The following is a 72,089-nucleotide window of genomic DNA, read 5'->3' on the forward strand; positions in this document are numbered from 1 at the left end:
AAGCTGGACAACTTCACACTGTGACGCTCACTCAAGAAGAGCTCGACGTGCTAATACAAGTGCGAGCGGTAAGGATTGTTGAGCAACAGCAGCAAAAGGCACTGGCCGACCGGCTAGCGCAATAAGCAACATTGGCCTCTGGAGGCTGAGCGACTTGCGACGGCTGACCGGAGCGGTATTCTATTTGGGGACAAAATAAGTTGTCGATCGACACGCATGGAGAAGCTCCGCCCGTGCCTATTCCATTTCATCGGACTCTGTTCCAAACACCCTCAGAGATTACGTAAGCAAATTAGGAGAAGTGATCTTCTACAGACGAAGCGCCCGTTCGGGACGCAAGGAAGGGCAAGGCGCCCCGAGCCGACGCATCTCCCGAGCGGATCAACCGCCAGTTCTTCGAAGCAATACTGCAAGACCCATTACCGAGGCACTACGCTCCATTGGCAATCAGAGAATACAACAGATCGACCGATCTGGATGATCATTTGGGAAAGTTCGATAGTGCTGCTACACTTCACCAATACATAGATGGGGTGAAGTATTGAATCTTTCTCACAACGCTGTCTGGCTCGGCCTAGCGATGGTTCAGGAGGCTACCGGACAGATCAATACAAAGCTTCAAAAATTTCCGAACGACCTTCCTCCACCATTTTATGAGCAGCAGGCGCTACCAAAAGACAAGCATCAGTCTGTTCGCTCTGAAGCAAGGGTCGAGAGAAACCCTCCGAGCATACATCCAACGCTTCAACCAGGTAGCTATGGATATCCCCTCGGTCTCATCTGAGACCATGATGACTGCCTTCACCCAAGGACTTATAGAGGGAGACTTCTTCCGATCACTCATCAGGAAGTCACCCCGCGACTACGACCATATGCTCAAGAAGACTAATGAATATATAAACGTGGAGGAGACCCAGGTAGCTAGAAGGAAGGAGGCGCCATCCGAGCCCATGGTGCCAACCGAATGGCGACCCCCGAGCAGCCACCAATCGCCAAGGGGGCCAAGAGCTGAAGGCCAACCACACCAAGAAACAAGGGCACAGGTCCAACAACATGTGGCTTCCGATCGGCCAAAAATAGTGAAGGGCAAGGTATGGACGCCTATGTTTTGTTCCTTCCACTAGTCAGGGTCACACAACACCCGTGACTATTGAGAGTTTACACCGATCGGTCGACCGGCGCCAAGGGGTTATCGTCGCCGATCGCCTTCACCCGACCGGCGACACGAGCATCAAATTGCCGGGCGACGAGAAGAAGTCAGGCGGTCACCCAAGCGGCGACACCACCATCAACAAAGGAGCAGTGACCATCCCCGAGCCTCACACGAGTGACACAAGCCTAACGCTTGGGAAGAGAAAAACAGAAGCAATGTCGTTCGGGGAGAGATAAACATCATCGTCGGTGGACCTACCACCGGAGAGAAAATCATACGCTCGGCGATTGGAAATTCATGCTGTGGGTTGTAGTTAGGAGAAGGCGAGCGAGCCCGAAATTAGCTTCGGACCCCGGGATCTCGAGGGAGTGCAAGTCCCTCACAATAACACCCTCATCATCCGAGCGGTAATAGCCAATTATACAATTCACTGGATTTTTGTTGACATAGGGAGCTCGGTGAATATAATTTTCAAGAAGGCTTTCGATCAGCTCCAGATTGACCGAGGCGAGCTACTGCCGATGATGACCCCACTATATGGATTCACCGACAATGAAGTGTTGCCGATCGACCAAGCCAAGTTGGCCATATCGCTCGGAGAGGAGCCGCTCAGAAGGACTAGGACCACAAACTTCATTGTGGTGGATGCCCCCGCAACCTACAACGTCATTCTGGGTCGACCAACCCTCAATGAATTCCGAGCGGTAGTCTCAACATACTGCCAGAAGATCAAGTTCCTGGTAGAAGACTGGGTAGGAGAGGTAAAAGGCGACCAGTTGGTCGCTCGGCGTTGTTATGTCAAGATGGTCAAAATCGAAGCCAAGTCCGCTCGGAAGACACCCCGACTAGAGGTAAGCACCATCACTGAAATGCCCCCTACTCTAGTCTATGAAGAAAAGGAAGAAGTACAGATCCACCCTTGCCGAGTGGAGGTAACGACTTTCATTGTGTCCGACCTGGGAGTTAAGCAGAAGGTGGAGTTGGTCGCCTGCCTCCAACAAAACCACGATGTATTCACATGGTCAACACATGAGCTCTTCGGGATCTCCCCGAGTGTCGTGTAGCACGAGCTCCATGTTAGGCCAGATGCTCGACTAATAAAGCAGAGAAAGAGAGACTTCAGTGTCGAACAAAATCTGATCATCCGAGCGGAAATAGAGAAGCTCTTGGAAGTCGGCCACATATGCGAGGTTCAATTCCCGAGTTGGCTCATGAATGTGATGCTGGTCTCAAAGCCGGGCAACAAGTGGCGAGTCTGCATCGACTTCAGGGACCTCAACAAGGCATGCACGAAGGACTTCTACCCGCTGCACTGGATCGATCAAATGTTAGTCTCCATTGCCGGGTGCGAGCTGATATGTATGCGGGATGCGTATCAAGGGTACCATCAAGTGTCGCTCGCCCGAGAAGATTAAGAGAAAGTCAATTTCATCACGGTCTATGGAACCTACTGCTACAATATCATGTCGTTCGGGCTAAAGAACGTTGGCGCTACTTATCAGAGGCGGATGAATAAGTGTTTCGGCGACAAATCAGTCGCAACATGGAGGTATATGTCGACTATATACTAATTAAATCCCTCCGAGCAGTTGATCTATGTGCAAATATCAAAGAGACCTGCCAAACACTCAGGACGTATGAAATCAAGTTAAATTCAAGCAAGTGTCTGTTTGGCGCAAAGAGCGGGCGATTCCTAGGTTACATCGTCACCGATCGGGGCATCGAGGTGAATCCCAGCAAAGTGAAAGCACTACAAGATATACCCCCACCAAGGAATCTCAAGGAAGCTCAATGTCTCACCGGTCCGATAACTGCACTATCTTGGTTCATCTCCAAGTCAGCCAACCGGAGCTTACCATTCTTCAAGATATTACGCCAAGCCACCAAATTTCAATGGAACGAAGAATGCGACCGGGCGTTTGAAGAATTGAAGGAGCACCTCAATTCATTGCCTGTATTGGCCAAGCCAACTATCGGCGAGCCACTCAGAATTTATTTATCCTCAACCGAGCATGCGATTGGCTCGGCACTAGCTAGGTCGAACAGCGAGAAACAACCGGTGTACTTCTTGAGTCATATATTGAAAGATGTCGAATCTCACTACACCGGTCTCGAGAAACTGGCTTTTGCATTGGTGCTCGCCGCTCAGAGGCTTTGCCCCTACTTCCTTGCGCATTCCATTATCGTGATGACCAACAATCCTTTTGGGGCGGGTCCTTCTCAATCCAGAAGCGTCCGGACGGCTAATCAAATGGATGGCGGAGCTCAGCGAGTTCGATATCCAATACCAGCCCTGAACGGCCATCAAAACGCAATCCTTGGCGGATTTTGTCACTGAGGTACAGAATCCGGAACCAGAAATCGTTTGGAGAATATATGTAGATGGTTCGGCCACTCGGCAAGGGAGTGGGATCGGAATACTGCTCATCTCCCCACAAGAGGAGCGGATGCGGTTGTCCGTTCGGCTAAACTACCGGGCAACTAACAATGAAGCCGAATATGAAGCACTTATAGCTGGCCTACAGGCTGCCCGGCACGTCGGAGCATCAAGGTCCTCATCCATTCAGACTCACAGTTGGTTGTTCAGCAGCTAGCTGGGATGTTCGAGATAAGCAACGCGCGGCTCAGGCTCTACGCGGAGGCTTTTGAAAAGCTTAAGGACAACTTTCGGGAGGTCATAATACAGAAGGTCCCCCGAGCGGAGAACTAAGCTGCAGACGAATTGGCTAAATTGGCCAGCTTGCTATCACCAATCATCATATCACAGCCGATCGAGTAGGTGGCTTTAGTGGCCCACATTGACCGGATGGAGGGACTTACCTTCCCAAACGACTAAAGGACGACGCTGACGGAGTTTCTGCAATCGGGAACTACACCGTCCGATCGGGAAGAGGCCGTTTATTAAGAAAGAGGACTGGTTGATTTACCCTGATCGGAGATCAGGTCTACAAGAAGGCTTTCTCGAGGTCCCTACTTAAGTGCGTAGGGTTGGAGGGCGTCGAGTACATATTAAAGGAGGTGCACCAAGGGTCTTGTGGAGGACACCCGAGTGGCCGCTCATTGGCAAGGAAAATTTTACTTGCCGGATATTTCTGGTCGACCCTCCAGGAGGGCGCCGCTCAGACGGTTGCCACTTGCTTATCTTGTCAGAAGTATCACAACCTCTCGCACTGGTCGACCGAGGAGATGAAGGTGTCCATAGTGGCTTGTCCGTTCAATTAGTGGGGCATGGACATCATGGGACCCTTCCCCATGGCGACGGGTCAGAGGAGGTTCCTACTCATTGTGGTGGACTATTTCTCCAAATGGGTTGAAGTCGAGCCGCTGGCGAGGATAATTGAGCAGATGGTCATGAAGTTCATTTGGTAGCACATCATTTGTCGGTTCGGGATCCTGCGTCAGCTCGTCTCCGATAATAGGAGACAATTCGTGGGTCAGAGGTTTAAGGAGTGGTGCGACGGGTATGACATTCAGCAAGCCTTCACTTTGGTAGCCTACCCTCAAAGCAATGGGCAAGCGGAGGTTGGCAACTGTGAAATACTTCTGATCCTGCGCGTTCAGCTCGACCACGTCAGAGGGAGCTGGGTAGATGAGCTCCCCAGCGTGCTATGGGCGATCCGCACGACTCTCAAGGAAGGAACCGGGGCAACACCCTTCCACTTGGTATATGGCGGTGAAGCGGTCATTCCCGTCGAAGTCGGGGTTGAATCCGACCAGATATAGCACTACAATGAAGACAACGCCGAGTGGAGGCTTCTGAAGCTGGACTTGGTGGATGAAGCGCGCGCTAAAGCATCCATCTGGTTGACGACGTGCCGACAGAGAATGAGGCAAAGCTACAACCAAAGGGTGATCCCAAGATCGTTTCAGGTTGGCTACTTAGTGTGGAAGAAAGTAAAGTCGGTCGACGACGTCACCAAGATGGAGGCTCCGTGGGTTGAACCCTTCAAGGTTGTAGAAAAGCTTCGCTCAGGTGCCTACTATTTATAAGACGAGGACGGGTGGCGACTAGAATGACCGTGGAGTACGAACCATCTCCAGCTTTACCGAGCTGGATGAGAGGTGCACCGATGTGATCAATGTACCTTTATATCCCTGTGTTCCCTCGTTGCAAGATAAGAAATAAAAGATTAAGCTTCCAAGCTTTGTGCCGAACAGCATGGTGAACCGTCGAGCGACGACGTTAAACCCCAATTTTCATCGACAGTCGAGTGACGACCTTAAACCCCTATCTTCATCGAACCGTCGAGCGACGACGTTAAACCTCGGTCTTCATCGATGGTCGAACGGCGACTTTAAACCCCTGTCTTCATCGAATCGTCGAGTGGCGATGTTAAACCCCGGTCTTCATCGACGATCGAGCATCGACCTTAAACTCCTGTCTTCATCGAACCGTCGAGTGGCGATATTAAACCCCGGTGTTCATCGATGGTCGAGCGGCAACCTTAAATCCCTGTCTTCACCGAACCGTCGAGCAGCGACGTTAAACCCCGGTCTTCATCGACGGTTGAGCGGTGACCTTAAACCCTTGTCTTCACCGAACCGTCGAGCGGCGACGTTAAACCCCAGTCTTTATCGACGGTTGAGCAGCGACCTTAAACCCCTATTTTCATCGAACCGTCAAGCGAAGACGTTAAACCCCAGTCTTTATCGACGGTTGAGCAGCGACCTTAAACCCCTGTCTTCATCGAACCGTCGAGCGAAGACGTTAAACCCTGGTCTTCATCGACGATCAAGCGACAACCTTAAACCCCTATATTCACCGAACCGTCGAGCTGTGACGTTAAACCCCGGTCTTCATCGAAGGTCGAGTGGCGACCTTAAACCTTGGTCTTCATCGACGGTCGGGCTGCGACCTTAAACCCACATCTTCGTCAAATCGTCGAGTGGCGATGTTAAACCCCGGTCTCTAACGACAGTTGAGCGACGACCTTAAACCCAGGAGAAGGTGTGAACCTTGTTTGAATTCGTTAAATGGTTGATCGACGACCCGCAAGTCGCCGAAATAAATTGAAGACAGACCATGATTATAGCCGTGCGGAAAAAATAGTGCCAAGCATAGAAGCAAACAAATCACAAGGAAAAGCCCCGCTGAGCAGGCGAACTGTTCATTTCACAAAAGGATACTACTGAGCGGCAATATTACATTTAAGACTCAAAACTTTTACAGGACTCAAGCTCATTTTATATACTCAAATACATCAGCAGGCATGGAGTCATTCAACTGACTGCGGTTGATAACGCCGTCTGTCAGGGCTTCGGGGAGGTGACCATCCGCTTTAAGCTTCTAGAGGGTCCCATCAATGGCTAACTCGAACGCTCAGATGATCCGCTGGACAACTTTTCAGCAAACTGGTCCGAGCGGAGATACTCCTGTTTCATCACTGCAAATTGGCTCGGCTCTTCCTTTTGGTAGACCATCAAGGCAGAACGGGAGGCCTCCAAGGCATCTTCGGCCTCCTTGAGCTTCTTATTCAGAGACTCCTCTCCAGCCGCTTGATAGTCCCGCTCGGCGATCATATAGTCCTCGGCTTCTTTGAGCTTTTGGGGGAGCCGTTGAGCTTCCTGGTTCTTCAGTTCCAGGTCGGCGATGGCTCATTGCTTCCTTGTGGAGGCCAGCTCCAGCTTTCTGTCGTAGGTCTTCAACTGAGTCTCGATCTGTAGGACCGTTGGGCCGGCTAGAAGGGGGGATTGAATAGCCCTGAATAAAACACAACCCTTTCTTGAACAATTAAGCTAACACTTGAAAAATAGATTAAGCAGAAAATAAAGCATAAAAACGAGGCACCGGATTTGACTTGGTTACAACCGGGGAGGTTGTTAATCCAAGGAAGATGGTTGCACTAAGAACTCCTTCAGGCGGAGAAGCCTCGTTTACAGCAGTGTAGGCACAAAAAGAAAGAAGCTAATCAACGCAGTGGAAGCACACAAGTGTTGTTACAATTTCTGAACTGATGAAAAGCTTCTGGACCAAGGCTATATTTATAGCCTTGGTCGGGGCGCCTGGAAGGGTTCCAGGCGCCCTGGGGGGATAAAACTTTATCCCCCAACGTTCAGATCGCGTAAATCGCGATCTTGGTCAAAATCAGGGCCCGGGCGCCCGGAAGGGTTCTGGGCGCCCCGGACTGTTCCGGGCGCCCCGGAGCCCAAAGTCAACAGCCGTTGACTTTTTCGTCCGGGACCTCTTCTCTGGTTCAGTCCCACCTCGGTCCGGTTCTTCTCCTCCGGATTCGTTCACTTGGGTGATCTCTGCCATCCGGAAAAGGGCTCACCCGAACCCAACTTCCGGTCTTCTCGAGCGGGCTTCCCTCCGGCTTCTCATCCCTCGGAATTGCCGCGTGTTTCCTTCTCGTCCGCCAGCGTACTCATCCGCAGTCTTCGTCCCTCGGTCGTCGACCTTCTCGCTAGCTGCGTCTCTTGCTCCCCGAGCAATCTTCCGCTCCGGCTTTCATCCCTCGGAACCACCGTGCGCTTCCTTCTCGTCCACCGGTGTACTCTTCCGCAGCACCTCGTCCCTCGGACTGCCGTCCTTCTCGCTAGCTGCGTCTTCCGCTCGACTACCTGTGTTCCTAAGCTCCTGCACACTTAGACACAAGGTTAGAAACAAACAGGACCTAACTTAACTTGTTGATCACACCAAAACAACCTTGGGGTTCCAACACGATCTAGCCCAGGCTACTAGCCTAATCGACAGACCTCTGCTGCTTTACCGTGAGGAGTTGTTGGGCCTTCTCCAGATCGGCTTGTAGCTGGGCGACCGATGACCCCTGGGAGGAAGGGGCGTCGCCAGAAACTTTGAGCTTCTTTAGCTCCTCCTCTACAAAAGTAAGTCGTTGGCACATGGCCACGCTCTCCACCCAGTACTGCAGATAAAAGGACAAAGGTCAAGCATCGATCGAAGGTAAGGCGTAAATTGATAAACTGAAAAACGTACCCCCATAGACATTCACACATGGCTGTTGCCAAGCTGCCCGGGAGACATCGTGGCCGCTCGGGCCCTCGCCTCCTCCCAAACACTGACGAGCGGCCCGCGGATCAGGATCTTGTGTTCGAAGATGGTCGGACGGGCGCATTGCTCAAGATTGTCCTCCGTCGAAAGGTTGATAGTCACCGTCACCGATCGCCGCCGACTCGAGTTTGACGAGGAGGAAACCGTTGGACCCGGAGCGAAGGCTAATGCCGAATCAATCCTGGACACCAGTAGTCGGCATAAGGTTCGGGGTGACGACAAAAATGAGACCGAAGGAGCGGCGATGGCCTCCGACAATGGTCCGACCAGAGAGTGCGTCTGATTGGACGAGGTGGCTTCCACCGTTGGAACAGCCACAGGGGAAGAAGTGCCAACCCGCTCGGTTGTACCCACGGCCGAGGTGGTGGATCGGGAGGTGTCTTCAGTGTGGCGCCTCTTGCGCCTGATGATCAGCAACCCCTTATCCGAAGACTCGGTACCTTCGGCTCAGGCGGTGGGTTGTGCTTACAGAGTTGGAAGCGGCTCAGCAACTTCTTTGAGGCTGGCCATCTGAACGGCGGTGGGGGTCTCCCCGCTCTCGGCTTGCGTGCCTTCGTGGGAGTCGATCAGTGCTAGGTCAAGGCTCTCCATTTCCTTGGCAGTAGTCGCTTCGATCTCAGCATCTTCCAGCTTCGTCAGTTCGGTCGTGCCTGCTCGCATCATGACTTTGGTTGCAAAAGAAAAAAGCAAATCAGTTAGACTCAAGAGAAAGGAGCCAAGAAATTTCATACCTAAGCCGCTCGGGAGCCTCGTGTGAATTGGACTCAATCCGAAGATATACATAACGCCCTCTAGCAGTAGCTTGTGGATATCGTATTTCTGACCAGCCAGCATGCTCGCGGCGTGAAGGTAATCCGGTCGGCTCTTGTATTTTTTCAAGTCAGGCTGAGGTGGTAGTCCGACCTGCCACTGGGTCCGGAAGCTTGGCTGTTCGGGAAGTCGCATGAAGAAGAAATACTCCTTCCAGTGTTTGTTGGAAGTGGGTATCTTATCAAAGAATACTAGACCGATCCGAGACTGCAAGAGATAGGTCCTCAGCTCGGACTGCTTGGGGTAGTAGAAATACTGAAAGACTTGAGGGGTCAAAGGGATGTCGTGCAGCCGGAATAAGACAACAATGGCATATAACAGGCGAAAAAAATTTGGTACTAGTTGGGGGAGAGGAACGCGGAAGTAGTTACAAACTTCAAGGATGAAAGAATGGATCGAGAAGCGGAGACCGACCATAAATTGGTCTCGGAACAAGCAGATGGTACCGGTCGGCGGGTAATTTGGCCGATCGGACGAAGAGGCCAAAATGACCTCATGATCATAAGGAATTCCAAAGGTGTTTCTAAGACTCTCAGCGTCACCCGCATCAAACATGGTCTCCATGGTAGAATACCAGAGATCAGGCGATGGGTCTGACGGCTGTGAAGAACTGGCCATTGTCGGAAAATAAGAAAACGAAGAGTTCGATGGAGAGAAATACAGACAGAAAACACCGTGTGCACGGGAGAAATTCATAGAGCCACGAAGGTCGCAATAGATCGAAGATAAGAGATCGAGAGGAGTCGGAAGAGCTTATAAGAGAATGGTCGACGCTAGGGAGAGCAAACGGACGCTGGAGCACCGGTCACGCAGAGGAACGCCGACAACCTTCGCAAAAAGCGCATGAGAAAGAAGCCGACATCACGGCTTTATAAAACTTGAGCTCGACCGACCGGGGCCGTTCGATCCAGGCCACAGAAGCCAGAGCGCAGATTCAGTAGTTGAATTCAAGCTGCCAAACGTCACATCAATGTCTGTCACTTCGGGCGTGCGATGACGGCGACAGTGACACGTGGCACATGCCTACAGGGCAACATTTAATGAATGTCGTTAATAGGCGTGGGCGTGCGCTCGGTTTTAACGAAGATGATTTGCACGAATTCCGAAGGGATTCAGATGTATGTAAGCGTTGATCGCTCTCAACCAAAGACAGAAACTACAAATTTCTCCAAGTGAGAATGAGCGAAGTGTTGGATCCCGTGGGTGTTTTGATGTGATCAACCAAGTTAGGTTAGGTCCTGCTAGTTATCTCATCCCTGTGTCTAAGTGTGCAGGAACTTAGGAGCGCAGGAAGTCGAGTAGAAGATGCAGCTAGCGAGAAGGACGACACGGGAAGGGAGTTGACGGACTCGGTGCGTCCGAAGGACGAGAGAGCTGCGGAAGAGCACTCCGGTGGATGAGAAGAACGTGCGCGGCGTTCGAGGGATGAGAAGCCAGGACGGAAGCCTACTCGAGGAAAAGGTTGGGAATTGGGTTCGAGTGAGCCCTATTCCAGTTGGCTGCAATCACCCAAGCTATCGGAGCATTGGAAGCCAGAATGAAGTTAAAAGGAGTTGGAAAGCTAGCTGGAGACGCCTTTAACAAAGTGCTGAAGGCGCCTGTGCTGCCTACCAAGTCTGAGGCGCCTCCATCACCTTGAAGGTGCCTCAGACAGTCCGAGGCGCGTTGGACCCAACCAAAGTGGTCGTTTGCAATCGGATAGAGTTTTATCCAGTCAAACCATTGGAGGCGCCTTTAACCCTTTTGAAAGCGCCTTCAACACTCGAGATAGACTTTCCAGGAGCTATGTAAAGGCCCCTGAAGCTAGGAAATATTCATTCAACTAAGTAACAACTTCCTAGCAACTTCTGTGCTCTCTCATTGTGTAAAAGGCTTCTCCGCCTTCAGAGAAGGAGATTTTTCTAGTGCGCTTTTCCACCGCCTTGGATTAACAACCCCCTGGGTTGTAACCAAGTTAAATTCTAGTCTCCATTTTATTTCTTGTTATTTCTTTTATTATTGTTGCTATCTTTTTGAGTTGAAAGTCTTGAGGAGGGTATACCTTGTTTTGCTGGCAATTCACCCCCTCTTGTCGGCCCCGCTACACCAACAAGTGGTATCAGAGTCCGACAGTCTCAGAAGGACTAACCGCCGACTGAAGCACAAAGATCAAGACGATGGCCGGAGCGAACATTCATCCCCCGAAGTTCGACGGAGACTGCTATATAGAAGCGAAAAATGAAGGTATTTTTCAAGACCGAATTCAATATCCTTTTAATAATGAAATATGGATATACAACGCCAAAAGACAAAGAAGAATACGACTGGACGAAGAAGGAGCAGGCCGATTTCATGGCCAACGGAAAGACAGAATTTCACTCGCTCAGTGTTCTGCCACCCGAGGAGGTAAGTCGGATCGGAAGCTACGACTCCGCCAAAGACCTCTGGGATAAATTCCTAGAGCTCTACGAAGGCACCTCAGAAGCGAAGCTAGTGAGGCGTGACATCCTCCGGACTCAACTGACGAATCTCCGGATGAACACCGGCGAGAAGATAGTGCAACTCCAAGCGAGAATCAAGGAGCTGATAATGCAACTGACAAATCTCGGCGAAACGGTAAACAATCGAGACTCTATCCGGTATGCGCTCAAGGCCTTCCCTAGAACTCCAGAGTGAGCATCCTTAGTAGATGCTTACTACATCTCTAAGGATTTTGAGGTAAGTAGTTTAGAAAGTTTATTTTCTACTTTTGAACTTCACGAGTCTTGACTTGCAGAGCCTAAACAAGTAGAGAAGTCGAACCTCAACATTGCCTTACAAGTCGAAAAGGACGATCCCGACTCCGAAGCGTCGATCGACGAAATCGAAGCGGCGCTACTGGTAAGACGTTTCAATAAATTTCTTAAAACTAATAAATTTCGATCGCAGTCAAGAAAAATCAGCGCAAAAGGATGGTCCGATGCTACAACTGCAATGAGGAAGGACACATCAAGGATGACTGTCCCAAATTAAAGAAAAAGGACAAGGAAAAGTCTCAAAGACCGATGCCCTCTAAACGCAAGAGTTTGAAGGCTACATGGGATGAATTTTCATCCTCCAAATCAAAAGTCAAAGCCTTCTCGGGAGTAGCACTGATGGCTAACCATCTTTTCGAAGAAACTAACTCGGAGATGAGTATAGATGAAGGGGAAGGATCATCATAAGAAGAAGAAAGCTGCGACGAAGGGGAGCATCACCAAGTGAGGTAAGTAAGGTACATGCTGCCTGCCAAGTTTGAGCCCTATTCCAGTTGGCCGCAATGACCCAAGCTATCGGAGCATCGGAAGCCAAAATGAAGTCAAAAGGAGCTAGAAAGCTAGTTGGAGGCGCCTTTAACGAAGTGCTGAAGGCGCCTGTGCTACCTGCCAAGTCTGAGGCGCCTCCATCACCTTGAAGGCGCCTCAGACAGTCCGAGGCACCTCCAAGGCTGTTTGAGGCACCTCGGACCCAACCAAGTGGTCATTTGCAATCGGATAGAGTTTTATCCGGTCAAACCATTGGAGGCGCCTTGAACCCTTTTGGAGGCGCCTTCGACACTCGAGATAGACTTTCCAGGAGCTATAGAAAGGCACTTGGAGCTAGGAAATATTCATTCAACTAAGTAACAACTTCCTAGCAACTTCTGTGCTCTCTCATTGTGTAAAAGGCTTCTCCGCCTTCAGAGAAGGAGACTTTTCTAGTGCGCTTTCCCACCGCCTTGGATTAACAACCCCTTGGGTTGTAACCAAGTTAAATTATAGTCTCCCTTTTATTTCTTGTTATTTATTTTATTATTGTTGCTATCTTTTTGAGTTGAGAGTCTTGAGGAGGGTATACCATGTTTTGCAGGCAATCCACCCCCTCTTTGCGGCCCCGCTGCACCACCACGAAGTACCGATCGATCTCAAGGAGCAATCTCAGGGCTATCCGACACCCTCGGGCAAGCCAGTCAGGGTCCAACCAGTATCATGGTCGATCGGCCAACCGATCTTCAGACTAGCTCGTCTAGTTAGTCGGACTTGCAGCCTCCTTCGACTAGACTTGAGGGGGAGGCATGTGATCTGGTGATAAGGAGGGACCCCGGTCAGCAGGGTAGTCAATGACATGGTGGAGGTCAAAGTCAAGCTGGTCAACGTCCTGATATTATCGTCCAATCGGGTAATCCCCTTTTCCGACCGGGAGGAAGAACCACCAAGCCTACATGAAGCAAACGTTAGCATAGCTCGGCCAGGTATCGAGCTTCCGGCGCTCAGACAGACAAGGTATGCGCCAGCGGCCAACCCCCGCTCGGACTCACACCGGCAAAATAGTGGCGATCGAGCAGACTACATTCAGACACAGCTTCTCCGTTCTACATAGCAGCGGAGCCTGGACAGCAGATGCTGGCCGAGCGGCCATTCTGCTCGGCCTGAGGACAAGATCGTCCGGACGACCGATAACTGGCTGAGCTGCTTTTCCGCTCGGCTTGTAACAGACAAAAGGAGGATCAGAGGATATCCTTCTAGGAACCTATGCCGTCGATAGACGGTATGTTTGGCGGCATGGTCAGATAGAAGATCGTACGATGGAAGCTTCCGCTGTCTTGTCAGAGATATGCTCGGGTTGTTAAGGTATGGTGTTAGGGACACTTTTCTAACACGTCCTTTCAGGGTATGCTTTGAGGAGCATGCATGCATCGGGGAGTGTGCACGCGCTCCCAGGAAGTTCTATATAAAGACCCCCAACTTCGACGGAGGTATGCATAATCTCTACTATAGCTACAATTATTATACCATTTTGCTTCCTCGTTTCTTCTACATCGCCGGTGTTTGACTTGAGCGTCGGAGGGCCATCGCTGAGAACCCCTCCCTAGCTCGGCACTGACGTTGCTGTGGTTGTAGGCTTCATTGACGAGAAGTCCACCAATGTTAGCGGGAGCGCCACACCTCTATCATCCATTGTCTCGACTCTTGGACAGGATCATAATGCTTAACCAAGATTTATAATTTAAGAGGTTGAATATATCAAGATTATGTTAATACACTTGATTTTTAAATTAATTAATTGAGCTAATTTAATTGTATTTATCCTATTTTTCATCTAAAACAAAATAATGAAAGTTTCAAAAAAAAAAAAAAATCTAGATAAAGGGCAACTGAAAATAGTCAAACTATGATGGTCATTTCGAAAAAGTTATAAAATAGAAGGGCTAAAATGGAAATCTCTCAAAACCTTGGGCGGCTGAAAGAACCCTAAAACCTCTAAAACCCCTCGCCACTTGAAGCCTGAAACGCCCGCGACGTCGGTTCTCTGGCGCTGGTTGCAAAGATGCAATCTTTCCGTAGTCATTTCCTTCGCCGCAAGCTCCTCGTTCTCTCTGGAAGCAAGTCCTTTGCGGGTGCTCGATCTCTCATTTCTTCCTTTGTGGGTGCTCGACCCCTCATTTCTTCGCCGGTTCACTTCCGAAGTAGTAGTTTTCATTCCAGCGATCGGCGATGGGAGGAAGAATCTAGGGATTCACCTGCATCCAGCGTGGGCGTGGAGGTGCATAAGTTTTCGACATACGTTGATCCTCTGGAGGGAAAGATCGTGACAATGCAAGTTGCAGACGAGAGAGATGATAACGGAGGAGAGGCTGAGGCGAGCATCAATACAGTGGCTGCCGCAAAGGTAAGTAGTGGTAGTAGCAGCCAGGAGCTCAATAGTCAGGAGACTGACGAAAATAAGCAGAATTCCCTATCCTATGCTGGTGTAAAGAGGAAGTCGGGGAAGACGAAGTCTACTTGGGTTTGTGAAAATTGCGGAGATATACAAGCACAGTGGTGGGGAACGTGCCCAAACTGCCAAGTGGTAGGTAAGTTTAAGTGCTTCGTGGAGTCTGAGGTGAGCAAGTCAAGGGGGGCTGAGATTTCTGAAGCCCTAGTTAGTTCGTGGCTCCCCCAGGAGTCAAGAATAAGCACCCCTATCAGCTTGGCCGAAGTGACATCGGGCACAGACCAGTCAGAATGGAGAATTCCGCCGTGAGTCCCTTTTCTTGCATATACTCTCACTGGGAAACCTTCAACAGCAATAAGGTTTCGTTGGACTCTTTTTTTGAGTATTTATAATTTTTTATTTTCACCTCAAATTGAAATTCCAGCGATCGGCGATGGGAGGAAGAATCTAGGGATTCACCTGCATCCAGCGTGGGCGTGGAGGTGCATAAGTTTTCGACATACGTTGATCCTCTGGAGGGAAAGATCGTGACAATGCAAGTTGCAGACGAGAGAGATGATAACGGAGGAGAGGCGGAGGTGAACATCAATACAGTGGCTGCCGCAAAGGTAAGTAGTGGTAGTAGCAGCCAGGAGCTCAATAGTCAGGAGACTGACGAAAATAAGCAGAATTCCCTATCCTATGCTGGTGTAAAGAGGAAGTCGGGGAAGACGAAGACTACTTGGGTTTGTGAAGATTGCGGAGATATACAAGCACAGTGGTGGGGAACGTGCCCAAACTGCCAAGTGGTAGGTAAGTTTAAGTGCTTCGTGGAGTCTGAGGTGAGCAAGTCAAGGGGGGCTGAGATTTCTGAAGCCCTAGTTAGTTCGTGGCTCCCCCAGGAGTCAAGAATAAGCACCCCTATCAGCTTGGCCGAAGTGACATCAGGCACAGACCAGTCAGCATGGAGAATTCCGCTGTGAGTCCCTTTTCTTGCATATACTCTCACTGGGAAACCTTCAACAGCAATAAGGTTTCGTTGGACTCTTTTTTTCAGTATTTATAATTTTTTATTTTCACCTCAAATTGAAGTGCCCTTTTTCTTCTCCTGCATAAAGACCGTGTATGAAGAGGTGTTCAAGTAAGATCAATTATCCATTGGGGTTATTATATTGAGCATATGATTAGGATAATAGTAATAATGTTAGATGAAATGAATTTGTTTGCTGAATTAGATGGAATATTTTTATCTGCTACTATGTACTGTAATTAGAGGTGTCAACTAATCTAATTCAGTGTGGCCAAGCTACTTTGGCCTACATAGCAAGGGGTGAGAGTTCGTAACGGCGCAAGTCACCAAACCTGCAAGGTCATGTTGGGCGTGGGCCAAGTGGGCTGGCCATGGGCACATAAGGCATTTTAATATTTTTATTATAAATCTATATTATCCTTTACTATCTGTAAAGTAATTTATTTTTTCACTCGATATATCTTAATTTTTTGAATGGCAATTATTTTATGAGTTTACTTTTTTCCTTATTATTAATTTATTGTTATTATTTTGTTATTCTTCAAATATATTGGAAGTAATTATTATTTATTATTTTCTATTATTATTAAATTCAGCCTTGACAGGTCAACTTGGCATGACTCATGCTGGGTATAACACTACATAGTTGACTATGCTAAGCTGAAGGTGGTAATGACTCAGGCCATGTCTGGCATGGGCTGTTTGGAACTATAGCTTGACTTGCTTGACCCTAACCAAGTTTGCTTTGGCTCGGACCATGCCCTTGCCCAGGCATGACCCATTCTGTAAACTGACTTCTAAGGTGCATGCAAAATACAGAAAGTGAATGGTAAGATCTCATGGAACTAGTCTTGACTGTTTGTCTGTTAACTGTATATTTCTAAGCCATTATTATGTTTCTAGATAATCAATATTATGCTCATTAATAAGTCTGTTAGTTTCATTTTTTAATAACTACTTTGCTACATAAGTAAGCTGTTTCTATGATATATCACAAGCAGTTAAGGTTGTAATAGGCCCTGATCTTTAAAAAGTTTTCAGGGAACATGCTTTTCTACTAGTAGGAAGTAAATAGAAGTACAAACAATTTTGAATAAAAACATGAACTGGATATGCAATCATGTTTTTGCTTATATAGGATCCATATGCAAATCATCTATTTACTTAAATATCAGGTAGACTGCATATACTGTTGTGCAACATACCAAGGTTGCATAACCTATCACAAGAGATTCATTTATGCTTGTAAAACCTTTAATCACATTGAAGAAACTAGATACAATAAAAATTGTTAACTAATGAATCTTCATATTCTTTCTAGAGAGGGACACTTTGGATTGGAGTTCTGTAGGGTTCTTGGTGGTGGTCTCGTGCCAGGTATCTGAATTTTAACTGCTCTTCTTTCTTTTCAATATTAGATGATAATTCTCTGTTTTCAGATTGTCTTGTGACAGAGAGTTGATATGAATTATAGGTTATATCTTGGACATGTATATCCTTTCTTTATGCTTCGTTAGTAGTTTCATTTCTAGAAGTTACCTTCGTTCATATTATTTGTTTGTTCATTTTTTTGAACATCACAAAAAGAAGTATTATTTCGTACCATCACTACATCGGGCTTGATGAAAGCAGTCACTTACCTAGGATATTGCAAGTAAAGAGTTAATGTATGGATGATTAGTTTTCTCATTATGCAATCTTTAGTGACATCATTATTTCCTAAATATCACAAGGAGACTAATAATAATGGAAAAGTGAAAAGCTAACGTGGATGCATTACTGAACATATAGCACTACCCAATTTATTTAAACTGCAAATATTATTTTCCATCATCTTCAAGATTAGCAGTTAGGTCATGCTTTTACTTGTGCAGGCTCCTTAGTTTTAATTGGTGGCGACCCTGGAGTTGGCAAGAGTACACTACTATTGCAGGTTTGAACTGCTTTTCTTCAGTTATCTATCTTCTACCAAATATGTAGAAGAGAACTGCTACTATGCATATATTTTTGAAGTGGCTTTATATACTGTCCTGTTTAGGTCTGATACAAAAAATTTGTTGTGACTTAAGATTGCTGCTATTTTAGCTCGAGGATTCAGTCATGGAGAACCTGCTCCAGTTGTATATGCATCTGGTGAGGAGGTACGTAGTAGTTTCTTGTTTTGTGATCTAGGTTCATATTCTTTAGAAATATGGGTATTCACGATCCAATTTTCTATTTTCAGTTCGTAAATGTGTAATCGTGTGTTTGCAAAAGATCAACATTGTCTCAGTAATGTTCATGATGATTATTTCAAACATCTCATTGGCTTCAAGATATTGACACTTGAGCAATTACCCTAGAAGGGTCTCTACCTACCTAAAGAAGGCCTCTTGTTGAATAGACAGAAATAGCCTCATCCCCGAGCTTGAGATATTGAGACGTCATTGTCACCATCGTTATGATCTATGGCCACAACAGTTCTTTGTAGCTAACTATAGCAATAGAAGAAAATGTGGTTCTCGACAAGGCATTAAAAGACATTTCCAGGTGGTAGATAGTTGGTCAATTTCTTAGTGTCTAGGTGGTAGATGCTTAGGCGAGGGCCTAGGCAGTTAACATTGAAACATTATTAAAATATGTTTAATCACTCAAAGAAAGTAATGATAAAACATTTACATATAGATGCGGATATAGTACATAATCGAGGTCAACGACGTAGGAGGATCAACATAGCTGACCACACTTAGTGGTGAAGGAAAGCTTGGTTGTTATTGTTATTTAGTCACTCAAATTTAATATCACAAATTCTTAATTATATATCACATTACAAGTACACATACTAAAAATCACTAAACACATAATAACAACAAAAATACAATTTATCTTACATTGCAACTAATAACTAAAAATTATAATATAGCATATTTTTTTTAATAATAAATCAACATTGTAAGAAAGCATATAACAAATTCATAACAGAATATTAAATATGAAAAATAACTAGTAAATAGTGTCATACACTCAATTTTACAATAAAGTAAGTTTATAAGTGAATAATGCTAAGTAAAAAAAATTAGTCTAGCCCTCTCTAGGAGTAGAAACCCTATAAAAACAATGCAATTTCTCCTCGTCACCCTCACTTTCTTCCCTAGAATTAATCTCTTATTTAAAGTTTTCACTTGTAGAGAGATCAACTAGCCTAAAGTTTCTCGTTGCTTGAGAAAGCTCATTAGATGTCGGGTTTTTTCAACTATATTGCCTGTGAAGCTTGATCTTGGAACGCCTTCCTCTTGGACATCTTCATTCATCCATTCGCTAGCACTAGTGACATCTTTTGATTCCAAGGAATCTCTTTCCTTCTCATTTTTGTGATTCTTCAATCTTGCATTAAATTAAACATAAACTAGATCTTGAGATCCTCTGTGGGAATTATTGATTAGTAGGGGGTTGTTATGTGATAATTGCTCTTGATAGTTTGGCTTTGGCTCAATTGTTTATTCTCTTGATGAGGTGCTCATACTGAGTCTCAATAGAGATGGTTGCAATGCATCAAAATTTAATTTAGTCTTGATTGTGGCAGTCTCTAAGTATTCAATGAGGAAATTCTCAGTGAGAATCATGCCCTCTATTTTTAGGAAAAAAACACATTTCCTACTTAATCTCAACAGTGTGCCCTAAAGTGCCATGTGGCAATAGCACATGGATATCATGATCGAATTCTTATCTTAACTTAACTGTTCTTTTGGTGAATGGCATTTTTTTTATGAACTTGATTTGCTGTTTTATAATTAACGTACTTGCTTGGCAGAGCATTGAACAAATAGGAAACAGGGCACAGCGTATGAGCATCACAGACAAGGATCTTTACTTGTATTCAAATACAGACATTGAGGTCTTTGCTCTTAAATCTTCCTTTTCTAAGTGGCAAGAAGTTTATTTCTGTCAAGTTGTCTGATGATTGAGTTGTTTGTATTTGGATGTCATTCTAATCAATGCTAAATGTGTTAGGGATGAAACCTGCAATTCAAAGTTGAACTGAAAAAAGAATAAGTTGCATGTGTACCACAAATATCTTAATATGATACTTGCTACCATCAAGTTATTATTATTATTATTGCTTAAGAACAGTAATGTTATGTTCTTTAGGTAAAAGAAAATTTTTATTGATCATGGTATACTTCATAGGTTATGAAACAACACATCTATGATGGATGAATGAGATGGTTAGAAGTAAAAAGGAAATAATGTACTTTTATTTGAGCAATAAGGTGTATCTCTAATAAATGAAAGAAAATGGTTTAAGACAAGGTTTAAAATCTCGACTTGTGCCGAGGTTTCGGTCTCAGACCGGAACGATATGGTTTTGGTATTGTACCGTGCCGATATATATATATATATATATATATATATATAACTTGATAGCGTATGTTTGTCAAAACTTCACACACACACACACACACACACGAATGTTATGTAACTTGATAGCGTATGTTTGTCAAAACTTCTAAAATAATGATTAGACATTTATATCAACAAAAATGTGTGTCATATGCTTAGGAACTAAGAATCTAAAAATAGAGAAGCTAAGTATGTTAATATTTATGATTTCAAATCTAAAATTGATTCTAGGATAAAAAAAGTTATTCTCTATAATAATTATATAAATTAACACAAAAATCATAATATATATAGCTTCTATTGAATTTAAAATCAAATTCATTTAAAAAATTTATATATATTTTAATTTTTTTAACAATTAATTTTTTAGAATTATTTATAAAAATTTAAAATTATTATAAAATTTCAAAATTATTTTAAAAATTTTATAAAATTTTAATCTATTTTTAATTTATTTGTTTTTAAAATTATTTTAAATTATCTATTTTTTTACTTTATTTCTTTTATAATTTTAATAAAAATTAGAAAATTATATATTATAATTATATTAATTAATTAACAATTTCTTTAATTAATTATTAATTTATATAATATATAATTATAATTTATATAATATATAATTATAATTTATATAATAATTAATTATAAATTAGAAATTATATATATAATATAATGGTTTTATTTAAAAGTTTTAATAAACCCGAACTTTTTCTCAACCTCGCGATTCCGCTGCCCATCACGATTTTTTATCACGTCGCTGCCTTGTCAAGTTAATCTTTCACCAATCTTCATCCCCAAATTGATTCCTTCTTTCTTCCTTCTTCTTTTTGTTGTGGGCTCATGATGCATGCGATGAGCACGTGAAATTGTTGTGCGTGCTGTGCTGGTGTTGGTCCTGTGTCAGAATGGTAAAAACCGCCGTTTCGGACGGCACGTCTCGAGATTTCATTCACTTGTTTAAGATGATATCAATATGTTTTTAGGTAACACTAATAAATTATATAGTTATACAGTTAGAATAAATTAGAGTTGAATAATGAGAGATCGAGTGTGACAAAAAAAATGCTTTAAAACACTATATAAAGGGTAGCTTAGTGTAGGAAGCTCTCGCGGAAGGATGGGACCATATTGGATTTATTTTATGCAACCTTATCTAGTATAGTAGTATTGCAAGAGACCATTTTTTGGACTCGAACCCATGATCACAAGGTCACACGACAACAACTTTATTGTTGCGCGGTAACATAATTAAAATGATTTAAAAGATTAACAATAGAGTTGAGTGGTAGGATGAGATTGGTGTAGCTGATTTCAAAATTTTGGGAGTCATTACTTATGTTATTATTTTTGTTCTTTTCCAAAGTCCGACATAGTTTTATTTGGGTTCACTAATTTAAGCTACCATTAGTGCACTTTATCAAGGTTCAAAATCTTGAGCCATGTTGAAGTTTCAGACTTTGAATGGAATGGTATTGTATTGATACCATGCTAGTGTTTCAACATATGGTGCTTGTGAAGAATTGGAAGGGATGAAGGAAGGACTTAGAAGAACAAATGGAAGAAGAGAACACTCATATACCTTATTTTGGACTTTATGTTCCTTATGAAATGGTACAGTTTTAACATTATATTGCATGAAAAAAAGCTACAAAAAATAACATTTTTACAATTTTGTAGCACATCACATAATTAGAAGGGGAGCCTTGGCGCAACGGTAAAGTTGTTGCTATGTGATCAAAAGCTCACGGGTTTGAATCTTGGAAATAACCTCTTGCAAAAAGCAGGGTAAGGCTGCGTACAATGGATCCTTCCCCGGGACTCCGCATGGTGGGAGCTTCGTGCACCGGGTTACCTTTTTTTTTTTTTAACACATCACATAATTGGCACAATGACATAGTATAAATTATCCGTCCCTAGGAATGAGTGCCAAGTAGTATCAAAATTTGGTAATTTATTGGATTGACATAGTATGAGATTTCAAATTATGGCTAAGATTGGATTTTCTAAATGTATGCTGGGAACATGATCTGTCGCTATAACTTAGATTTTAACAGACTATTTATCTGCTAATAAGATTCATTCTATTGTATTTAAGATAAAAAAAAATCAGATCAACTTGTGTTGGTAATACAACATTTTTTGTTAGATGTTCTATCACACAAACTTCACTCTTTCCTTTAATTCAATCGCAGGATATATTGGAAAAAATAACAAAACTGTCCCCACGGGCTCTTATTGTTGATTCTATTCAGACTGTTTATTTGAAAGGAGTTACTGGTAGTGCTGGAAATGTGATGCAGGTCTGTCACTCGGAACTTCAAAAAATTTACCATCTCACATGTGTATCTCACATGGAACTCATAAAAAAATTTTAAGCATTGCTAATATTTCCTTTTATTCGCCTGTGCTCTTAATTTTGCATCTAATTAAAAATAACTTTAAGAGTTCCTGAACTTGGTATCTGTAACCTAAGATACAGTCGTTGTATCCTCTTCCTTGGATGAGGAAAATGCCAAGATCTTATTTTTCTTGCCACATGGCTGATTTTTCTTCCCTATTATTCTTTGTTGCGAAACAGATTAAGGAGTGCACATCGGCCTTACTCCGATTTGCTAAGCAGACAAATATCCCTGTTTTCTTGGTAAGGTAGCCCTTTACATCAGTACTATTTGAATTTGATCCTCATTCTGTATTGAGGAACAATACACTTTGAGTAGGTCTATTAAAGTATTTATGTGTTCTTTCCCCTGGCATCATGATATTGAGTAATTATGAGTTGTTGAACCTGCCACTAATCCCATCATTGGTGATGCAATTTTTCTTTTTGCATTTGATTGACAAGATTAATTATTCTTCAGATAGGGGTTTCTTCTGATAGCTACATTGCCGCATTGAAGCCTTTTCTAACAAATTTAGATTTTTTTAACCGATTTTAGCCTCCATCTGAAACTTATTGGTGAATAGTTGTGAAATTAGTTACATCACTGGGAGCCACTGTATGGCCATTTATGTGTGAACAAAGAAGGTATCACTTATTCAATGAAATTATTTATAGTTTCATGAGTGCATTGCTTGTCTCCATCTAACTTTAAATGATTGAGAAATCTTATTAATATTTGTTGACATTTTATTTGTAACAGAGCGGGCATGTGACAAAAACAGGAGATATTGCTGGGCCTCGCATCTTGGAGCATATAGTGGATGCTGTTTTCTATATGGAGGTTTTTATCCTATACTCAAGACACCCCACAATGCTTGATGTTGCTTTTTTACAATACTTTTTTTTTTTTGAATTTAAGATACTCTTTATGTGTATAATAAAGAAACAAGATACTAATTAACTTATACATAATTTGCAACTGTTGTGCTGGGAGAAGAGAAAAAGGGGATCTGCAATGTTAAATCTATCATCTTGCTTTGCTTCCGCGTGTCTGATTTTCCTCATAGGAGCTTATGTAGTTAGATCTGTGTTGTTAGCATCTAATTAAGTTCAAGGCTGCAAGGAAAACACCTCTGGTTAAACTGATCTTGGTATGAAATCTGCTAATACTTATGCCCAAACAACATGGTATTAGGCATCAAACCACATGTATGAATGCTATCAAACGCCCATGCTAAAGACAAAAATTTTCATAGCTGCATTCTTCATTTGAACATACTATATACATTTACTATATGCACAATAATGCAACTCAATTCATCATTCTCTTCACGTTAAGCTCAAGGGTAAGCTCTAAATTATGGTGTTAAGATGCACACCATCCCTGTGCCTAAGAGAAGGTATTTATCCACAATCTCTCACATTGTTTTTTTGATACAAAATATCCCTCTTTAATTTTCTACACCCCACAAGGTGTACAAGGTGGCCAAACATAGGCCAACACTTTATATAGTCATATTAGAAACCATAGTTATTTAAGGCGTGAGGCGCCTAAAAGCGCAAAAGTGTTGTGGGGCCTAAGGCACAATGCATTGAGGCACACACCTTACTAAAGTAAGGCACTTTGGATATAAATTTTTACAATTCAAACATATATAGGGAATTTCTACTAAAATATTTCACTAACAAAATTATAATGGATAAAATATTAAACAATAATTTAAATATAAAATTCACTAGTAAATAAATATGTTATACACATAATTCAAATTAAAAAAAAAAAATTCAAATATCTAAATCATCAAAATCTTCATCATCTTTCTCAATCATATTATTATCATCGTCATCGGATGTTTCATATTTGTATAGCTGAATCTTCATCAGTTTTGTAAGATCAAAAACCTTAAGTGCGCGCAATGCCTCTCACAAGGCGCACGCTTAAGTTGACGAGGCGCAAGAGGCTTGACTGTGGCTTGTGCCTTGTGCCTTACGCCTAGGCGCAATGAGACGAGCGCTTTTAATAACTATGTTAGGAACACTTCCCTAGGTGACTCAAAATGTATGTATAATACATATCTCTATTATACCATACATTTGTTCACGAGCGGTACCATGTCACATTTTTATATGTGCCTCCTACCTAAGGCTATGGTCCTTCCAAACAATCTCGATGATAGAAGTTGGTAGCGTGACGCAACCAAATACAAGATTGCCCTCTAAATTGATCCTCATCGATCAAGGCTTTCTGTTGGGGCGACTAACTCATCGGAACATCTTTAATCAAAGGGGAGGATCTACATAGGTAGCTTTAAAAAGAAGAGAAATATAAAAATTGCTAAACAAAACATGTCAATCAAAATCAATTCTTGAAAAATTATAATTGTTATATTTTTCATAAATAATTCTAGAAATTAATTAGATCTTTTGATCTTACAATCTCATCCTACGTTTAGATCTTATTGATCCCTCACCATTCCAAGCTAGGATGTCAGCCTTGATTTCGCCTTCCTCAAAAAGGAGACTAATGAAGACAATTACTTGATTCAAAACCTTTGTCTTTCACCTTCTAAGATGTTGCCCTAAACAAAACATATATGTCTTAAAGTAAAACTACAATGGAAAAGGTGGAGAAAACATGAACTGTCATATCCTTGCCAATTTACCAAGTTGATGCTGTGACTCAATTTGAAATGTTCTCTTAATGTCAAACACCAAGCCACACAGAGCCTTGATGGTTCCTACCATGCACGAGTGAAGGGGCTGCTCAAACCAAGGAAGGAAGATATAGAGAGGAGAGATATCAATCAACTTCATTATTTGTTGGAAATCCCATTTCAAAACAAGACAACGGTTGCTAACCCTTTCTTAAATTGACGATCTTCCAAGTTTGGGATGAGAAAATTGATTTTCAAATGGATAGGAGATTTCTAAATTGGACAAAATTTCCAAATCTAAGAGATGGTGATGATATCATGATAAGGCTTTCAAATTGGGAGTGGAAGAATAGTTAATTTCTCTTCAGTTAGAGAGAAGGAAATAATAATCAATTTCTTCCCAAATTGAGAGAATGGGAGAGAGAGAAATTAATTTCTTGCTAAATTGAGGGGGGATTAAATTATAAATTTGTTTTATTGTAGAAAAACGTAGTATAATATAAAATGATTCTATGAGAACTAGGAATATTCAAACAGTGAAGCATTCGATGATATGATTAGCTTGGATTTACTAGTGATAGGAAGTCATCTTCATGATTTTGGATTTATGTTAGAGGTAACTTTAGTAATGCGAAAGAACAAAAATTAAAGTGTTGCAACTTGATTGAGTAATGAAACATAATATATAACTATAACACAATCTATGAGAGGTTGCCGATTATTATTATTATTCACTTGAAGATCTTGAAATTCTATAAATTGACTACAACACCGAGTGCACCTTGGTGTTGTGTAACAACGTTGGGGTGTGCACATGGTGGCACAAGAGGCTGGTGTGGAAGTGTCAGGCATATGCAGTGTAGGGCACAGGGAATAAGAAAGGGAGAAAATGAGAGAAAAGAGGGCTGGTGGCTTAGTCTTGCTCTAGCACCAACGATGATGGTGCACAGGAGATGAGCTTGCTGGCGAGGCACAAAAAAAGTGAGGGAAAGTGAAAAAAAGGGAAGAAAATCGAGAGAAAGGGGAGAGAGTGGTGTCAGCGACAATGACATTTGTTTGCCTTAGCTTTGGCTGGTGTCGTGACAATAGAACAAGGAGAGGGAGGAGAGACCGAGAGAGACAGCGGGAATGTTGTTGGAAGATGGGAGGTCGACAATGTGGGTGGGATATGGTTGCACACGAAGAGGTGCATGAGGCAATGGCGCCATGGGAAGGGGAGAGGAATTAAGAAAAGGGGGAATACAGGAGAACGAAAGAGGAAGAAAGTTTTTATAACTCTCAACTCTCAAAAATTGGATTAACCCAATCCAATGCAAATAAACTAGTGTCTCAAATAGAAATTTAGTTTATTGAGTCCAAATTGTTCTTGGTTAGAATCCATGTGACTCTAATCTCAGCATTTCTACTTGATGGCCTCAATCAAATCCTAAACCAACTTCAATTTGACACCTAAAACTTAAATGCTTGATTTGGTTTCAGCTTAAGTACATTGCCTAAAATTATTTTTTTAAAAAATAATTTAAAATGTGAAAATTTTAAATTTGATATCTAATACATAGACATACAGAATACACCTTGCAAATATGTATACTCTGAACACACATGGGTACCCACACCTTAGCATTCTAACTCAATCTCATTTCATACCTGTGACGGTCTTTGAATATTTCATCAAGATCTTTCTTATACTACTTTAATAAGAACCTGAACTCGATCAAACCCACCCTGCTGCCATCCTTACACAAGCAGACTCAGAAGAAAGCCGAGACTTCTACCAATTCAACAGCAGTGATTGACTCATCATCCTTAATTTAAGTATATCAAAATTCAATCAATTACTGTTGATTTGAATCAGTTTATCGAGTTCCTTTAAGGATCAAGCCCATACTAATGGAGCCAATGGACTAATTTAAAATGATTTAATTTCTATACTTCTATCATACTTACAAACTTCAAAATTAATGTATTAATAAATTAATTTTCAATCAATGATTTCATTACTATTTTTTGTATTGCTTGTATTCTTATAATATGAGTAAAATAAATCAGGAATCAATTGCTTAAGAATATTTGACACAACATGATTTCACCATATTCTGTTGCAGTTATAGAAAAATGAAAATTTCCAGGAGCTCTATTCTCTATTTCTTTTTTACTTCTTTATATAATCCTTTTTAAACTTGTTTTATTATCCTAATTTTCTAAATTGTTATCTTTTTTCTTTATAATATTCTGTTTCACAGGTTTGATATTATTCTGTTTCACAAGTTTGTATGCAGAATTTAAACACAAGTATTTTTTTTTTGAGGAATATTCATCATATTTTTCACGTAACTTCCTGTATAATGGAATAGGACTTCTGTGTTTGAAAATTATATGTAAACTTCTCTTCTCAAGTGCCCATCAAGATTCTGTTGATACAGGGTGATAGGCACACATCTTATCGGCTAGTGCGCTCTGTGAAGAACCGCTTTGGTTCAACTGATGAGGTACCATAGGCATGTTACATTATGTATTTGAAATGGCACTTTATTTATCATAGTTCTATGGAATTAGTTGCTTAGATTGGAATGGTTCAAGTTTCCTTTTTTTCATCCACTTTGTCATGTTTTTCTGAAAAAGATCTGCTATTTAGATTAATCTGCTATTTAACTCTTTTGTGTCTTAAGTACCTTGAATTATTTTCAAGATAAAACTATATTTCTTTATTCAAATGAGATTTTATGCATTTCATTTGTTTATTTACTTGTGTGTTTTTTTGGGGTGTTAAACAATTTGATTTTCCGTCCCCCCCCCCCCCCCCCCCCAATGCACGTTTTGACCTATTATTGAAGAATCATAGATCTGAATGCATTTTGCTGTACCAATTCATTGTTGTAGTACTTAGGTTGAGATGTGGTATATTATGCAACTTTGGAAGGTTATTAGCAGAGGGACATACACAAGGTAGCTATAGCCGATAACACCAATGCAAAAATATTCATATACTCATGTTATACTTTTGGTACATTAATAATTTATGATATACTTTCTTGGTACTAGGTGGTCTTGATATACTGGTAAATACTGGTTGACCATTTTATCAAATCTGTAATTGGCTATAACTTTAGTCCTTGTGCAATCCAAACAAAAATCCATACACTTGTTATTGCTTACTGTAGCATCAATAAATACAATCAAATGTTGAAATCTATACAAAATAACTTTGTTTTTATCAGCTTGGAGTGTTTGAAATGTCAGAAGCTGGCTTGCAAGCTGTCCAAAATCCAAGTGAAATATTCCTAAGTGAAGACTTTTCTGACTCTGATGTATTAGTTGGTCGTGCAATAGCAGTAACCCTTGATGGTTCTCGAACTTTTTTGATTGAGATCCAGGTAGTTCTTCATATATATTCAACATGCTATTTATTTTTTTTAAAAGAAAAGAAATCCAATGTTCGTTTTGTTTTTGGTCTTTTTATCATCTGTGATAAGCATAGAATCATAGTTTATAGCGCATAAAGCTGGGCCACATATCGTGTATGATGTATTTCCATTGTTTATGACCTTGTTGGGTTCATATTCTATTTGTCGAGGGCGCTTCATATTTAGCTAAGCTTTTGTCACATTAGTTCACTGAGTCAAAAATGCTATTTTGTGTTTTTTATAGTATGTTTGCCATATACATTTGTGTGATATTCTTTTTTGATTTAATGTTCTAGCTTATTTGTATCTTCTTACATGTTTATCTTGTATCTTCAACTTTTCCTATTACTATTGGTTAGTAGCTTGCCAATATAATCTCGTGCTATTATACCATTTACAGCTTTTGTTTACCTTTCAACATGATGCATAACATGAGTTAATCCTGAACATTCATATCGGTATGCATGATGCTCAGAATGACAGCTTTAAATTATAAAGGAATTATTAGCATAATGATGTTGCATCTCCATCACTAGTGACTATAATTGTTATGTTGCACCTCTTAACCTACGTACTCTTTTCTAGATATCAGTTTTCAGAATTTCCAGTAGCATGACTCTTGATTGTTGTATGACAACTTTTTGTTCCAAACTTTTGACTTGTATGAACACTCCAAATTTCTGATATCTACATCAAGTTACCTTGTGGCTAGGAGTAGTTTTCACCGAGTATTCAAAGAAACTATTGGCTGCAAATGTGTATATCAACTCTATATTATGTTTTTATGAGTTGCATCTGAATCAGGATTGTCCATTTTCTGTTGGGAACTAACTTTGATTTTTCATCACACTTGTAAGCGTAGTTTTTATGACCTCCAGAATTCTCCACCTCTAAATTTCTCCTCTGCCGCTCCTTTTTTGACATAAATAATGTGTCCTTTTTTCTCTAGGCATTATGCGCATCTGATTGTTCAGTTAGAAGATATTTCAACGGGATAGGGGACCGTAAAGCTTCTTTGATGATTGCTGTAAGTAGCACTAAATTCCTTAAAGCTATAAGTTAAGATGCTTCCTTGCCTGTTCTTACATGTGAAAAATGGATTTAATTATATATACGAATGTTTCATGACAATTGCCTAGGATATAAAAGTTTCTAGTACTGTTGTGGAAGATTTGAAACCTCATCCTGAGCTGAGGTTTTGGTCCCCGGCTAGAATGCGACGGCATTGTGCTGGGCCTACCGACATGCTGTGCCTGAGGCACCGAGGAGAAGAATTAGACCCAGTATTTTACTAGATCCATTCCAAAACAAAATGTTCTTGCTTGAGCATTTGAATCATTTCATCTTCTAGCACTAGAGAGGTCGATCCCATATAACTGGAAATGTTTTAATAGTAGAGCATGGAGTGGCTGGTTGATTGAGGATCCTTGGACAAATGTCACAAATCTTGTTTGGAATGATAATCAATTTACAGCTTTCAACAAGAGTTGGACTTTTGTGAGGCATTAAATTCTTTTATTCAACTATCTTTTAGTAAAAATGTAACATCACTTGATATCTAAATTATCAGTCTAATTGTTTTAGCTCCTACTAATAAAAACTTTTTCTCTGAAGGTCCTTATTAAACAAGCTGGTCTGAAGCTTCAAGACAATGTAAGAACATTTATGTTGTTTATTTTTAAATACTTTTACTGGTTTGCTACTTTTTTAAGGACCTTTTCCTAAAATTGTTTGGGCTGTATAGAGTTTTGATAGAACCAAAATTATCCATGAAAATGGAGTGTGGTATCCTTTTACCTATGCATATGCTGCAATAAGCAACATTTACTCACGAACAATGTGCAATTTTCTCATTTTCAACTGAGCTGTTTAGCTGTTCGCTTTCAGTTTATATCTGCTTTTGTTTTTTTTTTTAAAAAAAAATCTTGGTTTAATATCTTTTGTACAGTCAGTCTAATGATTCTAGGACTCAATGATTCTTAATTTCATTAATACTGATTCCAATTGCAAATATCAATTAAGACTGAACAAATGCTACTGGTCAACTCTCCTGCCCATGTTAACCGTTTTATGTTTTCTATTTGTCAATCAACTTTGTTTTTTCCCATCGTGGTCGACTTATGGTTAAAGAAACGCTAGATTGTGTCTTGATCCAACTAACACACTGTTTGTAATTTGACTTTTACTAATCTCACTAAAACCAGAAGGATATAAAATTATACTTAAAGAGTTTATCTATATTTTTGATATTATTCTTGCAGAAGAAACCCATCACCTAACAGCTATTTTTTATGACAGGGTAATTGAAAAAGTCTGTAACTAGATTTTATAATATTTTACAGGTCATTTTCCTCAATGTTGTTGGTGGATTTGAGTTGTCAGAGACTGCAGGAGATCTGGCGATAGCAGTCGCAATTTGCAGCAGGTATGGAAACATCCATTCAATGTGTATTTCGCTTTATGCATGTTAAGAATTTAAAATTAACTAGAATGAACTTATATTCCGTTGGTTGGTACCTTAAGTGATTTAGATGGACAAACTTATCAAATTATTTTGGACACGTAGGTGGTTTCCATACATCGAAGTGCTTGAATTTGAGAATCATTATCCATATAACTGCATTTTAACTGTCGGTGGGTGGTTTTTACTCCTAATTTCCTCAGATGAAAGGAAGAGACTAGGAAAGCAAATATTTTTAGTTGGAACTGACACGACTTGATGAGAAATATTTGTCCTACAACTTAAAATGGAACTTCCATTTCTTCGATTAGCTTTTTAAGTTGAAAGGCAACTGAAGGATTTTTGTTGTTCAGCTTCCTGGAGTTTCCAATCCCGAACAATGTTGCTTTCATCGGAGAGGTTGGGCTTGGCGGCGAGCTTCGCTCTGTAAGTCGTATTTACTTTAAAAAAAAAATCTCGATCTCTAAGAGTTTATCACTCTCTTCTAGTGCGTGGTGCGTGCTATGATTTTTGTTTGCAATTTGCTTTTCTCCCTGAAGGTCCCCAGAATCGACAAGCGATTAACGGCTCTTGCCAAACTGGGTTTCACGAAGTGCATCATACCAGAGACAGCCAATAAATTGCCGAAGTCCCTGAATCTGGATATCGAAATCATCGGCTGCAAAAATTTGAAAGACGTCATCAACGTTGTGTTTAGGAAAGAGTCCTAATTCCAGCTATTCGATACAAAGCTAGATGTGGGTTTTTTTGCAGAATCGGAAAGCATAATTTTTGAATACTATCCCCCTGTATAGAAGTTTCGAACATGATAAACGAAAAACAAGTCCCCGGCAAAAATGTATTGCGTGGCATTATACAACGCAAAGGGCAATGCATGTTTATGTTTTACTTCCAACCAAAGATGAGCAAAATGTGGGTGTGAAGATGAATTCAGGGCGCGGCATTAGGAGGTGGTGGTGTTGTGCAGCAATCCTTGCGGTCATCCAGCAGCTGCATTGGTGGTAACATCAGCGGAGCTAAGAAAACTGGGTTGATTCGTGGAAGACAACAGCCTCGACCAAATATGATCTGTTATCACCACCTTGTTTGGCATCTCCATAATCCTCTGTTTACCGAAAAGGATAGCAGAACTAAAGCGAAAAAGAAAGAGGGCGCGACACTTACATGGAAAGGTATATAAGCATGTCTTCCATTGACAGGTCCAGTGATGAATCCAGTGTAGCCCGCCATGGCTCCATGAATAGCACTATGAGCCAGCAAAGTGCAGTAAACATTGCCCGATGCATTGCTTGGTACTGCTCGAATCATGTAAGTTGGATCTGCACCCAAACGTATTTTTTAACTCGCAGCAAATCGACAAGCAAAGCCTCTTTTTCAAACTGAATTTTTTTCGCATCTGCAACAAACCTATGTATTTGAGGTTTATGGACATCTTCGTTTTAAAGTGATCCTGCCAAAAAGAAGAAAACGTGTTGAAGTTATTCTTCTTTAGAAGGTATCACACAGCATTATATGCAAGGGAAAATGACTCGAGACATGTACCACATCTCTACTTGAAAATCCTGCGGTATCGAATTGTTTGAATGTTATTATAAAACAAACTTCCAACAATAACTGCTAGTCTGAGCAAGCGTGAGAGAGATAACTAACCACTATAGCGACCCATAAGCTTCACAAGGCCAATACCATTTTCGACACTTTCAGCTTCCACATGAGCGGCATTTATCGCCTGCTGAGCCTCTTCAACAGCAGTGTCAAAACCAAATGACTTGTTGATAACCTAATCATATGAGGTAGGGAAATAAATGCAAATAGAAATGTTATGGAAATGCAAGAGCATTTCAAGGAAATGAAACCGAAATACCGCAATGTCAACCAAATAGTCTTGGGGATACCGGCTATCGCAACTTTCAGGCCGCGTTTTTGAATTTCCTATAAAAATGTAGAGCATAAAAAACTTGATAGCCTTCAATACATATAGCAGTTGAACTAGTTATCCCAAATTTACCTCATAAATGAGTGCCACCCCTCTTTGAGTTTCATTGCCTCCTATAATACAAACCTAAAATAATACAAGCTATCTTTGTTATCGAATCAAATTGACATGCCCGATATGTAACTAGAATAACTAACATAGTCTAAGAATTTGTGATAACCTGATTGATACCGCGATCTTCAATACTATTTACTATCTTTGATATATCATGGCCACCCCTCGATGTGCCAAGGATAGTACCTCCTCTTTTGTGGATGTCATTGACACTCTTCGGTGTCAAGTTAATGGTGTTGCTCGAGTAGAAGCCTTTATATCCACCTTACAAGTTTGTAGACCATTGAAAACATATAACCGAGTAGTAGAAGAGGTCTCAACAGTCATTTTAAGTCCCTAAACAAACCCAAACCGATAAGCGATACCACATTTGAACACTCACCTCGATTCCAAGAACTTTGCAAACACCATACATGTCGTATAGTCCACACACTACTTCTCGTATCACCGTGTTGCGTCCGGGACACAAACCTCCACAAGTCACAATGCAAGCATGCACCTCATCCAACTCAAAGAACACCTGAAGAAGCATCAAAGATGACAAGATTAGTGAAATGTAAACGATCTCTAAAATTGATATTCGGGATATTCATTCAATGAAACCTACCTTTTGCCGAGGCCTGGCTCGCCGAAAGTGCATCCCTTTCGGATCATTCTTATGAACCACAACCTGAAGTGTGTGCAATATAGTTCTCAAGTCAGTTAAATTTTCAGAAAACAAGAAAATTTATCGAACATATGGTGAACTATTATCGATGCATTAGTGATATCTGACCTTTTGTGCCACGATATCATCGTCATTCACAAAATGCGGTCTGAATTCGTTAACAAAGGAAAACACATCAGAATTAAGGGCGAAAAATATAGCCTGATACATGAAGTTTCAATTAATATGGGATTCCGAAGGAGGATCAGACCATATTATATTTATTATACATAATCTTATCCTATATTGTAATAGGTTATTTTTGCTACTTGAACCCATAATCATAAGGTCACATCATAATAATTTCATCATTCAAAAAAAAAAAAAAAAACTCAAGAAAAAGAAATAAAATATAAAAGAGTTGAGTAATTATTTGATAGCAGAGTACGCTGGATTGTTTTGAAGTGGATTTGAATAGGTATGTGAACAAATAATATTAGAAAAAAATATTATTAATATTTTACTAATAATATAATAACAACGTAATCAATTCTTATGGAATTAATTATATGAATTGTCATATACTATTAGATTCGATCCAAACAATATTATCATTTATATTTAAATAAATTTTATTTTATTGTTACTAACTCAATTTTTGATTACCTTTTCCTTTATTAATGTGGTTATTGATCGTAATAACAAAATGAAAAGAAGGATATTTTGACATTAATAAAATTCTGAAGTATTAAACTTGGAAGTAGTTTAATAAGTAATTAACTACTAATTGCCCAAAGACTTATAATGTTGAATATCAAGCTATATTTTGCTAAGAATATTTCTAATCTATTTTAGTGTGCTTCAATTTTCTAAACTTAATGCTATTTATTCTGTTTTGGTACATAAAATAAAAATTAAATTGTAAGTTGTCGAGGAGTGAAAATCATTTCCGCTTTTCATATTTTTCATTTCTAAAAAATGAAAATTTGAATAACAATTCATAAATTTTACAAAATATAAAAAATAAAAAAAAATAACTAAGGGATGAACACAATGAACAACATAATAAAAAAAAAATCAAATATAAGAAGAAAAAAAATACTCATCAACTTAATTTTTAAATTTGAGACCATCTATATATAAGATGATTGATCAAACCATTCATCGGGAGATCAAGTAAATAATCATCGAAATAAGGTACACCCTCTATTACAAAGCCCACCTCACCGATGACCGATTTTGGCCGCATCATCTTGTTGTCCAATGTCATCTTTGATGGCTCTTCCCTAAGAAATTATCTTTTTCACCTTCGATGCAAACAAACCTTACAAGGGTAGCTTGAAAAGTTCATACTTGAGGAGGATCATTGTTGCCCAAACAATAAGTGACCAATTGATTTGTAAAAGATTGATAGGAGAGTAGATGAATCAAGTACCCATTATCTTAGTTGGTTGAATTCTTTGATCGCTCCTTTCGATTGAACGAGAGGATATATAGGGAGGAGAAGAAATTCAAAACAAGTGAAGTATATATATATATATATATTTCTTCATGAATCAAGCTAATCCAACTTGACCCAACTATAGAAACCCGATTTATGAGGTCTTTATTCAATTATGATTATATAATGTGGTTTTATATTATCGATCGAAAGCCAATGAGACAAACCTTTTGCTCAAATAGAGAGACCAATTAGCTATATATATTATTAATGTAAAAACAAAAAAAAAAGCCAACCATACTATTATAAAAATAGGCCAGGGCAACAACGAAATTAGCGATCGAGATATTAAATATAGAACTACAATTCTACTAACCACAAACATAAAAGAAAGTTTTGACTCGATTTGCCTATAAAATTATTAGAAATCAGGCAATTCAGGTTATCAAAGCTTTCTTTTTTTTGCGTGTGTGTTCTATACTTGCATCAATAGTAGTTGTTGTATGTATAGAACACATCACATTATAGCGACCATCTACAATAGGAGTAGATATTAGCTACAAAGGCCCATAACAAATGGATTCGAACAACGCCATCCTTGCAATTAGCTTGTTGTTCTCGATATGGTGCGCTACATGTGTTGCCCAATCGAGCAATGTTTATAATGTGAAGGAGCATGGAGCACTAGGAAATGGCAAAAATGATGACACAAAGGTGATTTTGATCATGTCCTTTGAAACTATTCGATTGTAATTAAGTATATATGCTGAACTGTCTTCTTCATATGATCGTAGGCTTTTCAAGCGACATGGGATGTATCTTGTGCCGTCGAAGGGAATCCAACGATACTAATCCCCAAAGGATCGTATTTGGTCGGTCCTTTACTCTTCAAAGGGCCTTGCAAAGGTGTCATGGCGATCGATTTGAGAGGGCAATTGCTTGCATCGACCAATCTCAATGCTTACACTAAAAATTGGGTTGACTTCCAATACATAAATGGACTAGTGATATTGGGCGGTGGAATATTCAACGGACAAGGATCTTCGGCATGGCCTTACAATAAATGCCCAAAGAAATGGAGTTGCAAGATTCTCCCAATGGTATATAAGTTTTTCTTGTTATTTAGTTTGTTTCTTAATATCGTTCAATATTATATTTACAAATATAATTTAGGTTCTTTAATGTTCATTGAAATTCACAAGGATTAACTTGATTATAATTAATTATTTATGATAATAGTGCTAGACCATCTTATTTAGGGTTCTAAATGAGTCAAATGTTCATGAGTAAATTTAGTATTCAATTTTACAAGAATTTATTTATATTCGTTCAATATACATAAAGTTAATTAAATAGATAGGTTTAAATAACTTGTTAAACTTAATGAATAAATTTAAATACATACATATTCAGCTCATTAATATTCCTGACTTCATCTATTCATGAACAATATCTACAAACAAAACACTATCAAACTTATAATTAAGCAAAGAAGCTTTCAAAACAAATAAACAAACAAAACTAAACATGCTAAAAAATATAAAAGCTTCAAACAAACTAAATAAGCTTGAATTAGGAACTCGATAACACTATCAAACTCAAGCCAAGCTAATCTTTTCAACGGTTTAATTGATTTTAGGCTCGGTTTGGCAATGTTAGGTTCGGTTAGCTTATCAAACAAGGTTTAACTACATAAAGTTTAGAACGGTTTGGTTCGTTTACGACCCTAATTAATCTTATGAATGTATCTTTTGATGAATCTGTATATTCATTTTGCAATTCGCAGTCATTGGTGTTCAGTTTTGTGAAGAATGCAAAGATCAAAAGCATTTCCTCTGTGGATAGCAAACTATTCCACATTCATATTTTTTCATCAGAGAATTTCGATATCGAGTCTGTGACCATCAGTGCCCCTGGAGACAGCCCAAACACTGATGGCATTCATGTTGCTGATTCCACCAATGTCACCATTAGAGATGCCACCATTGGCACTGGGGATGATTGCATCTCCATTGGACCAGGAAACTCCAACCTAACCATCTCTAATGTGCATTGTGGCCCTGGCCATGGCATTAGTGTTGGGAGCCTCGGTAAGAACTCGGGCGAAACCGATGTCATTGGCTTGACGGTTAGGAATTGCACCTTGAATGGCACGACCAACGGGTTGCGGATCAAGACATGGCAATCTTCTCCGACTCTGTTGAAGGCTGCCCACTTTACCTACGAGGACATCACCATGAACAACGTCTACAACCCCATCATAATAGACCAAGAGTATTGCCCCTACGTTTCTTGCGCCGAAAAGGTAAGCAAACATTGGTGTTCAAAGCTAGCTCGTGTATTAACGATAAGTTCCCTTTATTGATCTTGCTTGCTATAGGATCCATCTCGTGTTCAAATCTACGATATCAAGTTCACAAATGTCAAGGGAACTTCTTCCTCGGCGGAAGCCATCAAGTTCATTTGTAGTAGCTCGTTTCCATGTCAAGGTGTGATACTAAATGATATCGACTTACATTACACCGGCGATGCAAGAGGGAACAAGACGACAACATCAACCTGTGCCAACGTTCATGGAAAATCAAATGAGAATGTGAAGCCAAATCCATGCATTTGATCTCGAGCTCAAGATCTATCATATTCCATTGTGTCGAAATTGTTTGTATGGGCCATAACACAACAAGAATCTGTATGCATTTGTTGAGGTCAAGCTTTGGTCCTCGATGTTATGTTTGAATCAAATTTTAAAATCAAGTTGATTATTTTGTGATGTGCGATGAATAATGCAATTATCTATTAGTTATACTAAAAGCAAAGCTTTACCTTACCTTGCAAGACGTTATTTTCAAGACTCAGCAAATCCGTGACATTACCTTACCTTGCAAGACGTTATTTTCAAGACTCAGCAAATCCGTGACATCAAGGTGACACGACAACAACTTTGCGTCAAAGCTTCCTTTCTCAACTTGATAAGATCATAAACCTATATATCTTCTTGATGATTGTGCAAGCATTGAACCCAAACAAAGTCAGGTTTGCTTTATTGTGTGGCTTAATTAAGTTGGTTTGAGGAAATGTTCTCGGTTGGATCTTCATGAACTTGGAATTTTAAAACTTTTATATTGTTGATCAAGGAGAATTTATCGATTTAACCTTATAAAATGCCTCAACCCCATTGATCAATAATGTGTCTGATAATTGTTATATTGATCAAGAAAAAATTCTGAATTTGGAACTTCAGAAATGGCCCTTGAGACCAAAAAAAAGCACACACAAGATAACAGTTGCTAATAAAGACAATATATCCAAAAGAAAACAAATTCTAGTAATTGAACTTTGCAAGAATCTAAAAGTTTAATAAACAAAAATAAAATCAGTATTTGAATACAAAATGATGATTATAATCGACATCTTTCCATCTGATCGTACAGCAACCATATCCAAATGGATATCTTCAATGCAATCAGGTGATTTTATACAATGAAGAAACAAAATTTTCATCTTTTCTAATGGAATTTAGACATTGTTATAAAATCAGCATAGGAATGCCTGATATGGTGTGAACAAATAAATATATACTTCTGCAATTAGGCTTCTTTGCTATCTCAGGGGGCTCACAACCCATCCAGTAATTCGGCTTTGTTTGCGAACTCGCACAACACTGTGAGACCGACTAGCTAATCGTTCAAGTATTGAATAAGTTATTGAGTCTGGAGTCAGCCCATGTTGTTTTAAAGATGCATGCAGCTTGTATGCTTCAGCTGTCTTCCCAGACTTCTCAAGGCAATCAAGCAAAATATTGTATGTTACGATGTTCGGAGTGCATCCTTCAGCAAGCATCTCATCAAACAACCGACAAGCCATCTCAACTTTGTTGGATTTACCAAAACATTCGATTAGCGTACTATATGTCACAACATCAGGATTCAATCCTTTCTCCTGCATCTCCATGAAACGCATGTGAGCTTCATCTAGCTCTCCATTTTTCCCAAGACAATTTATCAAAGAATTGTAGGAAACTATATCAGGGTTACAGTCATTTCTTTCCATTTCTTCAAACACTTCGGAAGCTTTATCAATCAAACCAACTCTACCAAAGCTTGAGATTAGAATGTTATAAGTAAATATGCTAGGCAAAAGGCCTGAAGTCTTCATCTCCTCGTAAAGGGTATAAATGCATGATACTTGCTTTAGCTTACCGAGAGCTGAGAATACCATGTTATACATAACAGTATCGGCATTTATCCCCTTCTCATTTATTTTGGCCAGCAGTTCCATAGCCTCTGATGTCTTACCTGCACTACAAAGAGTCTCAAGCATAGACAAACAAGCAGCCCGGTCACCACTGTCATGGAAGCTCCACATTCTGCAAAACATACGATGAGCCTCACTAACATGCCCTAGCTTACTCAGTGTCTTTACCAAATAAGCATAGATCGACTTATTCAGGTACTTATTGGCAGCATCCACAACCTGATCAAGTCTAACTAGTTGCCCTTCCGCTGCTAACATAAACACAAATATACTATATGTGAACTCATTGGGTTGACAACCATTCTCAATCATTTTGGAAAATACAAATAAAGCTTTATCAACCATATGATTCTTAGCAAGTGCCTCGAGCATAGTATTATAAACAATTATGTTGAGAGTGCAGCCTTTTACTATCATCTCCTCGAATAAGGAGATGAACTCATCTGTTTTCCCTAACCTTCCTAGCATTCTTATCAAAATTGTGTAAGTATATGCATCTGGCTTGGAGTGACAACATTTCATATCTGCAAAAACTTTGTAAGCTTGTTTAACCTGTTAAAGTGGCATACATCAAATGAAAGAGAAAAAAAATAGAGGTAATTGACATGAGCATAGTCTTTCTATAAAAAATAAGCAAATTGCCATATCAATTTAGGAAGTTTTGTCTGAACCAAAAATTACTAAATTTCTTATTTTCATCTTATAGAAGTGATAGACCACAAAGGAAAATAGACTCAACAAACCAATCTGGAAGCTTTTTTTTGCTTGACCATGTGAACTAATAGTTTCATCTTTCTAAATCACATACATATTTTAATTCCTTATAACATGCATCAGATCTAAATGCAATTACCAACTCAAGATTCAGGCTCAAAGTACAAATCAATCGTGATACAATTTAATCATGATCAGTATACGCGCATAAAGTTCAACAAACATAACCTTGCAAACTGAAATTACAAGAGTCTATGAACTTTGTGCAAATGTTGTTGTCACACTAATAAAAATCTGTGACTTTAAATTAAGTGAATTGCAGAGATTTTTTAGAAGTAGAAAATGCAACATAACCAAGTTGGAATCCCTAGACATCATAAAGACTTTTCAAAAGCTAAACATGCAATAAATAGACTACTTTATAATTCAAGCAACACAACTGGTAAATCAAAGTGGCTATACAAAACGGTCATGGGAATAATGTAAGCTAAGTGAATCCAACTAGGTAGCTAGACTTCTTCCCAACTGGCTAATGATCAAATAAATAAATATGTATGTATGTGTATATTCTCAGTATTTTTCAACATCTTTCTCAGGTCCCGCTCTATCCTTTTTCTGAGAGGGAATAGAAAAACTGAAATAGGCTCTGTTCTTGTGCCCACTAGTGCTTGAGATTAGCATGATAAACCAACTAAAAGTTAATCTGCTGCATTTCCCTTTATAACCACTTCTCATGAATTATAGCTTTTATTAATCTTACATTGTCGATACGTTAAAGAGAACTTCTCACCTATACATTTCTTGTCACTATATTTTTATAGCTCAACAAAGAATTACTTAATGATTTCCAACATAGTCAAAAATAAATCCCGGTTACTTCCTTACCAATCAAACTAAATATCACTACCAAATAACTAGCACATAGTCTGAGAAAAACATCCAGTGGAATTCATCTTAGAAAGAGTATTACAATTTGTCATTTTTTTTTTGTAGACAGAGTATGTACTTCATAAACTACTGTTAGACAATATTACTCGTCAAACAGTCAGAAAATCAAATTTGTTTTAGAAATGCAACATCAACAAGAAGAATAAAAACTACAAGTTAAAGTCTTTAAAGCAAGATATAATGCAACAAAAGAAACTTAATAATGGAAAACACACACACACACACACACAATCACACCTTTTCTGCCTTAGAGAGGGAATCCAGGAGCATATTGAAAGCAAAAATATCCAATTTATGCCCCTTCCTTCTCAACTCTTCATAAATCCGAAACGCTCCCTCCACATCTCGAAATCTTACATAGGCCTGCATCAAGCACTTGTAGGTGTATCCAGTAAACGTCAAATTCCATTTTTTAACGAGCTCCGAGCACCGGTTGATTTCTCCGCCACCGACGATGCTGATCAAGATGTTGACAGTCGAGATGTTCCCCCTGACCCCATCACGGTCCATCTCGTCCAGGATCTCACGTATAGACTGATCATATTTTTCGCCCGCCCTGCCGAGGATCGAGAGGATCCGGTTGTAGGTGAAGCAATCGTGGCGAAAGCCGGGGAGGGAGGCGGCGAAGCGGAAAAACTCGAGCGCACGGTCAGGGCCCCGCACGGACTTGAGGATCTCGCTTACCTCGGAAGTGCTGGGGATGATATTTAGGGTTTGGAAGTAGTCGGTGAGGTCGAGGAGGGGATCGGCTACGGGAGAGGCCGAACGGAGGATGCGAGCAGCTCGGCAGACGAGGTCTCGACGTGGGAGGGGGTGGCCGCGGACGTCGCGGGGAAGGTTCGGCGGGTCGACCTCGACGGCGAGGGCGCCGCCGGAGGAGTCGGCTCGGACGATTCGGCCGCTGTAGCGAGTGGAGAAGGAGCGGGTCGAAGTGAGGAGCCGCCGCCGCCTCATCACGGGGTATGAGTCCGTGAGCTGGCTGGAGGGATAGTCAGTTGCCCATGGTCATAAAAATACGGAGAGGATTCAGGGTGGATGACTGATCAACAGTGGAAAACATCAAGTTCGTTGCTTTGAGATTCACGAAGATTGATTATTATTACAGAAGAAATTTAAATAATTTAAAGGGTGTTTTAGTAATTATATAATCAAATAAAAGGTGGTTAATTTTTATGATATTTTATTGAAGCTCTGAAAATTTCAGTATTACCCATAAGTCAGCTTTGAATAATATATATCCAGTTTGATGCGGTGATCAGGTGGATCCATCTCGGGAAAGGTCTTCGTCATAATAGAGATCAAAGTCATGATGATCAACATCTCCTATCATAGGTCGGGCGAGCAGGTGGTTCGCCCGACCGAGACACCAAAGATTTGATCCGACATCATCACTAGCTCGGCCACTAGCTGAGCCAAGACGCTCGAGACAGGAATGAATGCTAAGTGTAGTAGGTCGAGCGGCTACCCCGCTCGACCTTATATCGATGACCAGATCAGCAGAGTTGAATCATGGCGAGCGAACCACACGCGGACATCGCTACTACAGCTGAATGACTATCCCGTTCGGTCTAGACACGGGCACTGACTATCCCGTTCGGTCTCGCGATCTCTATAGTTGCACTACAGTTATCCTTTCCATGGATCGGCACTGACGTTACTTGTGTTGCAGGTAGGAGCAAAGCCCCTCGGAAGTCAGCAGGAGCGCCACGTCCCCAGCATCCACCTCCCCAACTTTTGGACATGATCATATTTGACGTTGTCTGTGGGAACATCACATGAATCCGATCTGAGGAAATGGAAGATGCTGGACGGCTAACCGCCGTGACACTCACGCAAGAGGAGTTGGAGATGCTCGTGCAAGCACGAGCAGAAAAAATGATGGAGTAGCAACAACAACAAGCAATAACCGATCGGCTAGCACCGCAACCGGTGACCTCAGTGGTCGATCGGCGAGTGGGACAAGAAAACCAAGCGGAGCAACTCTTCGTATGGGGGCAGAACCGTAGGCTGACTGGTACCCAAGGGGAAGCGCCGCCTGCGCCAATCCCCTTCCACCGGGCTCTGTTCCAAAACCCCTTGGAGATAGCCCAAGCACATCAGGAGCGGGGATTATCTTCTGACTGTTGGGATGTATACTAAAAGCCTAGCTTTTTGTATAAACATAAGAATCACATTGGTCAAATGTCTGCATTTGTGTTAAATATAGTTGTCCATTTAATTTATATTGTAGATAACATGGTGTTTGGTGTGACACAGAATATCATGTTATCAGTTCCTTATAAATTATAAATAGCAGCTCACGACCAAGATGGTTAGATGGATAGGGACAAACCAATGGAACGGTCGTAATATAATTTGGTATTAATTTATCTTGACTATAAAATTACACTAGTACACTATGAGTGTATTGAGCAAGACCATTTGAAGTTGTTTCTTTTTATACTGACTACATAAAAGAATAAAATCTCTGTTATTATGGATGTGCGTACTCTTAATCCCGATATAATAACAAGCATGTATACTTAGTATTTATTTCTTTGATTTATCAATGGATGAGATTTAGTTCGTTAAATCAATAGGCCCGATAAGTTGGGAATGATATTATTTATATGGTGTGTTGTTGATTATAGAAGGAAACTGTGTCCTAGTAATCTAGGTTGATGATGCCCCCTTGAGGAGCTCATAAGGATTGTCATGTAAACTCTGCAGGTAGACTTAGTTTGGTATGATAATGAAGTTGAGTGGTACTACTCTTGGAGCTAGATATTAATTAAGTGAATTATCAGTAACTCATTTAATTAGTGGACATTCGATGTCTTAAACACAGGAAGATTAATACACTCATAATAAGAAGGAGCCCATAATGTAATTTGGGATTGGTACGGTAGTTCAATAATAACTCTTTAGTGGTGTGAGTTATTATTGATGAACTTAAGTTGGGTGTTCGGGGCGAACACAGGAAGCTCAAGCTCATCGGGAGACCAAAACCAATTTCTCCTCTCGATCCCTGTTGTAGCCTCTATAAAGCCTTGTATCCACCCTAAGCTCATCTTCTAGTCCATGTTGTGGTCGGGCAAGCACATCTTGGTGTCCAAGATGTGGCCGGCGAAGCCCTTCATGGAGCCCAAGTAGGGGACGGCCAAGCCATGCTTGGTGACCAAGCATGGGGCAAACCAAAGTAAAAGGAAAAGGAAGTTTTGATTTAAAACAAAATTTTGTTAAAATTTTTCCTTATTTGTAGTTATGTACAATGATTAAAAGAGAGATTTTATTTTTGTTAAAATCTTTCCTTTTTTTGTAGTTATCTACAATGGTTAAAAGAAATATTTTAATTTTGTTTAAAACTTTCCTTTTGTAGCCATTCATGAAGGGATTTAAAAGAGAAATTTTAATTTTGAAATTTCCTTTTATAGCCATCCTCATAGTTTTAAAAGAGAGTTTTAAATTTTAAAATCTTTCCTTTTATAGCTATCTACAAAAGATTAAAGAAAGACTTTAATTTTGTTAAAATCTTTCCTTATTTGTAGTTATCTATAATGTTTAAAAGAGAAATTTTAATTTTTGATAAAACTTTCCTTTTTTGTAATCATGATTTAAAAAGAGAAGTTTTAATTAATCTTTCCTTTTTTGTAGTTGTCTACATGTTTTAAAAGAGAGAGATTAATTTTAAAACTTTCCTTTATTGCTATGTACAATAGGAAATTTAGAAAAGAAAGATTTTAATTGTTATTAAATTTTCCTTTTTAATGGGAGACCACAAATAAGGAAGTTTTAATTATGTTTAAAACTTTCTTTTTTTACCATGACCAAGGATTATAAAAGAGAGGGAGAGAGTGCCTCATGAGTATATACAACCTAAGCCTTGCCTCCTCTTCTATTGTGGCCGAAACCCTCTTCTTCTAATCCTTGGTGGTCAGCCCTTGCTTCTCTTCTTTCTCCTTGTTTTCTTTCTCTCAAGGCCGGCGACACATCAAAGAAGTTCCATCTCCTTGGTGGCCGATTATTTGGAGGAGAAGAAGAAGAAGAGAAGATAGTTTCCTATGTTGACATCTCTTGGTGGCTCGAGAGTCTTGGAAAAGAAGAAGTAGTTTGGGTGGATTCCATCTTGGTAGATCATTGCCCACACAACGTCCAAGAGGAGAGGAATACAACAGAAGATCAAGAGGTCTTTAGCTACAAAGAAAGGTATAACTAATTAATGATTTCTGCTTCGAATTAATTAGTTAGTTTTCTTTGCATGGATTCTGAAACACCAACATAAGAGGCTAGCGATTTTATGTTTCGATTTCATGCTATCGATTTTGTATTTAGATTTTGCGTTTCGATCTTGTGTTTCTATTGTGGTCTTTGTAGTTAAACCTAGGGTTACTGTAAGAAGTTAAATATCCAATTTCTTTGAAAGGCTTTGTCTAGGAAGTGGTGGATGATCCCATAACCAAGAAGGCCTAGTGCCTCGCCATGTTTAACCTGGAAGCCAATATTTGAAATAGATATTTAATCAACTTCTATAATATGGTTTAACTTAGGAATATCACATTGGTTAAACTTGGAGTAAAAATGTTAAGTATCGTTTCCAATCCAAGTTTAACTTCTAAAGAGCAACTTGGATTAATAATGTTAAGCATCGTTTGCAATCCAAGTTTAACTTCAGTAGAGCACATGGGTAGCTAGGTTAAATTCTATGCTTGTACAAATTTTTGTACAGGGGAAACAGAACGAAATCCAGGTGTAGCAACCAACAATTGGTATCAGAGCTAAGTTTTTGCCTCTGTGTGTTTGGTTTTTAGTTAATTATGTACTTTTCATACATAAGTTTAGGTAGAATAATAGTAGAATGTGCAAATAGATTAACTCTGTGGTTGCAGGCTCCAACTATTATGGCCTATTGTGATTATTTGTGATTGGACCCTTGAACACGTCGAGGGCATTTTATATGTGTGCATGATTGTAATTATTAAATACAACAGGAGCTGTATTAGTTATTACGATTTTATATTCTGTTCGATCTAGATTACATGTACATTCCTTCGTGGAATATATGATCGATAAATGTAAAATTTTATTTTTTGTCGCGGATCGTATACTTACGAGGCGTGGTGCTATTTGAGGACCAGAGGCGCATCAGAAAAAGGAAGAAAGATAGATGCGATGACATGACCCATTGGTGGCGGCTAGGGTTGGCGGCACATGGAGGACAGCTATGGATGAGGTCATAATAGTTGGAAAATTAGTTTTCATATTTATTGCCTTTTATGTTGTGATGTGCTGTGTTTGTGTGCTTGTGTGCATGTTAAAATTCCTCGTTTCTAAATAACTAAGTAGGAGAGGAATTAATTAAATTCCACGGTCTTCATTACTAGTTTGTAAGTGATGCAATAGGTCTTCCACCCGGGAAGAGGAAAATAGAAATAACGCTCCCCGGGAAGAGATAGGCATGATTGTCGGAGGGCCGACCAGCGGAGATTCCAACCAGGCTCGAAAATCATACACTCGGCGGTTGGAGATCCACGCTGTCGGGTGCAGCAAGGAGAAGGTCGAAGGGCCTCAGATCAGCTTCATCCCCAATGATCTGGAGGGGGTCTAAATCCCTCACGACAATGCTTTGATCATCCGAGCGGTGATCGCCAATTACACCATTCACCGAACCTTCGTCGACACGGGGAGTTCGGTGAACATCATTTTAAAGAAGGTGTTCAATCAACTATAGATCAATCGCGGCGAACTGCTGTCCATGGCGACCCCGCTCTACGGGTTCACGGGTAATGAAGTCCTACCGATCGGCCAAGCAAAACTAGCCATCACTGGGAGAAGAGTCATTGAGGAGGACCCGAACCACCAACTTCATAGTTGTGGATGCACTATCGGCCTACAACATCATTTTGGGCTGACCTGCCCTCAACGAGTTCTGTGCACCACTTACTGCCAGAAAATAAAGTTCCCGGTAGATGACCAGGTGAGCGAGGTCAAAGGCGATCAACTGGCCGCTCGACGATGTTATGTGGAGATAATCAAAATCGAGGCCAAAGCAGCACGGAAAGCTCCACGGCTAGAGGTAAACACTATTACCGAGAAACCTACCTTGATATATGAAGAAAAGGAAGAGGTACAGATCCACCCAAGCTGGTCGGAATCCACAACTTTCGTAGCTGCCGACTTGGAGGAGAAGCAAAAGACGGAATTAATCCTATGCCTTAAGAAAAATCATGATGTGTTCGCATGGTCAACACATGAGCTGTCCGGCATCTCCCCAAGCATGGCCCAGCACGAGTTACACATCCGACCGGACACTCGGCCGATCAAACAAAGAAAACGGGACTTTAGCGTCGAGCAGAACGTGATCATTTAAGGAGAGATAGAAAAGGTATTGGAGGCCGACCACATCAGAGAAGTTCAGTTCCCGAGCTGTCTCGCCAACATCATCCTCGTCTCCAAGCTGGGCAACAAATGACAAGTCTGCATCGAATTCCATGATCTGAACAAGGCGTGCTTGAAGGACTTCTACCCACTACCTCGGATCGACCAGATGGTGGACTCCACTGCGGGATGCAAGTTGATCTGCATATTGGATGCCTACCGGGGCTATCATCAAGTGTTGCTCGCCTGCGAAGATCAAGAAAAGGTCAGTTTCATCACGACCAATGGAACGTACTGCTACAACATCATGTCGTTCGGACTCAAGAATGTCAGGGCCACTTATTAAAGACTGATGAACAAAGTGTTCTAACGGCAGATCGATCGTAACATGAAGGTATACGTGGATGACATACTAATAAAATCCCTCCGAGCTGCTAACCTATGTGCAGATATTGAGGAGACTTGCTAGACACTTAGGACCTATGGGATAAAGCTAAATCCGGGCAAGTGTCTATTCGGCATGAAGAGTGGGCGCTTCTTAGGCTATATCATCACCGAGCAGGGTATTGAGGCGAACCCAAGAAAAGTAAAAGCACTACAAGACATGTCACCGCGTCGAAATTTGAAGGAAGCTCAGCGTCTCACCGGTCGGATCATGACGCTGCCCAGATTCATCTCTAAGTCATCCAATCGGAGCCTACCGTTCTTCAAAATACTACGTTGGACGGTAAAATTTCAATGAGATGTGGAGTGCGATCAGGCACTCAAAGAGCTCAAAGAATATCTCAACTCCCTTCCTGTCCTAGCTAAGCCATGTGTTAGCGAACTGCTCCGGATCTACTTGTCATCTACAGAGTATGTGGTCGGTTCGACATTAGTTAGGCAGAACGACGAAGAACAACCAGTGTACTTTTTAAGTCGCATATTAAAAGATGATGAGTCCCGCTACACTTGTCTTGAGAAGTTAGCTTATGCTTTAGCGCTCACCGCGCGGAGACTTCGCCCGTACTTCCTCGCTCACTCGATAATTGTGATTATCAACAGTCCCTTGGGAAGAGTCCTTCTCAATCTCGAGGCGTCTGACCGGCTAATCAAATGGATGACGGATCTTAGTGAATTTGACATTCAGTATCAATCCCGTACGATAATTAAGGCTCAGGCCTTGGCATATTTTGTTACAGAAGTCCAGAGTAATGAACCACCGGTGACATGGAAGATATATGTGGATGGCTCATCCACTCGGCAAGGTAGTGGGATTGGCTTAATCCTCATCTCATCTAAGGAAGACCGGATGCAGCTGCCCGTCCAGCTGGATTACCGAGCTACTAACAACGAAGCAGAATATGAGACACTAATAGCGGGCATACAAGCAACTCGGCACGTGGGAGCAGATAAGGTCCTTATCCACTCGAACTCCCAGCTCGTCACTCAACAACTAGCTGGGACCTTTGAGATAAGTAGCTCGCGGTTAAGGCTCTATGCAGAAGCTTTTGAAAAGTTGAAGGGCAACTTCCAAAAGGTGATTATCCAGAAGATCCCCCGATCGGAGAACCAAGTGGCGAATGAGCTAGTAAAGCTCGCCAGCTCATTAACACCAATCGTCATAAGTCAGTCGATCGAGCAAGTATCTTTGGTGGCTCATATTGACCGAATGGAGGGGTTCATCTTCCCGAATGATTAGAGGACAACTTTGATAAAATTCTTACATACGGGGGCACTTGATCAGGAAGAGGCTCGCCTACTGAGGAAAAGAGTTGGACGGTTCACCTTGATCGGAGATCAGTTGTACAAGAAGGCCTTCTCTAGGTCTCTACTCAAGTGCGTAGGGTTGGAGGACGCTGACTACATACTGCAAGAAGTGCATTAGGGATCCTGCGGAGGGAATCCGGGCGGCCGCTCATTAGTGAGGAAAATTTTGCTCGCCGAATATTTTTGGCCGACCCTCCAGGAGGATGCCGCTCGGACGGTGGCCACGTGCTTATCCTGCTAGAAGTACCATAATCTCTTGCACCGACTTACAGAGGAATGAAGGTTTCCATTGTATCTTGTCCGTTCGACCAATGGGGCATGGACATCATAGGATCATTCCCCATGGCGACCGATCAGCGGAAGTTCCTACTCGTTGCGGTGAACTACTTCTCTAAATGGGTCGAGGCCGAGCCCTTAGCCAAAATAATTCGCCGGTTCGGCATCCCTCGCCGGCTCATCTCAGCCAATGGAAGATAATTCGCCGATCGGAGGCTTAGGGAGTGGTGCGAGAGATATGGTATCCAATAGTCCTTCACCTCGGTGGCCTACCCCCAGGCAACGGACAAGCGAAAGTCACAAATTGGAGAATCCTTAGAGTCTTTCGTGCTCTGCTCGACCACATGGGGAACAGCTGGGTTGATGAGCTCCCTAGCGTGCTGTGGGCGCTCCACACGACTCCAAAAGAGGCGACCGACGTAACGCCATTCCAATTGGTATATGGTGGCGAAGTGGTCATCCCGGTGGAGGTCGGAGTAGAATCTGATTGGGTGCAGCATTATGACAAAGGGAACGCCGAGCGGAGGATGATGAAGCTCGACTTGGTGGACGAAACGCGGGCGAAAGCCGCCGTTCGACTGATAGCCTACCGACAACATATGAGGCAGAATTATAATCGGAGGGTGATCCCGAAGTCATTCCTGGTCGACGATCTTGTATGGAAAAAAGTGAAGTCGGTCGGCGACGTCACAAAACTCAAAGCACCATGGGCAGGGCTCTTCAAGGTCGTTGAAAAGCTCCTCTCGGGAGCCTACTACCTTGAGGATGAGAATGGAAGGCGACTCGAACGACCATGGAGCGCAAATTATCTCCAACCCTATAGGGCAGGATGAGAGATGCGCAATGAATTGAAGCAGGCAATGTATTTGTATGCCCCCTTTGGATGCAGGATAATAAAAAACAAGGTCTTTGCACTTTAAGCCGAACGACACACCAAATCGTTGAGCGGTGACGTTAAACGTGAGTCTTCACCAAATCGTTGAGCGGTGACGTTAAACGCGAATCTTCACCAAATCGTCGAGCGATGACGTTAAACGCGAGTCTTCACCAAGTCGTCAAGCAGTGACGTTAAACGCGAGTCTTCAACAAATCGTCGAGTGGCGACGTTAAATGCTCGCCTCCATTAATGGTCGAGCGACGACCTTAAACCCTCATCTCCATCAACGGTCGAGTGGCAACCTTAAACCCTTGTCTCCATCAATGGTCGAGTGGCGACCTTAAACCCTCGCCTCCATCAGCGGTCGAACAACAACCTTAAACCCTCGTGTCCATCAACGGTCGAGCGACAACCTTAAACCCCAGTTTTCGCCAAATCATCGAGCGTTGACGTTAAACACGAGTCTCCATCAACAGTATAGCAACGACCCTAAACACGAGTTTTCGTCAAATCGTCGAGTGACGACGTTAAATACGAGTCTCCATTAACGGTCGAGCGGTGACCCTAAACACGAGTCTTCACCAAGTCATCGAGCGACGACCTTAAACGCGGACCCCGATAAACCGTCGAACAACGATGTTAAACCCGAGCTGGGAAAACACCGAACGGTGATGCGAATATGGGTTGCCCTAAAACCACCGGATCCCATCCTGAAGGCCCGATCGAGGGGTAAGTACCACAGTACTGGTGCAATTTTGAAAGTTAGATGAACCAAGCAGACGTATTGGCCTCTGTCGAACAGGGAAGTTGATAGGCATGAACAGGGGAAAGTCAAATCTATAAGGATAAACGATCCATCGAACGGGCGGACATTTGCACAAAAGTGTTGCCAGAGAAAAACCTCTCTGAACAGCAGACATCCATTAAAACTTAAAAAAGGGCTTACATAGGATGGTTACAGAATAAGCGCTCAACCTCACTCGAGATAATCTAAAATGTCATCAGGCAGCGAGTCGTTCAGTTTACTACGGCTGATGACATTGTCCTTTAGAGCGGTGGGGATGTGGTCGCCTTCCCAGAGTTGAGCAAGCGTCCCGTCGATAGCCAGCTCGAAGAGCCGAAGAAGCCGGTTGGCAACCTTGTCATTTAGAGCATCTAAGCGGAGGTAGACTCGCTTCAGTGCTTCAAACCTACTTGACTTGGCCTCTTGGTATGTCGTCAGAGCCACTCAGGAAGCTGTCAGTTCATCCTCATCAGCTTTCAGCTTTCCCCGGAGAGAGGCTTCTTCTGTCGAGCGGCTGTCTCGCTCGATCACCAGAAAGTCTTCGGCCTTCTTCAGCTTCTGGGAGAGAGCCTGGGCCTCCTGGTTCTTCAGTTCTAACTCGACGATGACTCAGTTATTCCTCACAGTAGCCGACTAGATCTTCTTATCGAAGGTGCTGACTTGCTTGTTAAGTCGGTCCAGCAGCACCTCCTGGCCAGCAGTTTTCGCCTGTTTGGCCTCAAGAAGCTTGGTGGTCTTCTCTAGGTCGACCTTTAGCTTATCAACCTCGCCGATCGATGACCCTTGGGATGAGGGTGTAGGGTGATCGGTTGGCCGGCTTGAAGGGGGGTTGGATAGACGACACCCCTAAATCCTTGCTTCCTACACTTGTTAACTTGCGCAGTGGAAATACAAAACAAACAAGCTAAACTAAAGACAAGAATAAGAAAGAATGCAAATCGCTAACAAGCTCGTTTACGTGGTTCGGAGATAACTTGCTCCTACTCCACGGTTGTCCGTAAGGTGGACGATCCCTCAATCCGTCGGTGGATTAATCCCCGGAAACTTCGGCTAGCACAATCCTCCTTGTCGGTGGAGAAACCTCGCCACAACTCGATCAAGAGCACTTGGATTGCTAGGGAAATAGTTGACTACTAATTAGAGGTTACCCATCGTTAATTTCGTCAACTATAACCAAGCTCCCAAGCTTTGGTTATATAGGCCGCGGGTTGAAAACCCCGCCTACCAATCAACTACCAAAACATGCAGTCGACTGTCCTCTGTGGAAATTCGACCGTTACATCCCAACGGCTCGATATCAGTCGACTGCTAAAACTAGCAGTCGACTGGTGCAGTCGACTGCTAAAACATGTAGTCGACTGATCCACACTGACCGAACGAACAGAACCATTCTGTTCGCACCCAGTCGACTGCGCGGTTGACTACACCAGTCGACTGCTAAAACATGCAGTCGACTGCTACAGTACTGCTACAGTAACGCTACAGTAAAACCCTAAAACTAGGATTTTACTCCGAGTACAATCTCTCGTGCACTCGTACCCTCACCCTTATGACTCACTTGACGCTTCTTTGTAGCCTTGACCTCTTGCCTTCAAGTCTACTTCCTTTGGCTCTCATCCCTCGGATGCATTCAAGCCCCCGGCTCGTCCCCAATGCCATCCTTCGCGTATGCCTCGAAGTCGCTTCCCTTGGCCCTTGTCTTCGTTGCCTTGTCCACGGTCCTTCGGATGCTCCATCCTTCACCGAACCCGAAGCCATCAACCTGAGTCACATATATATCCTGCAAACTTGCACAACTCAAATACACATATCAAATACAAGGGTGAACCTAACTTAAACCCTTTGCCCAAACACCAAAACACATGGTCCCACGGACCATTGGGATTGTTCCAACAATCTCCCCCTTTTTGGTGTTTGGCAATACGTTTAAGTTAGGGAAAATAAATAGCAAAACAATATGCTAAAAACAATGGACTTACGATGCCAAGGCTACACACTTGGACTTGCACCGCCAAATGGACTTACGTTGCTAAGGCTATACACTTGGTCTTACACCGCCGAATGGACTTACGTTGTCAAGGCTACACACTTGGACTTACACTACCGAATGGACTTACGATACCAAGGCTACACACTTGGACTTACAACGCCGAATGGACTTACGATGTCAAGGCTACACACTTGGACTTACTCCGCCGAATCACAAACAATGAAACATGCATTTGAACCTATCCCAAGGCTCCCACTACACCTACGCTCCCTAATGAGCTATGATTTTTATAACGGGCTTTTTAAGAACCTATCCCAAGGCTCCCCCTACACAAAGACACTTTCAGGTTTTCCCAACTAAACCTTACTTCTCCCCCTTTGCCTAACATCCAAAAAGTTCCCCAAAAATATCCTAATTGTTGAAAACTTGTCTGTAGGTGCAGTGGAGACCGGCAAGAGGGGGGTGAATTACTGAAAACAAAAAAATAAAAATACCCTCCTCGGATTTCAACTTAGAAATAAATGCAGCAATAAAATAATAGCAACTAAATTAAGGAAACAGAAAAAGAAATAGGAACAGAAGAGGCTCAAGGATTTAACCTGGTTACAACCAAGGAGGTTGTTAATCCAGGAAAGTAGAAAAAGCGCAGTACGAAAAATCTCCTTCTCTGAAGGCGGAGAAGCTTTTTACACTTTGGAAGCTCACTAGTTGCTTAGGAATTGCTTACAGATTGATTGCTTGAGTTGCTATGAATTCCTAGCTCCAGGGGGCTTTAAATAGCCTCTGGAAATATGATCTCGAGGGTCCAAGGCACCTCCAATAGGGGTCCAAGGTGCCTCCAAGAGGTGAGTGGATAAAACTTTATCCGCGGCATGAAACGGTCACTTTGACCTGTTGAAGGCGCCTTCAAGCTGGAGGCGCCTCCAGCAGGGTTGGAGGCGTCTCTAAGATGGTAGCTCAATTTCCAGCTTGGTTTCTTTAGCTTCCGACGCTCCGTTCTTTTGGGTGATTACGGCCAACCGGAATAGGGCTCACCCGAACCCAATTCCCGGCCTTCTCCTCGAGCAGCCTTCCGTCCCGGCTTAACGTCCCTCGAACGCCGCGCACGCTCTTCACTCCCACCGGAGTACTCTTCCGTAGCTCTCTCGTCCTTCGGACGCACCGAGCCCGTCGGCTCCCTTCCCATGTCGTCCTTCTCGCTAGCTGCGTCTTCCGCTCGACTTCCTGTGTTCCTAAGCTCCTGCACACTCAGACACAGGGCTCAAACACAGCAGGACCTAACCAACTTGGTTGATCACATCAAAACTACCACGGGATCCAACATTGTCATCCAAATTGACCCTAAACTCATGTATTAATCCCCCATGGATTTCATACACATATAAGAGCTGACCCAGTCAAAATCCAGGGCTGAAAACACTTTCAGACTGGTATCAGTCGACTGCCATAAGTACCAGTCGACTGCCCCCATGAAAACGAGCTTACAGAGACATTCTGTGCTCATGAATAGTGTTATCAGTCGACTAGTAACTGTACGAGTCGACTAGTAACTGTACCAGTCGACTGGTAACTGTACCAGTCGACTGGTACACTATTCATGAAAAAATCAACCTTTTCCGGCCAACTTCAGAAATGCGCCAGAAATTCCACAGACCTCCAAAAAATCCCAAATTTTGTGGAGAGGTCTATTATATCAATGTCTACTTGGAAAAAATATATATAAAAATATATCTATCACCAATCCCAAGATTGACACAAAACACTAAACTAGCTAAAAAGTTCAATTGAACCTTGACCTAAAGTCCTAGTTTTGGCTTCCTCTTGATGTATTTGCCCATACTAACCCATAATGCATCTTTAGCATTGGTTTATATGGAATCTATACATCCAAAATCAATTATCATGCTATATGACCCCAATGTCATATTTCTAAGCATGAAACATATCCCATGTGTGCCAATTCCCTAGGTTTGAGACTCAAGTCCGTCTTCAAACCACTTGGCACATTCCATGACCCAACCTAGACTCCCAAGTAAAATCCACTTGAAATCCATTGTCCATGGGTCCCAACTTGACTCTTTGAGCTCCCCCTAGAGCTCTTAACCTTAGCCACCTCCCTAGGTGACACATCCACAAAGACTAGGCCACATCGGTGCACCTCCGGTGACACTTGGCCTACAAACCTAACTTTCTTAACCTTGGACACTTTGTACTTGGTTAATTTTTCCTTACCTTTAAATGACTTTCCCTGGCCATTTATTGGCTTCTCCTTGCTATAGTCATATGCAACCCTAGCATAAGACTTTCCCTTAGCTTTGGAGGACTCTCCCTTGGCATGATCATTTGCCACCCTAGCATATGATCTTGTTAGTTAGAGCCCTAGAGCCAATCATTTGATGATTGTATTATGGACTTATTGTATCATATTCTTATATGTATAAATAAAGGCATTTGTTTTGGTTATTATACTTACTTATATTGGTGCCAAATAAACTAAGTATAATAGCTTCCTTGAGTAGAATGTTCTCACTTATATCAATCGGTTAGTTGAACCGATAGTGAGATGATATAGGGAACACTACTCTTAATCATTCATAGTCGAGTATTAACATTCAGGGACAATGTTAATGCAATAAGACTAGCATGTAGGTTAACTCGATGACTTGATCTCACAAGTCATGGATATAGAGATATCAAGTTGACACATGGGTATGCATTAGATGTTGGGACCGAAAAGTAGCTAGAGGGGGGGGGTGAATAGCTCGTCGTGTGCTCCTCGCGTGGTCGTGGTCGGCGTTGCTTGTTTCTTCAAAGATGTGCGGCGGAAAATACAAGAAACAAAAACATACAATGCTAACAATGATGATTTACTTGGTATCCACCTCACAAGAGGTGATCCACACCTACTCACGCACCCTCCACTATGAATAACACTCCTTTATGGTAACTACCAAAGGCGGAGAAGCCCTACACGTTCACACTACGAGAAGCAAGGGAAAGGATACAAAATACAAGCACAAAGCTTACAATGAGTACAAGAAAATCCTAACCCTAGCTTTCTTCCTCTTGCTGTAGCGCCGCCTCTTGACTTGGAAGAACTCCAAGAACCTTCAAGAACTGGCGGTGAGAACCCTGTGGAGATCTGTGGAGTCGCTGGTGAGGATGGGAAGCTATATCTGTAAGTTATGCGAAAAAAAAACTCTAAGGAATCGAGCGCCTGCAGCCTTTATCGACGCTAACGGTCGGATCCCGATCGATTGGAATGCTCCCAATCGATCGGGGAGGCTTTGGATCGATCAGTGGATCAATCCAGAGTGCCTCTGTGCTCTAGAAATTCGCCTGGATCAATCAGCTGATCGATCCAGGGCTTATCGCGACAAAACGCGCCACCCCGATCGATCCACTGATCGATCGGGGTCTCTGGATCGATCACCTGATCGATCCAGAGGCATTCTGTGCTCGCGACATTTCTTCCCAATCGATCGGCTGATCGATTGGGAGGAGTTCTGTCGCAGGGACTCACCCGATCGATCGGTTGATCGATTGGGAAGCATCCAATCGATCAGCTGATCGATCCAGATGCTAGTTTTTGCCCAAAACTAAGTCCCAAAGCCCCCAAACCAATATTCGGTAAATCCTTGACCTGTTGGAATACCATACCTAGCATCCGGTCACCCTTGACCTGCTATGACTCCCTCACTAAGTGTTCGGTCAATCCTTTGACCCACTTGGACTTTTCTTCATCTTGCCAAGTATCCGGTCACTCCCTTGACCTACTTGGACTTTTCTTCATCTTGCCAAGTATCCGGTCACTCCCTTGATCTACTTGGACTTTTACCAAATGTCTGGTCAACCTTGACCCATCTGGATTTCCCCCGTGCCTGGCTTCACTCACCAGGACTTCCATTCTGCCTAGCTTCACTCACTAGGACTTCTCTTCTACCTGGCTTCACTCACCAGGACTTTCACCTGGCTTTCACTCACCAGGATTTTCTCCTGCCTAGCTTCACTCACTAGGTCTTTCACCTAGCTTCACTCACCAGGATTTTCTCCTGCCTAGCTTCACTCACTAGGTCTTTCACCTAGCTTCACTCACCAGGATTTTCTCCTGCCTAGCTTCACTCACTAGGTCTTTCACCTGGCTTCACTCACCAGGATTTTTACCTAGCTTCACTCACTAGGATTTTTCTTCTGCCTAGCTTCACTCACTAGTTCTTTCACCTGGCTTCACTCACCAGGATTTCCCTTCTGCCTAACATCCCAGTTAGGACTTCCCAGTCAAGTATCCGGTCAACCTTGACCTACTTGAATCTTCTTCAACCAACCTGATCAGACCATAATCAGAGGGGAATTGCACCAAACAATCTCCCCAAATGCACAACTGCATTGTCAAACATCGAAACCCAAACCAAGACTCAAGCTTGGTCAACCGGCCAGCCTTGACCTGAGGGATATTGCACCAACAATCTCCCCCTTTTTGATGTTTGACAATACCACATTTAAGTTAGGCTAATCCCATAGCCTCAAGCTCCTTCATGCCACTAGGTAATGAAGACATAAGTTAAACCCTTCATTCTCCTCCTAAGAGGGCAAACTCCCTCTAGGTAATGAAGTCCTAACTTAAACCCTTCATTCTCCCCCTATTGACACACATCAACAAATGCCCTATCTTTGGGCACACATCAACAAATTCATTTATTAAAAACTTTCCTTTGAGACTCTCCCCCTGAAGAGTTGCTCATTGTTGTTCACAACTTCACTCGTTGTGATCAACACGATAATGAAAGTCCCATACCCTTCATTATCCTTAACCCTACATTCTCCCATTAATGTAGTCAAATGCCCATCTCCGAGCATTTTTAATTTAAACCACTTGAACAATAAGGATATCCACTCCCCAAAAAAGTTCAAACACTCAACCTTGAGCTTAACCACCTTCCAAGGTTCATGAAAAATAGTTTTCATGTCTTTAAAGAGTCCCTCCCTCTAAAGACATGGTGGTAACTTCTGTCATTGCACCAACAATGACTTGGAATCCCTAAACCTTTAGGAAACCCAAATTTAGAAGTTTTGAGGTTCAAATGTTCAATATTTGAAGCAAAACTCAACCTAAACGTCTAATTAGTCTCCCTTAACCAATCCATCCTTGTTTTCAACATGAAAACACCCTTTTTATGTATACAAATGTATTTTGAGGGTTTGGAATGATTTTATAGACTAAAATAGATTCAAAGTGCTGAAATCAGCCTTTACCAGCCAAAATCAGCAACTTTGATCGATTGGAGTTGGGTTCCAACCGATTGAACTAGCTTGAATCGATCCATTGATCGATTCAGGAGAGCTGGATCGATCGGTGGATCGATCCAGAAGGCTTCTGTTCACGAGAAGCCTGCTCTCAATCGATCGCCTGATCGATTGAGGCACTCCAATCGATCCATTGATCGATTGGAGCTCTGAAACGGCTGAAATACAATTTCAGTCAATTTCAGAAACTCCCCAAAAATTCTACAAAATTTGAAAAATTATGAAAATCGTTGTAGACATTATTTTGGGCATACTTTATCATGGAAAAATAGTTTTCTATGAAAATAAATCATATTTTCAAAGATTGACACAACCTTGAAAACTTGCAAAAACTTTAGTGTTTTCTTCAAGTTTTGTGTCTAACTATTCAATGATGATTACTATCAAAAAATAGCCTTCACCAAAGTTTTCCAAAATCATTTTAAAACCATTTTCAAAACCAATATCCCACCATGTTCCTTGGGCTTAATGCACATGACTTGTACACTAGCTTTCCCAATGATGGGAACACATAACTATGTGTTCTGATGAATTGAAAAACTCAAAAGAATGCACTACATCAGCATGTTGAGTTTTGTTCATCATCCTAACATCTCACTTGTCTCTAATGTGCACAAAATACATATAAGTCATCTTATAGGTCTTTGTGAGATGTAAAAGTTAGTTTTGCCCTAATCTAGGGATCATGCACATCTATCTAGGCATTTTCATGAATATTGAACATCCACCTAGGATGTCACTTGTTGATACACTTGTACCACTTGTTACAAATACCACTTGTTGGTACAAGTTGATAAATGCCATTTGTCCTTAATTTTAAGGAATTAAAAATAATGTATGATATTTTATGGCATACATCAAAAAGAAATAACTTTCAAAAGAAAGATTCCTATAACTACATGATGTATGAATGCATGACATGATATTTTTATATTTTCATAGTAAGTCATGAATGCAAGATACAAATAAATAAGTATGATGTCATGGCATATCATGGGCAAACAATCATGGCAAAATTTAGCATAAATAAAATACCTAGATTATCTATCTAAGTGTCCTTAAACCTTAGCTAAATTAAAGATTTAACCTAGATTGCCCTCTAAACGCTCCAAGAAAATGCCAAACCCTAGATTGACATTTCTAGTTCTCTTGATTTACTTATGCCAATTGAAATTAATCTTATTCCTCAAATGTTGGCATATTTCGTTCTTTCACAAGAGCATTACTAAGAAAATACCAAAATCCCAACTTGGTATTTCTTAGATTTTTCCAAATTGTGCCATTTTAAAATAAAATCAATACTTCTCAAATTTTGCACACTTTACTCTACCAAAAAGTAAATGATAAATCCTTTTCATTTTCAAAGGTTAATAATAACCTTGAAAATGCTCCTTGAGTGTCAATTTCTTCAAAGTTGGGTTAACTACCCTTCTTCTTAGAGTTGACACTCTCTAACCCATCTATGGGGTAGAGAAGATGCTCCTAGGAACCCAAAACCTATTGGTGCTCCTTGGATGCTCTAGGTATTCACTAGGGATAACTTCCCTAGATACCTTCCTAGTGACCTTGTTTGGCTTCTTAGAAGCCTTGGTCACATTTTCTAGGTCAACTCTAGGGATTTCTTCCCTTGTGACCTTTTTAGTGACTTTGTTAGACTTCTTAGAAGTCTTAGTCACTTTAGTTACAAAAATACTCCTAGGGATAACTTCCCTTGTACTTTTGACTTGACCCTTAGACCTAGGGTTAGTTCCATAGTTATATGGAACCCTATGGTAAGAGATTTCATCTTTCTTAGCCTTAGGTTTGTATCCCAAACCTTTATGGCCATTGGATGACCCTTGTTGTACTCCTAGACCTAGGTTTTGCTCATTTTGCCCTTTAAGGATATTTTCCATCCTTTTTAGGGTCTTTTCTAGTTTGTCAAGTCTTGACCTCAAGACTTGATTCTCCATCACTAAGTTCTTAGTTTTTGGTTTTCCATTAAATCCATGAGCATTTTTTTTCTAGGCTTGTAGCTAAAATCCTTTGAGTTCTTGCCTAGACTTTTACCTACATTCCTAGCCTTAGGTGTAGTAGTTTTAGCATGAAAAGCTATATGTTTTTCCTTAACGCTATCATGCTTCCTATTTTCATGGTAAATAGCATTAAAATGATACAAGTTAGAACTATCATGTTTTTTTACCATAATTTAAAGGGGTAGGCTCAATGAAAGTTACCTTTCTTTTTACCTGGGAGGCTCCCCCTTGACTTGAGCTTTCTCCATGAGCCTTGACCACCTTCTTCCCCTTAGGGCATTGACTCCGGTAATGCCCCTTTTGGTTGCAAGAAAAGCACACAATGTTCTCCTTGCTCTTCTTTGTTCCGGGGATGGTCTCCTTGGGCTTCTCCTTGCCCTTGGGTGCTACTTTGCCCTTCTTCTTAGCCAAGTTGGGACACTTGCTCTTGTAGTGCCCATTCTTCCTACACTCAAAACATATAATATGATTCTTATTTTTAATTGAAATGTTTATACCTTCTTGTGTAGGGGTGGCACTTGCTCCTCCATTTGATGTGGATGTAGAGGCTTCCTCTTGATCCGATAGTGATGCTCCTCCATTAGATTTTTCTTGACTTTTGGAGGTGGAAGCTTCTTCCTCCACTTCTTCTCTTGACCCGGATGTAGAAGCTTCTCCTTCTTCTTGATCCAGCGTCACCAAGGATTGCTCCCCCTCAATCCTAGAGGTGGAGACTTCACCTTCTTCTTCATCCTCTTGTACACGAAACAAGGAATATACTCCTTCCTTGCTCTTTTGATTGCACTCCTTTGAGGATGAAGCTTCTTGGACTTCCTCTTCTTCGGAAATTGAGCATCTCTCAACTTCAGAGTCTTCCTCCTCTTGATCTTGATCCAATGAGTCACCCTTTTTGGATTCTTCTTGATCTTGTACAGTGGAGGGGATCTCATGAATCTTTGCCAATTTGCTCCATAGCTCTTTGGCATCTTCAAATTCTCCTATTTTCTTCAAGATGTTGCTCGGCACTAAATTGACCAAAAGCTTGGTCACTTTGTCATTGGCCTCACATCTTTGGATTTGGTCTTGGCTCCACTTGCTCCTCTTGAGTACTTTCCCCTTGGAATTTGTGGGAGCTTCAAAACCTTCCATGAGAGCAAACCGTTGCTCTATCTCCACCATTAAGAAGTTTTCGATCCTTGATTTCTAAAGATCGAAGCTTGTAGATGTGTATGGTGGAACCCTTGTGTCGAAACCGAGTCCATCTCGGAATTCCATTTGAAGTTGAGCTTCTTGTGATGAAGTCTTTGACTTGTAGAATTGCTCCAACTTTTTCACCCTCTAACTTTGCTTGTTTTGTTTGCCCCTTCCGGCGATGACTCCAGTGAAGAGCGACCTCGCTCTGATACCACTTGTTGGGACCGAAAAGTAGCTAGAGGGGGGGGGGGTGAATAGCTCGTCGCGTGCTCCTCGCGTGCTCGTGGTCGGCGTTGCTTGTTTCTTCAAAGATGTGCAGCGGAAAATACAAGAAACAAAAACATACAACGCTAACAATGATGGTTTACTTGGTATCCACCTCACAAGAGGTGACTAGTCCAAGGATCCACACCTACTCACGCACCCTCCACTATGAATAACACTCCTTTATGGTAACTACCAAAGGCGGAGAAGCCCTACACGTTCACACTATGAGAAGTAAGGGAAAGGATACAAAATACAAGCACAAAGCTTACAATGAGTACAAGAAAACCCTAACCCTAGCTTTCTTCCTCTTGATGTAGCACCGCCTCTTGACTTGGAAGAACTCCAAGAACCTTCAAGAACTGGCGGTGAGAACCCTGTGGAGATCTGTGGAGTCGCTGGTGAGGATGGGAAGCTGTATCTGTAAGTTCTGCAAAAAAAAAACTCTAAGGAATCGAGCGCCTGCAGCCTTTATCGACGCCAACGGTCGGATCCCGATCCATTGGAATGCTCCCAATCGATCGGGGAGGCTTTGGATCGATCGGTGGATCGATACAGAGCGCCTCTGTGCTCTAGAAATTCGCATGGATCGATCAGCTGATCGATCCAGGGCTTATCGCGACAAAACGCGCCACCCCGATCGATCCACTGATTGATCGGGGTCTCTGGATCGATCACCTGATCGATCCAGAGGCATTTTGTGCTCGCGACATTTCTTCCCAATCGATCGACTGATCGATTGGGAGGAGCTCTGTCGCAGGGACTCACCCGATCGATCGACTGATCGATTGGGAAGCATCCAATCGATCAGCTGATTGATCCAGATGCTGGTTTTTGCCCAAAACTAAGTCCCAAAGCCCCCAAACCAATATCCGGTCAATCCTTGACCTGTTTGAACATCATGCCTAGCATCCGTTCACCCTTGACCTGCTAGGACTCCCTCACCAAGTGTTCGGTCAATCCCTTTGATCCACTTGGACTTTTCTTCATCTTGCCAAGTATTCGGTCACTCCCTTGACCTACTTGGACTTTTCTTCATCTTGCCAAGTATCCGGTCACTCCCTTGATCTACTTGGACTTTTACCAGATGTCTGGTCAACCTTGACCCATCTGGATTTCCCCCGTGCCTGGCTTCACTCACCAGGACTTCCATTCTGCCTAGCTTCACTCACTAGGACTTCTCTTCTGCATGGCTTCACTCACCAGGACTTTCACCCGGCTTTCACTCACCAGGATTTTCTTCTGCCTAGCTTCACTCACTAGGTCTTTCACCTGGCTTCACTCATCAGGATTTTCTCCTGCCTAGCTTCACTCACTAGGTCTTTCACCTGACTTCACTCACCAGGATTTTCACCTAGCTTCACTCACTAGGATTTTTCTTCTGCCTAGCTTCACTCACTAGGTCTTTCACCTGGCTTCACTCACCAGGATTTTCCTTCTGCCTAACATCCCAGTTAGGACTTCCTAGTCAAGTATCCGGTCAACCTTGACCTACTTGAATCTTCTTCAACCAACCTGATCAGACCCTGATCAGAGGGGAATTACACCAAACAATCTCCCCAAATACACAACTGCATTGTCAAACATCGAAACCCAAACCAAGACTCAAGCTTGGTCAACCAGGTCAGCCTTGACCTGAGGGATATTGCACCAACATTAGAGAATGTATACTGAATGACCCGCCATGAGAAAGTATCATGGATCGTTATATGAGTGTCATATACTTTCTCATGTGGCTATTAGTATGACTACTAGTTCTTAGACCTGAAGTCACCATGGATCCCTATATAAGGAGTTATGTACTTTGGTTTCGTCAAACGTCACCCGTAATTGGGTGGACTATAAAGGCGATTACTGGGTATGTAACGAATTATGCAGAGGGATGTGAGTGATGTAGATGGGATCTATCCCTCATATATGACGGGAGCGACACCGATATTCTTGATAGAGTGAGACTACGAAGTGCATGGCCATGCCCAAATGAGTCAATATGAGATATTGAGCTCATTTAATTTAGTGAGTCTACTTGGAGTTCAAGATTTAGATTGATTAGAGGATGACACGGTCTATGCCTCACATTGATCAATCTAGATGTCTAGGATAGAAGGACACTTGTCATATATTGTGAGGAGTCACAATTAGTAGTCACAAGGTGATGTTGGATCTCAACATTCTTATAACTTGGGTAGTAATGATGTGTTGCTAGATATTGCTCATTACTTATACTCCTAAATGGGTTTAGGGGCATTGCCAACGTTACAAGAACCTATAGGGTCACACACTAAGGACAATTAGATGGAGATTATGTTCATATGATGAACTAAGAGGATTAGATTCATGTGATGAATCAAATTGGATTAAGGGTAATCCTAATTGGGCTAATTGAGTTGGACTCAAGTTGATTCATGTGTTCAATGAGTCTAATTTAGATTATGACTCATTGAATCAATTTAATTAAATGAATTAGATTCATTATATTAAATTAGCTTGAATTAAATAGTTGGATTAGATCAACCATGAGAGAGATTAAGTCAAGTTTGACTTGACTTGAGAGGAAGATGAAGAGTCAAGTTTGACTTGACTTTTGCCACCTCATTTGTGTGTTGGCATTAGGAGGACCAATGATGATGTGCCACATCATCAAGGCTAGCACATGTGTGTACCACCTCATGGAGGTTATAAACCTCTTTGCCATTTAATGTGGCCGGCCACATTAATTGTATTGGAGTTACAATTGTGGCCGGCCACACAAAAAATGAATGGGAATTCATTTTTCTCATTCAAGGGCTCATTCACTTCTTCTTCCTCCTTGAGTTCTTTCTCCTCTCCCTCTCCTCCTTCTTGGCTGAACACCCTAGGTGCTAGCACACCTTTGTTTGGCCTCTCCACCTATTGTGTTCGTGTGGATACGCATAGAGAGTTGTCTACCTTGATAACTTGAGATCCGGCACCTTGGACGAGCAGGATTCGCGAAAGGCACGCATCAAGGGTAAACTCGTACTCTAATGTAGATATAGAGTTTTGTAAACTCGTACTCGTATGCTTTCGAAAGTTTTATTCTTCACACGGATCCGGTGGCGGGGGTTTCGGGGTTTCCGCGACGCGAAAAAGCGGTTTTCGCGGCCCAAAAAACCCAACAGTGGTATCAGAGCCACGTGCGAAGCTTGTACGAGTTTAGTTTTTGTTTTTATGACAAAAATTCAGTACTGTATTTTTCTGTAAATTTATGATTTTTTTTGATTTTATGGGTATTTTTCTCTTAGAAGCGAAGCACAAGTGTTTCGACACTTGTAGGCTTCGACTACCGAGAAGTTTTTTCCGAAACGACAAGGTTTCGCCCCAAAACTTTTTGGGACAGCGGACTAAGGCGCTGTAGGATCGCTTAGGGACACTTGCGATGGTTAGATCGCAGGTAGGGGCGCTGCCCCTGGCCCCGTAAGGGGATTCGTTCCGCGATTGCGCCCGAAAATCGCTAAACGGGACCGCCGGGAAATTTTACTCGTAAAAATTGTAAAAAATTGGTATTAAAATTACAGAAAATTATAGAAAATACATAATTTAGAATTGTGTATAATTTGTGATAGTCATGGCCCAAAAAGACGCAATTGGATTGGTATATTTTGTGTTGTAATTCATAATACGGCCTGCGTGCCGTCATGTGATTGTGTGTGCTGTATTTTTGATACGCGACCTGCGCGTCGTGCCCTTCTCTATTTATTCTTGTTTTAAATTAGTTTAGACTCGAATGTAACTCAAGTTTCAAAATTGTAATGTACAAAATTGGAGCCGTGGAAGGTCCACTCGAGACGGAGTTACGAGGAGGGCGCGAGCAACACAAGGTGGTTAAGGGAAGGAGCTTGAGAAGCTGTTGACCCTAGGTTGACCATCCGATCTTCTCATTGGCTTGAGAAGATCATAGTAGGGCCATAACTAATCACAAATTAATTTAATTAATTGCTTGTGTATATGTGATGCATGATTAAGTAATTAATTAGTACCTAACGATTAGATTAGATCTAAGTCGTGCACATGATGCACCCCACGATTAGATTAGATCTAAATCGAGTATATGATACACATCATCATTTAGATTAGATCTAAATCATGTTAACTCTAATGCCTACCGTGCCGTGATACCTATCACTACCTCGATCACATGTGTTGTTGAATATGCCAAAGCAGAGCAACACATATTATCTTGGTAGGGCACGGAGGGACAATTTTGGTCCCGCTTATCAACGCATGGGCGAATACAAACTCAATTAGATTGAGTATTCCTAGTTAACTCGGTTGGATCGAGTACAACTATAGGCATTCTTCCAATGGTTGGAAAGATAGGACATAAATCACATTTATATTAATTCTTGGGCGTATTAGCCAAAGCTAACTCAAGTTTTAATATAACTGCGGATAATGATCCTATAAACAAGAGTTGCATAGAGATGTAATTGGTAAATCATTACCTACCGATCATATTAAGTCTTGGGCGTATTAGCCAAAGCTAACTCAAGGGTTAGTATGATATGGATCTTGTCCCACATGAATTATAGAATTCAGTGGGAGCATCATTTAGTTAAATGCCTAATTAAATGATTTAAAAGAATATGATATTTATTTTATGCATTTTTCCTGTTGTAGATAACCATGACGTCGAATACGAACACCTTCTCTCTGCGTTCTGTCCTTGAGAAGGATAAGCTCAACGGAGCAAATTTCCTGGACTAGTACAGGAACTTGAGAATAGTTCTCACCCAGGAGCGTAAACTGTACGTTCTGGAGCAGCCCATTCCGGAGGCTCCTCCTGCCAATGCCCCGCGAGCTGACAAAGATGCTTACAAGAAGCATCAAGATGACGCATTAGATGTGTCCTGTCTAATGCTCGCGACCATGAACTCTGAGCTTCAGAAGCAACACGAGTTAATGGGCGCTTACGATATAGTTGAACATCTTCGTCAACTGTATCAAGGACAAGCGCGGCATGAGAGATTTGAGATCTCAAGGGCACTATTTCTGTGCAAGATGTCAGATGGGGCTCCCGTAGGCCCATATGTACTCAAAATGATTGGGTACATAGAAAACCTACAGAGGTTGGGATTCCCGCTTGGCCAAGAGCTGGCCACTGACCTGATCTTACAATCCTTGCCGGATAGCTATAGTCAGTTCGTTCTAAACTACAATATGAACGAAATTGACTGAGCTGAACCTTAAGAAGGCTAAGCCCCACTCTGTTCTGATGGTTCAGAAACACAAGGGCAAGGGCAAACCCAAAGGCAAGGGAAAGTCCCAAGCCAAGGGAAAAGGCAAGACACTGAAGTTTAAAGGAGGGGTCGCCAAGGATGCTACCTGCTTCCACTGCGGTCAGACCGGGCACTGGAAGAGGAACTGCAAGGTGTATCTGGAAGATCTTAAGAAGAAGCGAAGTGAGACTTCCAATTCAAGTATATATGTTATAGAAGTCAATCTATCTATTTCTTCATCATGGGTATTAGATATCGGATGTGCTTCTCACATTTGTACCAATGTGCAGGCGCTGAGAAATAGTAGGGCATTGGCGAAGGGCGAGGTGGACCTACGCGTAGGCAATGGAGCACGGGTTGCTGCTATTGCTGTAGGGACTTATTTTCTATCTCTGCCCTCTGGGCTTGTATTAGAGTTGGATGATTGTTGTTATGTGCCTGCATTAACTAAGAACATAATTTCAGTTTCTTGTTTGGACAAGAAAGGTTTCTCGTTTATTATAAAGGACAAATGTTGTTCTGTTTATTTAAAAGATATGTTCTATTATAGTGCACCTCTGATAAATGGACTCTACATTCTAGACCTTGAAAGCCCTATCTATAACATTAATACCAAGAGGTTCAAGTCAAATGACGTGAACCAAACCTATCTCTGGCACTGTCGCTTAGGTCATATAAATGACAAGCGCTTATCCCAGCTCCATAAGGATGGTTTGCTAGACTCATTTGATTTTGAATCTTATGAGACATGTGAGTCATGCCTACTAGGCAAGATGACCAAGACTCCATTTAGTGGGCACAGCGAAAGAGCAACTGATTTGTTAGGACTCATACATAGTGATGTATGTGGCCCTTTCAATGTCGCTGCTAGAGGCGGTTATAGATACTTCATCACATTTACTGATGACTTTAGTAGATATGGTTATGTGTGTTAGGATCGATGATCGCGGCTAGAGAGGGGGGTGTGAATAGCCGACCCCAAATCGTTCGTTTCTTTCTACAAATCAGGTTAGCGCAGCGGAAAATAAAAACAAGAAACGAAGACAAGAAATCAAACCTCAATACGCGTCGATGTAACGAGGTTCGGAGATGAAACTCCTACTCCTCAGCGTGTCCGTAAGGTGGACGAAGCCTATCAATCCGTCGATGGATGAGTCCCCGGAGAACCGGCTAATGAACACTCCTTCTGGGTGGAGAAACCTCGCCACAATGTTTTGCAAAAGCAATACAGGAGATACAAAGAAGAGCAAGAACAAAATACACAATAAATGTACCAATACTCGCTTGCCTTCTCGTCGACTGAAGTCCCGGATGAAGCACCAACTTCACGGACGAATGCCAACAAGCAACTCAGTCGAAGAAGCTCACACGAAGCTTCGGAGCTCAGCAAAGCTCAAGAGCACAGCAAGTAGCAGGGGCCAGAAGGAAGAAGAAGAGTAGGCTCTGTAGTGCCTATCGATCCTTTTATTACCTCAGTCAACCTGCGAACCTGCAAGCAAAAAGGCCAGAACACAGAAGCCCGAAATAGCCTAGCCGTTGAGTCACAACGGCTAGGCCTGGACCGATCAGGCTCCACCCTGATCGGTACAGAGCCTATCTGATCGGTCATGGGGACCGATCAGGCCCTAGCCTGATCGGTCCCCAGACCGATCAGCTGTTCCTTCCCGAGCCTGTTGCCTCCCTCTGATCGACCTTCTGATCGGTCTCCAGACCGATCAGATAACACACAGAAGCTCACTGTGTGGTCACTGATCGGTCACCAGACCGATCACTCGTATCGCTGGATAGGTCACCAGACCGATCCAGGTTTAGAGCTCCCGCCCTAAACCCTAAATGGTCATGAGAATGAGCTACCGAGCCCTCTCTTGACCTAGTCCGGAGAAAGAACTACCGAGCCCTCTCCGACTTCGTCCGGTCCAGAGAACGAGCTACCGAGCCCTCTCTGACCACAGTCCGGAGAACGAGCTACCGAGCCCTCTCCGACTTTTCGTGCCATCTCCGTGCCAAGTCTCCATACTTGGACTTTTCCCGTGCCAAGCTCCCTGCTTAGACTTTTCACCAGATGTCTGGTCAACCTTGACCCATCTGGATTTCCCTTGCCTGGTTTCACTCACCAGGACTTTCCAACTGCCTGGCTTCACTCACCAGGACTTTCACAACTGCATGGCTTCACTCACCAGGACTTTCCATCTGCCTGGCTTCACTCACCAGGACTTCCAAGCTGCCTAGCTTCACTCACTAGGTCTTTCCCCTGCCTGGCTTCACTCACCAGGACTTTCACTTTCACCTAGCTTCACTCACTAGGATTTTCACCTGTTTACTCACCAGGATTTCCCGACTGCCTGGCTTCACTCACCAGGACTTTCCGAACTGCCTGGTTTCACTCACCAGGACTTTCCAACTGCCTGGCTTCACTCACCAGGACTTTCCGAACTGCCTAACATCCCAGTTAGGACTTCCCAGTCAAGTATCCGGTCAACCTTGACCTACTTGACTCATCTTCATCCAACCTGATCAGACCCTGATCAGTATCTCTCCGCATGGACAACTGCACCTGCATTGTCCATGTCTACATGTCTTTCTGTATTGTCAAACATCGAAACCATGACCAAGGTTTACGCTTGGTCAACTAGGTCAACCTTGACCTACTGGAAATTGCACCAACAATCTCCCCCTTTTTGATGTTTGACAATACCTTTAAGTTAGGCTAATCCAATAGCCTCAACTTTCTTCACGCCACTAGGTATTCTCCTTCTAAGAAGACAACCTCCTTCTTAGATAATGAAGGCCTAACTTAAACCCTTCATTCTCCCCCTATTGGCACACATCAACAAACTCTCCCCCTGAAGAATAAGTTATCGTTGTTCACAACTTCACTCGTTGTGATCAACAAACTCTCCCACTAACTCCAATGTTCTTCCTTGAACATTCTCTAGACATTCTCCATTTTCCCCCTTTTTGACACACATCAAAAAGAGTGAATCAAGGTCAAGAGTTTCTTCCTAATGAAAGTCCCATACCTTTCATTGAAACCCTTAATTTCCCCTTTGATACTAAGGTCCAACAATTAACTTAGTGATAATCCCATATCACTCAAGTCTTTAGGAGTAAAAACTCCCCCTAAAAGTCAACTCCCCTTGACTAATAGGTAAAATTCCCCCTAAAGGTCAACTCCCCCTTGACCATTGCACCAACAATGTCTTGGAGAGTTTCAAGCCTTTAGAAATCCAAAACACCAACTCCCAGCTGAAATTTCAGACAAAACAGTCGAAAATTAGCAAGTTGGCACGCCCTGATCGGTCACCAGACCGATCAGGCGTCCCCTGGATCGGTCACCAGACCGATCCAGCCTTACCTGGATCGGTCCCGGGGACCGATCTAGCACTGATAGGTTCTGATTTCTGATTTTCCCTCAGCGAAATTCAGAAACCCCTAATAAATTACAGAAAATTCCAAAAATTATGAAATTTTGAGGATACATTCCTCATAACATATATTATCATGGAAAAATAGTTTTCTATGAAAATAACTTCCATTTTCAAATCTTGATACAAAGTTCACAAGTCTTTGAAATAGCTCAAAGTTAACTCATCTTTGTATCACCTTGTTCAATGATGAATGCTATCACTAGAAAAGCTTCATCAAGGTTTTTCAAATCAATTTTAAAATGATTTTAAACCATTTAATTTAGGACCACAATCTTAGGGCTAAATATACATGACTTGTACACAAGCTTTCTCTATGATCCCCAATCTCGAATTAGGCTCATCTAGGTACAAGAACTATGCACCTTGATCCTAACTCACAATCCTAATATCTCACACACATCTAAGGTGTATCAAACACATCCAAGTCAATTTTGATGTGAGATATGGGTTTAGGTTAGCTTAATCTAAGTTCTCATGCATTTTTCTAAATAACAATTTGATCTCCATATCAAATTGTGTTCTTGTCCTTAAATCAAATTAATTGATCATACATGCAAGAGATGATGACATGGCATATAATGATATTATACATAATAACATGTGCCAATGTCATGATGTCATGGCATAAAGTATGAAACTTAAATAAAGCATGACACATAAATAACCTAAGCATTATCATGACATTTCAAATGATCATAGATTAAATATGATGTCATGACATGGCATATGGCAAACAATATATGGCAAATAACATGTAAAGGTATAGAAAATACCTAATTCTAGCCTTAGTTGCCATTTTTGATAGTTTTGATCATTTTGCCATAGGTTTTATATTCCTAAGTGTAATAGACCTAAAATCATATACCAAAAGACTTTTAGAACACTATGTGCCAACTAGATTGACTCTAGAAAAATTCCTCAAATTTGATTGGCACATTCTAATCACCTTAGGAATAATTCTTAATTTCATTTTCAAGGCTTGATTATACCTTGAAAATCTCTAAAGTGCCACCTTTTGCCATGATTTGGTTAACTACCTATTCAAGTAAGGTTGGCACACCCTAACTAATCTAGCGTGATGAAATCACGCTCCTAGGAACCCAATACCTATTGGAGCTCATTGGGTTCACTAAGTATTCACTAGGGATGACTTCCCTAGCAACCCTTCTAATGACCCTCCTAGGCTTTAAAGCCTTGGTCATTTGGGACTCATCAAGATCAACTCTAGGGGTGACTCCCCTTGTGACCTTGGTGATGGTCTTCCTAGCCCTAGGTTTTGTTCCATAATCTAATGGAACATTGTGATAAGTGGGCTTGACCACTTGGGACTTAGGTTTGTGACCCAAACCTTTCATGTCCTTGGGCTTTGGTTTTTGCCCCTTAGACCCTATATTTGACTTTTCCAAATTTTTAAGGGTCTTTTCTAACATGTCAAGTCTTGACCTCAAGACTTGATTTTCCTTCTTTAATACCTCAAGACTTGATTTGTCAATTTTCTTTGAGGCATTCCTAGACATGTGTCTAGTTGATTTGGGATTCCTACCTAGGTTTTCCTTAGCCTTAGATGGGTTAATTCTAGAGTTGGCTTTCCTAGTGTTATCCTTATCTAGGCTCACATGTTTGGCACCTAAGCA

General features: G+C 41.7%; 3 protein-coding genes and 1 pseudogene across 6 annotated transcripts; 2 read left to right on the plus strand and 2 right to left on the minus strand.

The window, feature by feature from the left end:
- The first annotated feature begins 14,206 nt into the window (after positions 1-14,206).
- On the plus strand, positions 14,207-31,846 carry LOC122009504 (DNA repair protein RadA-like). Of its 4 annotated transcripts, none has more exons than XM_042565688.1 (16): positions 14,207-14,534; positions 15,188-15,621; positions 16,994-17,049; positions 17,547-17,605; positions 17,742-17,813; positions 19,463-19,546; positions 22,245-22,352; positions 22,631-22,693; positions 23,193-23,273; positions 27,510-27,575; positions 28,305-28,460; positions 29,440-29,517; positions 30,105-30,143; positions 30,833-30,915; positions 31,305-31,377; positions 31,491-31,846. In XM_042565688.1, exons 1-16 carry the CDS (start codon positions 14,277-14,279, stop codon positions 31,659-31,661), a joined length of 1,881 nt encoding a protein of 626 aa, XP_042421622.1. In that variant the 5' UTR covers positions 14,207-14,276; the 3' UTR covers positions 31,662-31,846. The 4 variants fall into 4 exon arrangements, with proteins under 4 accessions (XP_042421622.1, XP_042421621.1, XP_042421620.1 ...); XM_042565687.1 differs by having other exon boundaries at positions 14,207-14,427; positions 15,081-15,621; XM_042565685.1 differs by having other exon boundaries at positions 14,208-14,968; positions 15,088-15,621.
- Positions 31,847-31,930: 84 nt separating this feature from the next.
- Positions 31,931-34,917, minus strand: LOC122010960 (annotated as a pseudogene).
- Positions 34,918-35,664: 747 nt separating this feature from the next.
- LOC122010961 (exopolygalacturonase-like) lies at positions 35,665-37,705 on the plus strand. The gene is made up of 4 exons (XM_042567419.1): positions 35,665-35,802; positions 35,883-36,188; positions 36,875-37,393; positions 37,469-37,705. The coding sequence occupies exons 1-4, from the start codon at positions 35,665-35,667 to the stop codon at positions 37,703-37,705; spliced, it is 1,200 nt and encodes a 399-aa protein (XP_042423353.1).
- Positions 37,706-38,390: 685 nt separating this feature from the next.
- Positions 38,391-42,000, minus strand: LOC122009505 (pentatricopeptide repeat-containing protein At1g51965, mitochondrial-like). Its single transcript, XM_042565689.1, has 2 exons — positions 41,242-42,000; positions 38,391-39,894 (listed from the first exon to the last, which is right to left on the minus strand). The coding sequence occupies exons 1-2, from the start codon at positions 41,956-41,958 to the stop codon at positions 38,689-38,691; spliced, it is 1,923 nt and encodes a 640-aa protein (XP_042421623.1). The 5' UTR covers positions 41,959-42,000; the 3' UTR covers positions 38,391-38,688.
- Positions 42,001-72,089: the final 30,089 nt, after the last annotated feature.

The sequence above is a fragment of the Zingiber officinale genome, chromosome 8A (assembly GCF_018446385.1).
Source record: "Zingiber officinale cultivar Zhangliang chromosome 8A, Zo_v1.1, whole genome shotgun sequence".
Lineage (NCBI taxonomy): Eukaryota > Viridiplantae > Streptophyta > Magnoliopsida > Zingiberales > Zingiberaceae > Zingiber > Zingiber officinale.

Coding starts and splice junctions, on each gene's coding strand:
- LOC122010961 (XM_042567419.1), top strand. CDS start 35,665: ATGGATTCGAACAACGCCATCCTTGCAATTAGCTTGTTGTTCTCGATA. Junction 36,189..36,874: donor GTTGCAAGATTCTCCCAATG/GTATATAAGTTT, acceptor TGCAATTCGCAG/TCATTGGTGTTCAGTTTTGT. Junction 37,394..37,468: donor ACGTTTCTTGCGCCGAAAAG/GTAAGCAAACAT, acceptor TGCTTGCTATAG/GATCCATCTCGTGTTCAAAT.
- LOC122009505 (XM_042565689.1), bottom strand. CDS start 41,958: ATGAGGCGGCGGCGGCTCCTCACTTCGACCCGCTCCTTCTCCACTCGC. Junction 39,895..41,241: donor CCCTCTCTAAGGCAGAAAAG/GTGTGATTGTGT, acceptor CCACTTTAACAG/GTTAAACAAGCTTACAAAGT.
- LOC122009504 (XM_042565685.1), top strand. CDS start 14,277: ATGCAATCTTTCCGTAGTCATTTCCTTCGCCGCAAGCTCCTCGTTCTC. Junction 17,050..17,546: donor TGGTGGTGGTCTCGTGCCAG/GTATCTGAATTT, acceptor TTACTTGTGCAG/GCTCCTTAGTTTTAATTGGT. Junction 17,606..17,741: donor AGAGTACACTACTATTGCAG/GTTTGAACTGCT, acceptor TTGTGACTTAAG/ATTGCTGCTATTTTAGCTCG.